Source organism: Nicotiana tabacum, chromosome 8, assembly GCF_000715075.1.
Source record: "Nicotiana tabacum cultivar K326 chromosome 8, ASM71507v2, whole genome shotgun sequence".
NCBI lineage: Eukaryota > Viridiplantae > Streptophyta > Magnoliopsida > Solanales > Solanaceae > Nicotiana > Nicotiana tabacum.
This window is the reverse complement of record NC_134087.1, coordinates 127,669,044-127,741,132: the sequence shown is the minus strand read 5'-3', so window position 1 is coordinate 127,741,132 and position 72,089 is coordinate 127,669,044. Positions and strand designations below refer to the sequence as shown.

At 37.9% G+C, this 72,089-nt stretch overlaps 2 long non-coding RNA genes across 2 annotated transcripts; one reads left to right on the top strand and one right to left on the bottom strand.

Annotated features, from left to right (window-relative positions):
• Positions 1–30,564: 30,564 nt before the first annotated feature.
• On the top strand, positions 30,565–31,785 carry LOC107814264 (uncharacterized). The gene is made up of 2 exons (XR_001654516.2): positions 30,565–30,859; positions 31,442–31,785. It is a non-coding gene; the product is annotated as an uncharacterized LOC107814264 (long non-coding RNA).
• Positions 31,786–44,178: 12,393 nt separating this feature from the next.
• On the bottom strand, positions 44,179–50,758 carry LOC142162806 (uncharacterized). The gene is made up of 2 exons (XR_012694213.1): positions 50,039–50,758; positions 44,179–44,557 (listed from the first exon to the last, which is right to left on the bottom strand). It is a non-coding gene; the product is annotated as an uncharacterized LOC142162806 (long non-coding RNA).
• Positions 50,759–72,089: the final 21,331 nt, after the last annotated feature.

The following is a 72,089-nucleotide window of genomic DNA, read 5'->3' as shown; positions in this document are numbered from 1 at the left end:
CAAAAATATAAAACTGAAAATGTTTGTTGACAAAAATTTTGTCCAACACTAGCAAATATCGACTCAAATAGAGAAAATTGTACATAAAATATTTGATCATTAGAAATGTATTGTTACTTTTTTAGAGTTAATTGATGAACTTTGAGAATAAAGGAAAGTAAAATTTTAGATTTTTTATATTTATGTTATAATTGATAATATATATTTTGTGTAATATAATATATATTTCGGTACGGTATCGGTATTTCGGTATTTTATCTTAAAATACCAAATACCATACCTAATACCAAATTTTTTTAAAAACTTAAACCAAATACCAAATACTATATACCAAATACCAAAATTGTTGATTTCGGTACGGTAATTCGGTATTTACAAAATTATGCCCAGGACTACTTGAAAGGTTGTCTAAATGGTTAAGGAAGCACTAGGGAAGTGACTTTCTCCTAGGTGGATACTTGACGGGTTCTCGAATCTAAGGTTAAGTTGCCATGTTGGGGATTACGATATAACTATGCACGAAACTTCTCACTCTATACCTCTCGGTAGTTTGAGTGATTTTGCCCTAATTGACTTTCTCAAGACCAATTGGGTATGATAATTTGTGCAAGCAATTGAGGTTCAAGTCGGGTATTACTATCTCTTGGTTTAACTCTTTAATTAGGGCTATCAATCTCTTGAATACGCCCCAATTTCTTGTTCGACAAATTTTCCTAGACTCAAGCTCTCTTTCTCAAGAAGAGCCCAAGTCAAAAAGGCACAAATTAGTGTTTGCAACCACTAATTCAACATGGAAAACACAATTAGTCCAAATATCAAACACCCATAGACATTCAAGCCTTAAAATTCAATACCCATCAAATACCCACACTAGGGTTGAGCCACAACCCTAGCTAATGGGTCTAGCTACTCATGATAATAGAAGAAAACTGATAAATAGATGAAGAAAACCCCATAAGATTTAATTACAAGCTAATACTTGAAGATTCAATGATAAAACTACTCTAAAATTATTCAAAATGGTTAAGAACTACTGTTCACAAGCGCGGCTCAAAGTTAAATTACAACTGATGACCTAAAATTGAGAAAAGAAAATATTTATACAAGGCCGAATTTTCTGGACAAAAATACCCCTGCGGGTAGGGGTGTCAATGGATATTCGAAAACCGACTAAACCAATCGAATCGTATCGCACCAAACCGATTTTTAGGTTTCTTTTTAAGAAATCGTAGGTTTTTATATAAATCTATAACCACATCGATATTTAGGGTAGGTTTTTTATTTTATAAAAATAAACTAAAAAAATACCGAACCGTACCGACTAAATTTTACATGTAGAAAATATATTTATTTAGTAAGTTTAAAAATAATAATGCATTAAATTTTCTTTGAGCCTTGGAATTATGAAAACTATTACAAGCCAGCAAGCAATTAAACTCAAAATACTAATTCCTAATATCTATTATGCTACTTCTACTTAAATTAAGTTATTTCAAGTATCTTTATTAGCAAAACACAAAGTATTCTAGCGATTATGAGTAGCAAACTACAATGTATTAAATATGTTTCCTTTCATATAATTTAGGTTTATCTTTTCGAATATTTAATCTTCTATAGACTTTATTCTTGAGTCCCAGCTTGGTATATCTTTCAACTCGTGTGATTAATATTTTCTTTGCCTTTGTTTGATTTCTTTTACGCTGTTGTAGAATAGTTGATAGATCTATACTCTAGCCATCTTTTTTTTTAATTCATCACCCTTTAAACAGTAAAAATGTCTAGAGAGTTTTGCTAAGTCCTATAAAATAATGTATGTTATTGCAGTTCTACTTCCACTGGTGAATTTTACATGATAGTAAAAAAATACCGAAAATTAACCGAACCGTACTGATACCGAAGAGAAACCGACATGATTGGGAAGGTTTCGAAAAGTCTAATTTTGGTTATACATAATAGAATAACTAAAAAATTGGTATGGTACAAATTTTATAAATAATCGGCCGAATCGAACCATTGACACCCCTACCTACGGGGGTACCGCAGACCGGGAGAAATGGAGTGCGGCCGCGGTGAGGATTTTGGCTTCAAATATCTGCTCTCTGAACTTGGCCACCGCGGGCTGCACAAAATGCACCACGGGCTGCACAAAATGCACCGCGGCCGCGGTGGCTTCTATTGCGGTCGGCACAAAAAAAGACCGCGGACCGCATTGGCAATAAATCTCCAAACTCCAACTCTCTGAACTCCATAATTGCATACCGCACAATATCGAGTGCGGCCGCGGTGAGGCCATTGAGGTCCGCATAAAATGCTTTGAGGCCGCAATGCTTGAGTTTCCAAAATTTACACTCTCTGAATCTCCTCACTGCAGACCTTACCAAATGGAATGCGGCCGCAGTGGATCTGTTGCACTGTGCCTGGACTTGTTCTTGGTACTTGTGCATGTTTCACTCCTTTTTGAGCTGATTTTGACTAATTGTCACCTTTTTTACCAAACCCTGCAAACAAGTATAACATGTAAGCCTTTGGGACAATTTTGTACACATTTTTAATCATAACTCAAGTAAGAAGGAGTGTAAAATGAACCACAATCCCTAGTTATCACGCCTCCAATCCAGAGTTATCACCGTAGTTATCCAACCCATTCGGGCCAGCTTCAGCTTTAGCAGCCACATCAGCATGATGGGTGTTTTGAGTGTAGGGGTACTAGCCACATCAGGAGGTTCAGTCCAAGATTGTTGAGGAGCATGCCACAATAGAGTTCTCGTGCCATAGTCCCGACACTAGTTGCTTTATCGCCCGCTCAGCCAGCTAGAGGCAGGGGACAGACAACCAGAGATGGAGGTCAGGCCATTAGAGATGGAGGCCGGCCAGTTAGAGGCCATTCGATAGATGGAGGTCAGAGTGGTGGGGCCCAACCCCGATTTTATGCATTTCCAGCTAGACCTGAGGCCGAGTTATCTGATGTCGTTATCACAAGTATTGCTCCAGTTTGCCATAGAGATGCTTCAATTATATTTGATCCGTACTCTACTTATTCCTATGTGTCATCCCATTTTGCTTTATATCTAGTTGTGCCTCGTGATTCTTTGATTTCTCTTGTGTATGCGTCCACGCCTGTTAGAGATTCCATTATTGTAGACAATGTTGATCGCTCGTGTGTGTTTACTATTAGTAGTCTTGAGACTAGTGTAGATATTCTACTTCTTGATATGGTAGACTTTGATGTTATTTTGGGCATGGATTGGTTGTCACTTTATCATGCTATATGGGATTGTCACGTCAAGACGGTGAATTTAGCCATGTCGGGTTACCTGGATTAGAGTGGAGGGGGACTCCTAGTCACTCTACCAGCAAGGTTATTTCTTATGTGAAGGCTCGATGTATGGTCGAGAAGGGATGTCTATTATATTTAGCCTATGTTCGTGATTCGAGTGCGGAGGTTCCTTCCATGGATTCAGTACCAGTTGTGCATGAGTTTCCAGAGGTGTTTCCTGCAGATTTGCGGGGATGCCACCCGACAAATATAGTAACTTCTGTATTGATTTGGCTCCACGCAATCAGCCGATTTCCATTCCACCATACCATATGGCCCCACTGGAGTTGAAGGAATTGAAGGAGTGGTTGCAAGATTTGCTTGATAAGGTATTCATTAGACTTAGTGTCTCGCCCTGGGGTGCGCCCGTGTTGTTCGTGAAGAACAAATATGGGTAGATAAGGATGTGTATAGACTATCGGTAGTTGAATATAGTCACTATCAAGAACAACTATATGTTACCGAGGATAGATGACTTATTTGATTAGGTTCAGGGTGCCAAGATGTTTTTGAAGATTGATTTGAGGTCTGGCTACCATCAGTTGAACATTAGGGTATCAGATGTCCCTAAGATGGCCTTTCAGACTCGGTATGGACATTATAAGTTCCTAGTGATGTCATTTGGGCTGATAAATGCCCCAGCAATATTTTGAATCGGGTATTCAAGCCCTATTTGGATTCTTTTGTGATCGTATTCATTGATGATATCTTAATCTACTCCTGCAGTCGAGAGGAGTTTAAGCAGCATCTTCAGATTGTACTTTAGACTCTGAGAGATAGTCAGCTATATACCATGTTTTCAAAGTGTGAGTTTTGGTTTGACTCAGTCACCTTTTTGGGGCATGTTGTATCGGTTGAGGGCATAAAAGTTGATCCTAAGAAGATTGAGGCAGTTCAGAAATGACCTAGACCTACTTTAGCTACAGAGATTCAGAGTTTCCTAGGTTTGGCAAGTTATTATCACCGGTTCGTGGAGGGGTTTTCATCCATAGCAGCCCCATTGACTAGATTGACCCAGAAGGGTGCTCCATTCAGGTGGTCGAATGAGTGTGAGTTGAGCTTTTAGAAGCTCAAGACTGTTTTGACTACAACACCAATGGTTGTGTTGCCCACAGGTTCAGGATCCTATATGGTGTATTATGATGCATCATGTATTGGGCTCAGTGCAGTATTGATGTAGGATGGTAGGGTGATTACATATACGTCACGGTAGTTGAAGGTTCATGAGAAGAATTACCCTATTCATGACTTAGATCTTTCATCGTTCTCAGGTAAAGATGGGTAGTTGTTGATACCCAATTTTTCCCTTATATTTTTTCTACATATATGTACTTTTAAAATAGTGCACATGCATCATCATTTGATTTACAAGCATGCACAAGTATTTTTTCATAATTTTTAATAATTTTTAAAGGCTTTAAATCAATTTATTTCTGTATTTTATTATATAAATATCCAATAATTATCCTTCATACTATTTTCATAATTATTTAATCATCTAAATTTATTATTATACCAATATAATATTTAAATATTTTTCAGTGCATTTTTATAATTACATTTACATTTTTAAGGCTAAATTACACATCTTTGCAATAATAGCCCATATTAATGTACTATTATATTATTTATGCAGAAAATGATTTTTTATATTTTTAAAATATTAAATAACTATTTTAAATTATTTTAGTGCACAAATGATATTTTTATTACTTATTTATTATTTTTATAAATTATTTATTTATTAAAATTGGGTATTTAAAATCCTGCCTTAATTTCATAATTAATTTCGGACCTAAAGCTACCCAAACACAGCTCAATTACCTCAAGACCAATCCCATTAGCCCAATACCTTCACCCACTTATTAAAACCCCACCCAACTCCTGCCTAAACCTAGTCGTTGATAAAAAATGATCAACGGCTCGTAAACAACCTCCCTTTCCATATATTATCGTCCCCCAAACTCTAAATCCCATTTCTAAACCTGCTGCCTCTATTCCCCTCCTCTGATGAACCCTAAACCGCCGTCTCACCAAAATCCTCCCCAAATCCCATTTCTAATGGGATTCTTTCCCCATTCACCTACCATCTCGATATACATCCTTTATTTCGTATTTTTTTACGGAATAACTTAAGTACTTGCCTAAACATGGCAAGTACCCCACTTTGATTCTGTCCTAATCGATTTTTACCTCTTGAATCTGGACAACTTTAACTCCAAATGCGTTATGTTGTACCGTGTGAGCCCGATTTGCTCGCATCTCGCTGATTCGTACTTAACCCTAAAGTTAGGGTTTTCAGATTCTCTTTTGATTCGAACCAAAACTGGTCCAAGCTTTGATTTTGAGTATTATTTCATCTATATTCACTCTATTATGCGTGAATCTGCCTATTTTTGTTGTTTTCTTTTACTTAACCTAAATTAGGGTTGCAGATCTTCTTAATCGAACCAAATCTGGTTTGATTCTGTGCTTCTTTTGAATAATTTCCTGTCTATGTTCATTGTATGCATTATGTGATTCATTGCCTTATTTTCTACCGCTTTTTGTATATTTTTACCCAAAAAATTTGGGTTTCAAATTTTCTTCCTTACTGATTTAAATGCTTGCCTTTCTAGTGATTGAATTAATTATTTTCCATGTTTATGTGTTCAGTTCCTACACTATTTAAATCCTTCCCCACTCCCCTTTGATTATGTTCAAAAAATCCTTAAGAACACTATAAACTAAGGCTGTGTGCTTCCACTTTTGAAAAATCTCGTTCTGTATTCTGATTCCTGGCAGGCTAAAACCAAGGCCAGTAATTTCCAAGTACTTGCTCTTGTTTTGGTGATATTTACCAAACTGCCGAATTCCTTCTTCCTTGCTTCATTCTAACTGGTGAGTTACCATGCCTTTTACCATTTCATGTTGATTATCTGCCATTTCATCTATGTGTTACTTCAATTAAACTATGCTATCCTAAATGTTATTACATCTGAGACATGCTTAAATCTACCGTGAGTTTGTTAGTTTGATTTTACTTAGCCATATGTCATTGGTAGCTATCTCTTTAAGTTTAATTCTGTTATAACTTGCTCTTTGAACATGTTCTCATACCTTCTATGGACTAGTTAACTATGTATAGGTGTATGCATTAATAGAATTACAAGTCTATTTGCTGAATTTGCTGTAATGTGGCTTGTTTGATCTTGTTTCAACATATTTTGACACCTCTAGTAACTGCCCTAATTAGTTCCTAACATGTCATGATCTGTTGCTAATTGGTTTCTTCTTATGACACTAGTTTCTACACTTAGCCTAATCTGGATCTTCTTTTATCACTATAAATCTATTTTTGTGACTTTTGATTGACTTCATTTCCTGAAAACTTGACTAAGTCTGCCTAAGTTCAAGCATGTCTAGTATTTGTGTGTATAAGTTCAATTTGGATTTTGTCTTTAAGTGAAATCCCTTGACTCTATTCTACTCATTTCCTATCTTGTCCTTCTGAATTCTTATTCTTAGTCGACTGAAAGCCAAGGCTATTTAGGTTCTGTCCTTTGGCCTCTGTAGTGTGAGCACTGCTCAGGGTTCATGTGAGACCCTTGTGAACTCTGGCGCACTAGGGCCTGGTCCCTAGTATTTTCCCTGAGATGTTTCCTCTATCAACCTCCCTAGTGTGAGCACTGCCCTGGGTTCTTGAAGCCCTTTGGAACTCTAACACACTAGGGACTTGGGTTAGGGGTAGGCATCTATCGGATAAAACCGATAACCCGAATCGTTAATTATTTTATTGGGTTATCGGTATTGGATTATTGGGTTAACGGTTCGGTAACGAGTTAAAAAAATTTTATTGGGTTATCGGTTTGGACTCGGTTTGATAATTTTGTTATTGGGTAAAACCGATAACCCAATAAGGATTAACTAATTTACTAGTTTACCCTTAAGTATATACATACTAGGTTTCATAATTCATAGTTCACTCTTTGATTTCCCTAATTCTTTCTTAGTTTCTCCGCCTCACGCCCTCACCAGTCAGCCCGTCAAGACTCAGGCCGCTGTCAGTCGCATTTCTCAGTTTCTTTCTTTCACTCTTCAGTCACATCTTCACTTCATTTCTCAGATCCATCAGATTCTTCAGCCGTATCTTCACTTCACTCTTCAGTCGCATTTCTCAGCCATATTCTTCAGCTTCATTTTGATTCTTCGTGTATGTTTTTAGTTACTTCATCTTTATTTTTTTCTTAGTTTGTTTGAAAGCATTCTGCCTATGAATTTTTCTTAGTTTGTTTGAAAGCTGAAGTGAGATTTGTTGTGTGCTTTAATTGTTGAGCTGTTACAAAGTTATCTTATGTCAGTTGTCATAAAATTTGTATTTCATAACTAATAAACTTTATAATCTATATACATAATTTTGTACTAGAGTAAAAAAGTAGATATCAATGTACAAAGAGCTAATGCTAGTCGTTTGAACAAAGAAGATCTTAAGAACACTGATTTTCCCATATTTTTTTATACATTGCAAATCTTATAAAACTATTTTAGCAAAAAAATTTTACACCGAATCTGTTTTAGTTGTTTTATCTTATTGGGTAAACCGATAACCGAATCGATAATGATCGATAACCGATTAACCGATAACCGATAACCAATATCTTATCGGTTTGGTTATCGGGTTATGATATTTGTAAACTGATTACCGATAGGCAAAACCGATAATATTCATAACTGAATCGAACCGACCGATGTCCACCCCTAACTTGAGTTTTGTATGCTCAACCTTGATATATGGGTGAATCACTTAACAACTGGTTATTTTGTATCTATGAACATGAATTTTGAAGTTGTTGTGGGTTGAAGGCATGGCCTGTCCATATGTATTTGGGCCTGCTGTAGGCTCCTTATAGTAATACTTATTTTGTAATTCATTGCATTAAATTCTGGTCTATAGTAATTATTTGTAATAACAATTTGGGGTATTAGTAAAATTGGGGAAATGGCTTTATCCTATACTTGCACTGAAATGGGTAGAAATCCTGCCTATAGGCTCATCACTTAGCTAAAATGTGCTATTATATTTAAACATGTTCAACTTCATGTGCTAGAAATCATGCTTATATGTAATCTGTCTTTTCTCACAACATGCTACTTTTAGTTATTGTAGAAATCATGCTTATATGTACTCTATCCTTGTTCAAAACGTATTATTTTCTAGTAGAAATCCTGCCTATAGTTCCTTTATTTGGTTAAAATATGCTCTACGTCTGCTTGATAGAAATCCTATCTATAGGATCTAAAAAATCAGTATTGATCGTAGAAATCATGCCTATAGGAACAAAAGTCAGTTTTAGAGATCATGCCTATAGGATCTAAAATTGGTTTTAATGATAGATTGCATGCCTATATGTTTGAATCAGTTTAATTATCATCTTACCCGTTTGCTCAGGAGTTGTTAAACACTGTGTATTGGCATCCTTAGAAAACCTGCCTATAGGATCAAATAAGTTATTCTGAATGCGCTTATGTGATTACCACTGTTTATTATCGCATAAAACACCTAGACATCATACCTATAGGTTTAATCCCCTTATGCTTAAAATCAGTAGGCAAATCATGTAGGTTTTGGGAAGTGTATTAAGAAAATGGCTTTTGCGTATAACTGTCCGTCCATTAAATCCATATTCATATAGAGATCCTGCCTATAGGTTTCTGCAATTTTAACTATTTAAAATCAGCAACTGTCTGAATTAATCTGATTTACGTGCATTTGTTGTCTAATTGCAGAGGCCAACTTGAGCCCTTACTTGCTTATAAGTGAAAGTCCAATGTGTTTTGTATATCGTCTAGCTTTTGACATTCTGAGCAGCCTAAGTTAAAGTCTAGAAACGCCCTGAGATAGAGGTCCAAATGCCTCCTGGACCATAGGCATGAGACAGGTAGTGCACGCGTAGGACACGACTTAGAATTGACTAGTGCGCTTTAAGTAAACAACTTAAAGATAGTAATTGGATAGAAGGAGATGATAGTCTGTGCCCGCTGAATAATATGAGTAACACCCCATCTCGAGGGAGTTACGAAGTATTATTTATGTTGCACGGGGTGATCCTTTAGGCTAAAAACTTAGGACCCCCTCCCTTTTGCCTTTTAGTTGTTTATTCACATTTAGTAATTCCTTGTTTCTTAGATTTGATCACATAGACTAATTCATATAATTGAGTTCGGCCGGGACCCACAGTTGTGGACCTCGAAGAGTGCCTAACACCTTCTCTTTGAGGTAATTTCGAGCCCTTACCCAATCTTTGGTGATGCAAATTGGTGAAACAAAGTTATTTGCAAATAGGTGCCCTAACGCACCTTAATCCGTTAGGTGATGACTCTCTCTTTTAAAACTCTTCCTTAAAAGAGTTATCACGTGTCGAAACCCGATTTCGCGAGAAAAAAGGGCGCGACGGTCACGGTAGTTGAAGGTTCGTGGGAAGAATTACCCTGTTTGGTAGTCATTGTTCATACACTGAAGATATGGAGGCACTATCTCTACGGCGTATCGTGTGAGATGTTCACGGATAATCAGAGTCTCAGTATTTATTCAAGCAAAAGGATCTCAACTTGAGGTAGAAGAGGTGGTTGGAGCTATTAAAGGACTGTGATATCACCATTTTGTATCCCCTGGGGACGACCAATGTTATTGTTGATGCCTTAAGTAGAAAGGCTGTGAGTATGGGTAGTCGTATGTACATTCTAGAGAGGCTGCAAGCATCAGACGTTCAGGCTTTGGCCAATCAGTTCATACGGTTAGATGTTTTGGAGCCTAGTCGTATTCTAGCTTGAACAGTCTCTCGGTATTCTTTGTATGAGCGCATCAGAGAACATCAATATAATGACCCATATTTGCTTGTCTTTAAGGACAGAGTGCGGCACGATGGTGACAAACATGTTACTATCAGAGATGATGGGGTATTGTGGATGTAGAGTCGTATTTGTTTGCCCAATGTGGATGGGCTTCGTGAGTTGATGCTTGAGGAGGCCCACAGTTCCCAGTATTCTAATCATCTGAATGCCGCCAAGATGTACCAGGATTTAAGGCATCATTATTGGTGGAGGATAATGAAGAAGGATATAGTTGCATATATAGCTCGGTGTCATAATTTCCAACAAGTAAAGTACAAGCATTAGAGGACTGGTGGTTTGCTTTAGAGGCTTGCAATTCCTGAATGGAAGTGGGAGCATATTACCATGAATTTCGTTGTTAGGCTCCCACGGACTCAGAAGAAGTTCGATGTGTTATGGGTCATTGTGGACAGGTTGACCAAGTCAGCACATTTCATTCTAGTAGTAGTTACCTATTCTTCAGAGCAGTTGGCTGATATCTATATCCGCGATATCATCCGTCTTCATGGTGTGCCCGTGTCCATCATTTCTGATCGAGGTACGCAGTTCACCTTGCACTTTTCGAGGTCCGTACAGCGTGAGTTAGGTACACGGGTTGAGTTGGGTACAACATTTCACCCCTAGATAGACGGACAGTCCGAGCGCACCATTCAGATATTGGAGGATATGCTTTGCACTTGCGCTATGGATTTTTGGGGTTTTTGGGATCAGTTCTTGCCGCTTGCGGAGTTTGTCTACAACAATATCTACTAGTCGAGTATTCAAATGGCTCCCTATGAGGCATTGTATGGGAGGCGGTGTCGTCCGCCAATTGGTTGGTTTAAGTCGGGAGAGGCTCGGTTGTTAGGTACCGATTTAGTTCAGGATGCCTTGGAAAAGGTAAAGATGATTCAGGATCGACTTCAGGTAGCTCAGTCTAGGCAGAAGAGTTATGCCGATCGTAGAGTTCTTGATGTTGCATTCATGGTTAGGGAGAGGGTATTGCTCCGGGTTTCACCCATGAAGGGTGTGATGAGGTTCGAAAAGAAGGGCAAGTTGAGCCCTATGTATATTGGACATTTTGAGATTCTTGAGAGAGTGGGTGAGATGGTCTACAGGCTTGCATTTCCACCCTATTTACCTACAGTCCATCCGGTATTCCATGTGTCCATGCTCCGGAAGTATCACAGTGATCCGTTTTATGTGCTAGATTTCAGCTCAGTCCAATTCGAAAGGGATTTGACTTATGAGGAGGAGCCAGTGGCCATTCTAGCCCAGCAAGTCCGGAAGTTGAGGTCTAAGAGTTATTCTTCAGTTCGAGTGCAGTGAAGAGGTCAGCCGATCGAGGCAGCCACGTGGGAGTCCGAGTCGGACATGCGGAGTAGATACCTACACCTTTTCACCAATTCAGGTATATTTTTATGTCCATTCGACGACGAACGTTTATCTTGTATTTCTTGAGAAAGAGCATTAGATTATGTTGTTGTTGAACATTGTCACTCTTAATTATTTGAGTGATCAATCACTTGGGCTTAAAGTGGGTTTAAAAGTAACAAAGCTTTGACATCGTTGTAATGAGTTGTTAGAATGTGATGACCCAATAGATCATTTTGAGTTTTAGCCTTTATTTCTGTATTTTGAGATCTCGATTAGCTTTGTTTAATGTTCCTTAATTTACATGCACAACCAGTGTCTTGTTCTGGAAAGTTTCTATATGGAAAATTTAAGAAAATGTGGGAACTTGCCTTAAAACTCATTTGAGTTGACTACGTTCAATATTTTTTATAAACGGACCTGGATCAGTATTTTGACGGTTCTAGTAGATCAGTATTATGATTTGAGACTTGGGAGTATGCTCGAAATCGAATTCAGAAGTCCCTAACTTGATTTAACGTCAATTGTTAAAAACTAGTAATTTGAAAGTTTGAAGAATTCCTAAGTTTGACTATAAGTTCAATTTTTTGCAACCGGGTTTGGATTTTTATTCGAAACTTTGAATAGGTTCATTTTACCATTTAGGACTTGTCGATAAAATTTGGTGCAAAACAGAGTTGATTTGACGTGATTCGGACGTCCGGTTGTAAATTTGCATGTTCTTGAGTTTCTTTGAAGATTTCATACATTTTAAGAAACTATAAATTTGTAATCATACCATTTGTACTAATGCTGACAGAATTTACTAAATGGGTAATATTCTTACTTTTCTAGCTTACCTCCTTGTGGCATATGAAAATTGTTGATAAGGTGAGAAATTGCAGTGCCCCACTTAGATAAGTCAGTTTGAAGTCTAAGATCATAATCTGAAATATAGTTTTGCATCATCAAATAAAGTTTAAAATAATAAAATAAGAATGAATATATCAAGTGTCAACATGTCATCCAAGTACTATGTACACAAAGCTCTAGTGTGTTGATTTGTGTCTTAAACAAATCTTAAGGTCGATTACACCCTTGAGTAGTGTCATTTAACCAAAAAAAATAAAAGTATAACTTCTAACGGAAAAAGTAAAAGTGATATCTCCAGAATGCTAAATCTTGCGAACAGCTTTTATTTTTTACAAGGAAATTTGTGATGTAATATGCATTACACATATCCTGAGATAGGAATATAACTTATGAAGAGGAACAATTGAGAAAAGCCCAAGAAATCTAACAACAAAAAAGAAACCCTATCATCCATCCCAAAGAAGGGTTCTTAATATTAGCTGCATTATTAGCTTCAACTGTCTGTTCGGCAACAACTTCACTCGTACCAAACAGATAGCTCCCGAAACCTCCTGCTCATCCAAAGTAACATAAACAAAAATCAAGTAAGAGTAATTGAATTTGAGATGCTACTATCATTCTTAAGAAGAAATCTAGGAAACATTTACACATCTTTTCAAATAAAGGCATGGAAGAAAAATGGTGAATAATAAGACGTAAAGAGGAGATACAATCTTATGTTTCGCGAAAGCAGGACTACAAAGATTCCTCTCTCACTGCAGCTCTTTGTCGCTTCCCTCTCCTGATATACCCTATTATTTCAAAATGTATTTTACAAGTTAAGAAAATAACAAACTATCTGGATATTAGTAGCGGTTGACCATCGTAATGGACCCAAAATAAATGCGTCCATCAAAAATGAAATGTATGGAGTAAAAAGAGTGTAGATACTAACATCATATTTCCTCTCTGATTTTATAAAGTAAAGATACTAACCACTTAAAATATCATTCTGGCTCATTAGCGGAAACATAAGTGACCAAGAATCATTACTCATTTCAAATGCAAGTGCAATATTTAATATAAAGAGCTTCACATTTTGGTTCACTTGACTCTCCTATCTTGAGTAACATTATGAGAAACTTAGCCATGTGGTTCGATTTAAGGCATGCCCCTCTTTTTTGGTGGCAGCTAGCTTAGTAGAATCTCTATTCTACAAATAGAATAACGCTTTTTTGGTACAGTGCACAAATCATGTGTGTGCATTCATTGGCATGTGAAACTCGATTACAAGTGTCACACCTCCTTTTTCCGCACCCGAGGGGGCGCGAGGGAGTTTTTTCCAATTAAAGGACAATCGAAACGGGATTGGTTTATTTATTTCAGAGTCGCCACTTGGGAGATTTAGGGTGTCCCAAGTCACCAATTTTAATCCCTCATCGAGGAAAAGAATGACTCTATATTACAGTCTGCGTACCAGAAATCCGGATAAGGAATTCTGTTAACCCGGGAGAAGGTGTTAGGCATTCCCGAGTTCCATGGTTCTAGCACGGTCGCTTAACTGTTATATTTGGCTTGATTATCTGATTTTATACATGTTAAAACCTATGTGCAAGTTTTAAACTCTTGACCGCTTTTATTATTATTTTTTACGAGAATTGCAACGTCGTGAAAATATATCTCAAACCACGTTACATCAATGCACCCGTGGTTATTGACATATCTCGACTCGGTTGAGATTTGGATTTGGGTCACATAAATGTGCACCCGAATTAAGAAAAATACGTTATTAAGACGCACCTAAAGCAACTAACGTATTGTTATTTTGGAGAAGGCCGCAAAATTTGCTAAACGGCATGTCCCGAATTCTAAGTATTTTTAATATATATACATTTAGAGGGCCCCGCAGCTTCTACATTTTTGTTTGTCGAGGCTCGTCTCATTCATTATTTTTAAAAGAATTTGCAACGTCGTGGACATGCATCTCGAACCACGCTACAATCAATGTACCCGCGATTTAGAGACACATTTCAACTCTGCTGAGATTTGGATTTGGGTCACATAAATGTGCACCCGAGTTAGGGAGAATAAATTATTAAAGGCGCGCCTAAAGCAGCTAGCGCATTATTATTTTGGGTGGGGCCGTGAAATTTGCTAAACAGCCCGTCCCGGAATCTAAGTATATAACACATATATTTTGTGAGGGCTCCGCAATCTGTACATTTTTTATTTGGCGAAGCTAGTCTCGTTTTTTATTTATTTATTTATTTATTATTATTATTTTCATTTTTTAAAAGGATGCCATTTTTACGCCTTTAACAGTACTAAACCTTACGGCTTCTTTACAACTAAAATCTCATCACTTGTCAAAAAATTAATAAAATGAGTTTAGTGAATGAGTGTTTCAGAAGTAGTAACAACAAGTACTAATGCTAATTTTGTCCGAATGAACTAAGCAAAGGACCCCGAATCAAATTAACGTCAAACTTGTGTCATAGAACAACTAGACAAACTTAATTAAATGACATCAAATAAACAAGAATAACATAGCGCAAAATGAGCAAAAATGCATACGGTGAAAACATAAGCAGAAAATTATCGTACCAATTTCTATATTGCATCTTTGAACATTTAACGTAACATTTCCTTATCTAATACTTGAGGTTTACTAACCTTTGAACCTCGGCAAACTCAGGACGACAAACGCGACCCCGACGGGACTCAAGTCAGACCTCTCTGAACGAAGAACAACGACGGAACCTCGGACAAACACCTCGACGTACCGGACCTCGATGAACCAAAGACGACCTCGATGGAAATAGAAAGCTCGAACCCACAACTGTCAACAACCAAGGATTGTTTGGTTGCTGCTGTATTTTTCCGGCGCAACACCTGGTACGTGAAGCTGCAGCAGGAGGGGTCGTTTGGATGTGAGGAAGGAGGAGGCTATGGAGCTGGTAGCGGGTAACAATGGTGGTGGGTTGTTGACGCAAGGTGATGAGGCTACAATGGCGGGAAAGCTGACGGGCTGGGGTTGGTGACTGTGTGAGACGGTATGGGAGCTGGTTGTGGTTGCGACGATGGAGGCGGTGTTTTGGTGGGGGTGAAGACGAACAGCGGTGTCGTCGGGGCAGTGGTCGAGGACTGAGCTGGTAACGGCAACAATGGCGGATTCAAGGAGGAGGAAGGCGATGGTCGTTATTGTCGCGACTGGTTTTAGTTACGACGGGGGAGGAGAAGTGGTCGTGGGGTTGGTTGGTTCGGACGGTGGTCGACGGGTTTCTATTTGGTGGTGTTTGGGTATCCGGAAGTCGGACGCAGGTGAGGGTTTTTCTAGGTTTTTCTGAGGATGAAGGGGGGTGAACAGTGCATTTTGGTTTTGTTTAGGTGTTGAGGTCTGTTTGGTGGTATCGATGGAGATTGGAGGAGAAGGAGTGGGGCTCGTAGGGTTTTGGGTGGTGTGTTGACGGTGGTGATGGAGGAGGTGTTTGGACGGTAGGGTTTTTGTTAGGTTTTGTTTTGTTTGTTCTTCTGAGGAAGAACCATAAACAGTGATAGCCCTCCCATTTTTCAAAGTCCCGTTTTTTCATTTTTTCAAAATCCTGTCCGTGTATTTTATAATTTTCTGCCAAGAAAAATGAGCCCCACGCGTGGTGGGGTTCAAGGTTTGTGTCCCCCACGCGTGGTGGGGTTCCCCATGTGTCGTGGACTCGGTTTATTATGGGCTAGGTCCGAAAATTAGGCCTAAAACCGGGTAGTTTGAACCCGAATATTATTCTTTTGCCCGGATCCGAGAATAAGAACACGACGTTGCTTAACTAATTATGTAAGCAAAATAGCTACTAAAATAAGACTAATCATTTAAAACAAAACTATATTATTATTTTCTTAATATTTTCGAGATTAAAATAGCTACAAAATATTAATAAAACTATTTTGTAATTTTCGTTTTTTAATAAAGACAAAATATAAAGTAATATTTTTTGTATTTTTTTCAAAATTAAAATGACTACGAAACATTAATTATATTTTTTTGTAATTTTCGAATTTATATAAAGTACCAAAATAAAGTACAATTTTTGTATTTTTTCAAGTTTATGAGAAATACATAAACTAAAATTTATATATGTATTTTTTGTGATTTTTTCTTTTTGCAACGAAATAAAGTAAAAATAGTTAAAATAGCTATACTAGACCCAATTTCACATATTCACGCTAAAAATGTAAAAATTCTCGGGGAGGGTCAAAAATCCGGTGTCTACAGCTGCCCCTCTTTGACTGGAAACACGAAAAGTTTTCCGACAAAGAACGACTAGACATGTTATTGACCCGACCATTACTTGGACGGACTACACTAAGGAAAGGGAGGGAATGTGACCGAGCCCTGGTATCTGAGCTGCCTACATATCCTTGGTTATACAGGAATCAGGCCACGTGTAGTTCGGGAATGAGAGAGATGGTGGAGTGTACCGAGGTGGAGAGCCGATCGAGGTTCCGTTCCGTTGAGGTTCCGGTCCGTGGTCCTGTCATTACATCAAAAATGATAACTGAAAAAGACTAACTAAACCTATCAGCTACTAGTTACAAGGATTCCTATCTCTAAGTCTTCTGAAACTTGATCTTGAGTCTTGAATGGTGTTTCATACAGACTTTGGATTTGAACCTTGATACTTGCTAGTTGTAGGCGCTAATTCTTGAGCAGATCACATCTGTTCTCCACTTCCGTGCTTTGGATTCATTCATTTTTTCTTTTTTTTTCTTCTTTTTTTGTTTGTTTTTGTGACTAGCTTTTGTTGACCCTCTCAGACTGTTGACTCGCATTCTTGGGGCGAGCTTCTTATTGTTTCTATCTTGGATTGAGTGTCGGGGATTTTTGTTGTAGCCTTCTGCCTTCCAATGGATTGCGGCTCGACTTTGAACGATGTTCCGCTGTTCTACAGGCGGACCCCTAACTTCTTCAATCTTCGGCATACAACAACCTCCGCTCTACAGGCAGGCTCCTGACAACCAAAACAAACAACACAAATGAAATTTCCTAACCCAGTTTGCACTGGGAAGGTTTGTGAGTCGTTAGCAAAATCGTAACCCGCCGATACTACTGATGCCATGCTGAGAGTGAACTAAAGACTAGACTAGGATGTGCATCTCCTACGAGTAAACTCTCCATTTAGGAAGTGAGTCTCCTAAAATAAAATATAACCTGAAAAAGCCAAGCTAGGAAGCGCGCCTCCTATTGGTAAAACATGGAACGTATTCCCTTGTTATACAGGTGGGCGCCTGGCTTTAACACTTGAAATGAAAAGACTAAAATGTATTCCTCTCGTTATACAGGTGGGCGCCTGGCTTCAACACTTGAAATAAAAAGACTGAAATGTATTCCACTCGTTATGTAGGTGGGCGCCTGACAAGAAATTTAAAGACTGAAAGTATTCCTCTCGTTATACAGGTGGGCGCCTGGTTTTAGGAAAACTAAACATTGATAGTCTTAAGAAAACTAAAAATGACTCTCTTTTTTTCTTTTCTTTTTTCAATCGTTGTTTTTTTTTTCAAACGTTGTTTTTTTTGGTATCTTAGGAGAAAGATTCATCAGACTAAGATTTTGATCCTAGGAGAAGGTTCATCAGACTAGGTCTTGTTTTTGGTGTCTTAGGAGAAAGATTCATCAGACTAAGATTTGGATCCTAGGAGAAGGTTCATCAGACTAGGTCTCTATCTTAAGAGAAAAGTTCATCGGACTAAGATTTTGATCCTAGGAGAAGGTTCATCAGACTAGGTCTTTTTGTTTTTTTGGTATCTTAGGAGAAAGATTCATCAGACTAAGATTTGGATCCTAGGAGAAGGTTCGTCAGACTAGGTCTCTATCTTAGGAGAAAAGTTCATCGGACTAAGATTTTGATTTTTTGGTATCTTAGGAGAAAGGTTCATCAGACTAAGATTTTGATCCTAGGAGAAGGTTCATCAGACTAGGTCTTTTCTTTTGTTTTTTGGTTATCTTAGGAGAAAGATTCATCAGACTAAGATTTTGATCCCAGGAGAAGGTTCGTCAGACTAGGTCTCTATCTTAGGAGAAAAATTAGTCAGACTAAGATTTTGATCCTAGGAGAAGGTTCATCAGACTAGGTCATTTTTTGGTATCTTAGGAGAAAGATTCATCAGACTAAAATTGTGATCCTAGGAGAAGGTTCGTCAGACTAGGTCTCTATCTTAGGAGAAAAATTCATCGGACTAAGATTTTGATCCTAGGAGAAGGTTCATCAGACTAGGTCTTTTCTTTTGTTTTTTGGTTATCTTAGGAGAAAGATTCATCAGACTAAGATTTTGATCCTAGGAGAAGGTTCGTCAGACTAGGTCTCTATCTTAGGAGAAAAATTCACCAGACTAAGATTTGGATCCTAGGAGAAGGTTCATCAGACTAGGTCTTTTTTTTTTAACAATAACTTAGGAGGAAATGCATCTCCTATGGGTAAAACATAAACTTAGGAGGAAATGTGTCTCCTATGGGTAAAAACTAAACTTAGGAGGAAATGCGTCTCCTATGGGTAAAACATAAACTTAGGAGGAAATGCATCTCCTATGGGTGAATCTAAAACAAACTTAGGAGGAAATGCATCTCCTATGGGTAAAACTAGACTTAGGAGGAAATGCGTCTCCTATGGGTAAAACATAAACTTAGGAGGAAATGCGTCTCCTATGGGTAAAACATAAACTTAGGAGGAAATGCGTCTCCTATGGGTAAAAGTGAAACAAACTTAGGAGGAAATGCATCTCCTATGAGTAAAAACTTTAATGATTTCAAATTAGGAAGTGCGTCTCCTATTAATGACATATTCATTTAGGAAGTGCGTCTCCTATGCGTGAACCATTTCCTTCTTTTTTTTTTTGAATTATTTACTTACATGTGTTGTCTTCCCTCGAAACTGTTGGGGATTATTTTGATGGGGATGACTTTTTACCCTTTTTTTCATTTTTTTTTCATTATTATCTTTTTATTCTTTTTTTTTTTATTCTTTTTTTCCATAGCTTCTTCCTTCGAAGACTACCTCCCTTGAGAGTCGTTTTGCCTTTCCCCGAAAGGAACCGCTGAGGATACCGACTTTCCAACCTTGTGTTGGACTCCTCGCAACTGCTAGGGATAACACTGTTGGGGAATTATTTACTTACCTGTTGGGGGGTAAAATGTTATCAGCTGGGGGTACCTGACTTCCAGAAAATTTTCTAAATGGAAGGAAAATTTTCTGCCCCAGTTTGATAATATCCCTTGTGGCATGCGTTTCTGCATCAATGCCATTTCCTTTACCTGTTTCAAATCAAACAAAATTTGTTAGTTTAAAACATGGTGGTTGGCTATGATACTCCTATTGGGATGGCTTTCCCTTTCTCCTTCCTTTCTCTGTGCTCCACAACTTGTTGGGGATGATATCATTTGCAGGGGATAATCCCTTTCTGTTGGGGCTATCCCTCTTCTTTTGTGGTATAGCTCGGAAACTGGCATTTTCCCGACCTTTTAGTCTAGTATGGATTTCGCCAAATCATGCTCACTGCTCTCCTTGCTTTGTTCACGGGCCTTGTCTTTGAGGTTTATAACCTTGGTTTTGGCCAGGATATCCCTCTTAACGCTCGTCAATCCTTTTGTCAATTCCCTTTTGCTGGGGATATCTTTATTGACACTGGCCTCACGCTTGTTCCTTGCTGACTATACCCTTTGGATGTACTAGTCAGATCTCATCTTGAAAAGCTGAAGGCATATTTGAAGTCAATTCACTTGTTCTGACCAGACAGACTCTATTGGGGATTTTTCTATGAAAGGAAAAAGATAAAAGGGAACAGAATAAAAAGACAGGAAAAAAATGACTCTTTAACAAAAGAAACTATAAATAAAAATCTATCAAACGCAGATACCGACTCTAATGGCCATGACATGCGTATGTGGCCTATCCTCTACCGTCAATCATCTTTCAAGATCTTCAATTGGCAATTCCCCATCTGATTCTCAATCCTATTCGACTTGTAGTGCCCAAAGGGTTTTCACTATCAAGCCTCTCTCATTTCTGGTTTTTCTCTCAACTTTCATCGCCTTATGGTGCCTGTGAAGGTTTTCACCGATAAGACTCTCTCATTTGTATCACTTTCCAGCTGGGGGTTTGGAGTGTCGCCGGTATGACTCTTTCCGCTGGGGATCAGAGTCTTTTCTGCTGTGGAACAGAATGTTATGCTCACCGGTGAGACTCTCATTTGTCTGACTTGGCATCTTTTGAAGACTGATCAGAAGGTCTTTCTTTGGACCGTAATGTGGGTTTTGGATAGGCTAGAAAGAAAAGTTATAAAAGGCTAAAAAATGCATTAATTTTGGGTTATTAGTTACAACCTTCGGAATTAGATTTATTTACAACAAACGCAACCTTTGCCCCAGTTTCTTGCTTGGGGATATTTTAATTGATTTTTTTTTCATTTTTCAAAACTATGACCGAGCCGTGAAGCGCCTACGTATCCTCTTTGAGGAATCAGGTCAAACGTAGTTCCCAATTCCTTTTTTTCATTCTGATTTTCTTTTTTGTTATCATTCTTCTTTTCTTTTCTTTTCTTTTCTCTTTTTTCGTTTTTGTTGTTTTCTTTCTTTCTCTTTTTTTTCGTTGCTACTGATTCCGAACGAGGGGTATGAAAGAAAATAAATAAGGCTCAAAAAGGGGTAACGAAGGATAAAGTGTTTAGGTAGCAGAATAAAATGCCTTCGTCATTCCAGTCTTCAAAACATGCCAAGTGCAAACAACACAATTGAACATAGATTTATAGTCTCTTCCGATGGTGCCGGACTTGACAATTATGTTAAACAATTTATTTTTCCTTGCCGTTTCAAAAGCACCGTTGGGCGACACTCTCATTATCTTGAACGACCCTCATGCCGATCTTGCTCTTAACGATTTTTCTTTGTGTTTAACTTGCCCTAGTTCCACATGACTCGAGCTCTGAACATTCTCAAACCGTTCTTATTTTCCGGGGTTTTATGATTAACTTTTAAGATTAGGCCCAAAGTGTGTGCGCATGTCATGTCACTAGAATCGGCGCTGAACAAAATGACAAAAGGACTAAACAAAAGATGACTGGAAATAATAAAAGACCGGATCTTGCGTTAGCCTACCGGTGAAATGGTTTGAATAACAAAACAAACAAAACAAACCAGAACAAAATCCTGAAACAAACTAGACAAAATTTAAACAACCGCTATGACAAAACGGAAAGTTAAGACAGTTTTGACACAAGACAATATCCGGCTTATAACCCTAATAATCTGAACAATAGAAATGACAACAAAATAAGCCACCACAAGCTTCTCTCTTGCTGACCAAGGAAACGAAGCGTCCTCCCACTTTAGCAAAAACTGGCATCTTAGCCACTGAGCTTTGCATCAATACTGCCAAGACTATTGCCAGCTTCAACATCATCAACCTCCGTCGACAAGCTCTCGATAGGGTTCGAGTGCTCCATGTCACTGTTATTGATCACAATCCGCCCTTCTTGGATCATTTTCTCCACTTCCCTTTTCAAAGTACGACAGCTCTTAACATTGTGCCCTACGACATTGGAGTGGTATGCGCATCGCGCTGCCGGATCAAAGTTCCTTGCAAGTGGATCTGGAGTACATGCGGGGAGTGGCTCAATCAAGCCAGCATGCCTTAGCCTTCCAAACAGACTGGCATAAGATACTCCGATAGGGGTGAGAGTCTTTTCTCGTTTCAATAGCCTCTTCATTCTTGCATGTTGACAGGGCCGGAAACCTGATCCAGGTGGCTTTTGGTAGGCTTGTGTAGGTGGGTAGGCATTTTGTGGTGCCGGGTGCCTGGAAAGTGAAGTATGGCGGGGAAAGAAGTGGTGTTGGGGAGCGGAGAAGCATTGAGGAGTGATGGAGCTACTCGGGTAGCTGGGAAAGCTGCCATAAGTGGGTTGGGATGGAGAGTATGGGGGATCGTCCGTTATGGTGTTGGGTGCTTGGGAAATGATAGAGTTCAAGAGGCTTGGCGGTGGAGGGGGTGGTGCTTTTCCAGTTATCCATGCCTGATACATATCTGCCACATGTTGTCTCAGTATTTTCACTTCCTCTACCAACCCGTTGTTCCGTTCGACCAATTGTTGTCGGTCATCGATACCGACCCACTCGGTTCTGCGGTTCTGAGCCATTGTCCTTTGATTTTGCTTTGCAGGGAGGATCTACCACAACCAACCACTTTCTATATATGGACACATCAAAGGGAAGTCATCACGTTAGTGTTAGAGCATTGGACAGACAATCATATATCAGAGATACAATGTACCTAAGCAGTTAAACAATTGTGCCCCTCTGAAAATCTTCCACACTCTCTTTTATTTATTTATTATATATATATATATATTTATATTTTTTTTTTATTATATATATTTTTTTTAGTGGTGGTCGAATCTTATGGAGATTGCCTACGTATCATGACCCCGCATGAATCAGACCTTGCGTAGTTCGGGCCAATAAAAGATAAACAATAATAAACATTTTTTCAATTTTCATATTAGAACAAACTGGGTTTCAAAGGTTTGAAGATGACCTACAAACTCGAAAATCAAACAACCCGCATATTCTAATCAAAAGATTTACAAACTTAAAAACAAACGGCCAGCTTCCTTTCCCCGTTTTTCAAATGCAACCAAATGGCTATTCTTGCAAATGTGGCCCCTTCCAATTCTCACATGAATTTTGAGGCCGGGGAGGATTATTTTATGACACTTTACCAACTTGTCCATTCTTTTACGAAAATAACCTTTCGACAACTGAAAGATACTCTAAGGCTATTTCGGCAAGAACGGTTTAAGACGCGGCCGAAGCTGGCTCGGCTTATTATGACAAAATTCAAACGGTATTCACCTGACCGCCGACTCTTTGTTTTTTTTTCAAATTATAATAAAAACCTGATGTTGCAAACACGGCCCTTCAGCACCTCGGGGACGAAGATTTTTAAGGCTGTGTGGGTCCATATCTCAAAATCCTAAACATGACCCAAAAGGTGGCTGTTTATGCAAAGTCAGCCTTCCGTCGTCCCTTTCGGGAACATTCGGCTATTTATGACAAAACAGCATCACCTGACTTATTTATGACTCTTTTTATCGATTTTCAAATTAGAAAACTCAATACTGCAAACACGGCCTTTCAACGTCTCGGGGACGAAGATTTTTAAGGCTGTGAGGGTCAACTGGACCAAATCTTAAATATGACCCAAAAGTGGCTGTTTATGCAAAGTCAGCCTTCCGGCGTCCCTTTCGGGAACATTCGGCTATTTATGACAAAACAACATCACCTAACTTAAAAGATTAAAATTTTGACATGTTTTTTATTTATTTGTTTTTTTATTTATTTTTGGCTTTTTAGCAAAAGAGGGGTTGGACCCGATGAGGGTTGCCTACGTATCTCACATCCGGTGAGAATCAAACCCGCGTAGTTCGGGCAATAAACTATTTTTGAGAAGACCCTTTTCCATTTTCTATTTATTTTATTTTATTTTTTACAACAAACAAACAAACTATTATTTTTCATTCATAACAAACTAACAAACTAACAAAAAAACATAAAACATTCCTTCCGTTTTTTCTTTTTTTTTTCAAAATTTTGGCAGAGTTTCGACACTACTTGGACATTGGGTTTTTTTCTAAAAATAAATAGTTATATCTCTACACTGTTATTTTCTCCCCTTTTCACGATTTTCTAATTTTTGGAAAATGATGACAACATACAAAATCTTTTGAATTTTCATTACAAAATCTTTTGAATTTTCATGCTCTTTTATATATATATATATATATATATATATACACATATATTTTCAAAAATGTGGCATGGGGGACATAGGGAATTTCAAGACTTCTTGGATTTCGCAAATGTTCCCCATGCGCTTTTTCCAACATGTGAAGCATGGGGGACATAGGGAATTCCAAGACTTCTTGGATTCCACAAATGTTCCCCATGTGCCTTTTCCAAAAATGAAGCGTGGGGGACATGTGGAATATGAAGGCTTCTTGAATTCCACAATGTTCTCCATGTGCTTAATTAATATAATAGCATGCTTATCTAAAAAAAAAAAATCGTGCAACTTTCTTATTTAATGTGATCAGCATGATAAGGAGTGTCATTTGTCCGCAAATATCATTGGTCCGCCAAATGACCCATTCACCCTTGAATAAATACAACATGTAGCACTCAGGATGCCAAAAATGGTCTATTATTTTCAGGTTGCCTGTCCTAGACGGACCCAACCCCTGTGTTGAGTCCCCTAAGTCAAATGCACATGATGCAAATAAACGTTCCTACTAGGGATCCGGCATGTGGCTTTGTTATACTAGGTTCAAAAACCTGGGTCGGTGTTCTAGACAGTGTACCCGAGCGGACAACTCGAGCTGAGGAAGGAGCTCCTTTCCGGGAACCAAAAGGCCAGCCGGCATAGAAACTTTCCGAGCCTCTTTTATTTAGGGTATGACACTAACAGAATAGGGAGTCTCAACCAGTAAGCACATCCCCGGAGGTAAGAAGAGAAAGGTTTCGGCACAATTTATATACAGTTTAAATAATATCAAAGCGGTAAAAGCATCATTTAGCACATTAGGCTCAAACATGTAAAAATCAGATAAAACCAAATATAACAATTTATCTAAGCTCGAATTTCTAACCCTGAACCAGTGGTTCTGGGTCAAATAATCCCCAGCAGAGTCGCCAGAGCTGTCACACCTCCTTTTTCCGCACCCGAGGGGGCGCGAGGGAGTTTTTTCCAATTAAAGGACAATCGAAACGGGATTGGTTTATTTATTTCAGAGTCGCCACTTGGGAGATTTAGGGTGTCCCAAGTCACCAATTTTAATCCCGAATCGAGGAAAAGAATGACTCTATATTATAGTCTGCGTACCAGAAATCCGGATAAGGAATTCTGTTAACCCGGGAGAAGGTGTTAGGCATTCCCGAGTTCCGTAGTTCTAGCACGGTCGCTCAACTGTTATATTTGGCTTGATTATCTGATTTTATACATGTTAAAACCTATGTGCAAGTTTTAAACTCTTGACCGCTTTTATTATTATTTTTTACGAGAATTGCAACGTCGTGAAAATATATCTCAAACCACGTTACATTAATGCACCCATGGTTATTGACATATCTCGACTCGGTTGAGATTTGGATTTGGGTCACATAAATGTGCACCCGAATTAAGAAAAATACGTTATTAAGACGCACCTAAAGCAACTAACGTATTGTTATTTTGGAGAAGGCCGCAAAATTTGCTAAACGGCATGTCCCGAATTCTAAGTATTTTTAATATATATACATTTAGAGGGCCCCGCAGCTTCTACATTTTTGTTTGTCGAGGCTCGTCTCATTCATTATTTTTAAAAGAATTTGCAACGTCGTGGACATGCATCTCGAACCACGCTACAATCAATGTACCCGCGATTTAGAGACACATTTCAACTCTGCTGAGATTTGGATTTGGGTCACATAAATGTGCACCCGAGTTAGGAAGAATAAATTATTAAAGGCGCGCCTAAAGCAGCTAGCGCATTATTATTTTGGGTGGGGCCGTGAAATTTGCTAAACGGCCCGTCCCGGAATCTAAGTATTTAACACATATATTTTGTGAGGGCTCCGCAATCTGTACATTTTTTATTTGGCGAAGCTAGTCTCGTTTTTTATTTATTTATTTATTTTATTTTATTCATTTTTAAAAGGATGCCATTTTTATGCCTTTAACAATACTAGACCTTACGGCTTCTTTACAACTAAAATCTCATAACTTGTCAAAAAATTAATAAAATGAGTTTAGTGAATGAGTGTTTCAGAAGTAGTAACAACAAGTACTAATGCTAATTTTGTCCGAATGAACTAAGCAAAGGACCCCGAATCAAATTAACGTCAAACTTGTGCCATAGAACAACTAGACGAACTTAATTAAATGACATCAAATAAATAAGAATAACATAGCGCAAAATGAGCAAAAATGCATACGGTGAAAACATAAGCAGAAAATTATCGTACCAATTTCTATATTGCATCTTTGAACATTTAACGTAATATTTCCTTATCTAATACTTGAGGTTTACTAACCTTTGAACCTCGGCAAACTCAGGACGACAAACGCGACCCCGACGGGACTCAAGCCGGACCTCTCTGAACGAAGAACAACGACGGAACCTCGGACAAACACCTCGACGTACCGGACCTCGATGAACCAAAGACGACCTCGATGGAAATAGAAAGCTCGAACCCACAACTGTCAACAACCAAGGATTGTTTGGTTGCTGCTGTATTTTTCCGGCGCAACACCTGGTACGTGAAGCTGCAGCAGGAGGGGTCGTTTGGATGTGAGGAAGGAGGAGGCTATGGAGCTGGTAGCGGGTAACAATGGTGGTGGGTTGTTGACGCAAGGTGATGAGGCTGCAATGGCGGGAAAGCTGACGGGCTGGGGTTGGTGACTGTGTGAGACGGTGTGGGAGCTGGTTGCGACGATGGAGGCGGTGTTTTGGTGCGGGTGACGACGAACAGCGGTGTCGTCGGGGCAGTGGTCGAGGACTGAGCTGGTAACGGCAACAATGGCGGATTCAAGGAGGAGGAAGGCGATGGTCGTTATTGTCGCGACTGGTTTTAGTTACGACGGGAGAGGAGAAGTGGTCGTGGGGTTGGTTGGTTCGGACGGTGGTCGACGGGTTTCTATTTGGTGGTGTTTGGGTATCCGGAAGTCGGACGCAGGTGAGAGTTTTTCTAGGTTTTTCTGAGGATGAAGGGGGTGAACAGTGCGTTTTGGTTTTGTTTAGGTGTTGTGGTCTGTTTGGTGGTGTCGATGGAGATTGGAGGAGAAGGAGTGGGGCTCGTAGGGTTTTGGGTGGTGTGTTGACGGTGGTGATGGAGGAGGTGTTTGGACGGTAGGGTTTTTGTTAGGTTTTGTTTTGTTTGTTCTTCTGAGGAAGAACCATGAACAGTGATAGCCCTCCCATTTTTCAAAGTCCCGTTTTTTCATTTTTTTCAAAATCCTGTCCGTGTATTTTATAACCTTTGCCAAGAAAAATGAGCCCCACGCGTGGTGGGGTTCAAGGTTTGTGTCCCCCACGCGTGGTGGGGTTCCTCATGTGTCGTGGACTCGATTTATTATGGGCTAGGTCCGAAAATTAGGCCTAAAACCGGGCAGTTTGAACCCGAATATTATTCGTTTGCCCGGATCCGAAAATAAGAACACGACGTTGCTTAACTAATTATGTAAGCAAAATAGCTACTAAAATAAGACTAATTATTTAAAACAAAACTATATTATTATTTTCTTAATATTTTCGAGATTAAAATAGCTACAAAATATTAATAAAACTATTTTGTAATTTTCGTTTTTTAATAAAGACAAAATATAAAGTAATATTTTTTGTATTTTTTTTCAAAATTAAAATGACTACGAAACATTAATTATATTTTTTTGTAATTTTCGAATTTATATAAAGTACCAAAATAAAGTACAATTTTTGTATTTTTCAAGTTTATGAGAAATACATAAACTAAAATTTATATATGTATTTTTTGTGATTTTTTCTTTTTGCAACGAAATAAAGTAAAAATAGTTAAAATAGCTATACTAGACCCAATTTCACATATTCACGCCAAAAATGTGAAAATTCTAGGGGAGGGTCAAAAATCCGGTGTCTACAACAAGGAATATTGGAGAGTGAATATTACTATAACAAACTTCAATTACCGAATGAATTATACACCATGGAACTTATACACAATGGGACTTAATTGTCCAACATCTAAACTTTGATAACCTCACTATGTCATTCAGCTTTAACTACAAGTCAGTGACTCCTTATGGAGCAATTAGTAAGTCCTCAATCTGATTGTAAATACTCTGACCTTTAGTTGCTATTATTTCATTTGTGAATCAGATAAAGTAGCAGTTTCTCTGTCCGGCTGATAATATTCTCGTTGTAGCTTTTTTCACATAGAGTAAGAAAAGTTGAAGTAATTCATGTTTATCTATTATCTCTTTATGAAAGAAGAAGGCTTTGTAGGAGCTGTTTGAAGGCACCTAAAGTTGGAAGGTAATTTTGGAGTGAAAACATCTAGTTTTAGAATGTGAGTATTTGTGGGATATACTAAAAAGGATCTACTTATACTTTTGTTATTTAATCTACAACTGACATTACTTTGGGTTGTTACTACACTTACTTTTTTGATACCTGAATATACCTAGAGGATCAGCTGAGATTTTGAAAATAATATGATTAACCTTATGGATGTTTTTGCAGATGACACTATTATGCTAAGGGGTGTGAAATTCTACAATGATCTATTCATGCAGTGAGAGCTGATTCATCGGCTGGAAAATTACATAAGAACTTTAAGCTTCAAAAAATTGTAAATATAGAATGAAGGTAAATGCATTATAAAGAACGAATTCACACATATCTATCAACTCCTTTTGTATAACATTTAAACTTTTCCTAAGTAAGAGCTTAAGTTCCCTCTTTATTCAATTTGAATCTCTCTTTAAACATAATCGTTATCATATATTCTGGACTTTCCAAAGCACAAAATCAATTCTGATTCCTAATAGTGTCGGACTTTTGTCTAATCTAAATTTCATACCACGCATCATAATTTCTGCTAATAAGACGTAAAAATCTATCCAAACTCATGTACAGCTAAATAGAAGAGCCATATCAACAATATCGGTATACATGTGGTCTTTATTTATATTTTTTTATTTTTTTATGAGGTCGAAGGAAATTGACCTTTGTCTAGTGAGATATAGATAGCTATAACTTAAAAGAATTTCTAGTGGTAGGGGTACGACTTCCTTCCTATAGCAATATAAGGAACAGAAAAGGTTTTTTTCCAGTTGTTCTTTCTATTCGTGCAATTCATATGGTACTTTAGCTTATAATCATGTTAAATTTTATTCATGATTGATTTAAATTTCGTTTATCATTAAGACTATAAGGATCTAAAAAGGAGCCTGAAATTGGAATAAGAAAATAGAGATGGAAGTAAACATTATAAAATGTCTAGAAGCGTTTTTCAAAAACTCTTCACGAAATCCATAAGCAGGTCATTTAGATCTAAAGAAAGAGGTGAAAGACGAATGCTAGAGTACTGGCAATTGATGTTATATTTATTCTCAAATACAGAGCTTCCTTCTTACACTTGGATAACTTATGAATTATCAATTTGCTTTACAGTTCATTTTTGCACACCATCTGCAGGAGGTTGTTTTTTTATAGCTTTCGACCACTGTGGATTGTGTCGTAAGCAATAACAATAAGTTTGTTTTAAGTTTGCACTTCAGTGTATTTTCTTCTGTCAATCATATTTATTGGTGGGTACCTCTTCTCTCATCTCTTTGATTCATCTTTATCTATTATCTATATTTCTCTTGAGGAGTATCAATGGATTTTGGTCTTTAATGAATTACCATTTCTGTTATGGCTTTTGTTCTCTAGGTGTTTGAGAAAATTCTTCAATGAATTACCATTTCTATTAAATTTCTTATGCATATTTTTGTCTTCTTTATTTTTTAAGTGTTTGTGATTCATCTCTATCTGTATTTCTCTTGAGGAATATCAATGGTTTTTGTTCTCATTTCGCTGAGGCTAAATTATATAAAAATGGTTGTAAATAATGCTCATGTGATCATCATCTTTCTTACACATCAAAGGTTTTTACTGCAAAAGAATAATTATCGTAATTTATGAAGTGATCGATTCTGCATAAATGCAAAAAGGACGGACATACTTCTTACAATGAATAATGACTTCTCTCTGTTTCCAATTTATTCCTTCAATGAAAAGTGTGATAGTATTACATGTGATTTTTTGTTGCATGTTTTCCCTTTCTTTCTTAGTGGTAAAAGGATCAATTTTGGCTAAAAAGTGAAGTCGTAATTGAGGTTTCTATTGATTCTTATAACCTAAATCTATAGTAATTTTAGAGATTGAAGTTTGCATTATGTAGTCTGCAATTTCTTGGCTGGTATTAAAATAAAAATGGAATTTGTACCTTGCTTTTAAGTCATAAAGGGATCACTTGGCAGAAAGGTTGCTTCTTTATTGGGAATACAATTTTTTTTCTGTGATTATAATTTGTTATGGTGAGAAAGGTTTTAAATAATTCTCTTACCTGGACGACATGTCTGCCTCACACTTCAAGGGTAATATTGTCTTTCCATCTAATTTTTATTAGCTTCGCTTGAATTATATCGACCACTTCAGAAAATCTGGCAATCACCGCTTCTTTGGCTTCTAACTTCTTGCTCTTCTTGTTCTTATCGGTACCAGGCAGACAACTCTTTGAGAAACTTGGCAGATGCAGGTTCTCTGTATCAAAAACCAATCTAGCAATAGTTTAAAAGCTCAGACGTCTGGAAATTGCAGTTTTCCAGTTCCACACCTTTTCGCTCCTCGCAGTTGCTGATCTTATCGCTAATTTTTCTCTCTGGGTTATTATTTTTTGTGAGTTTTCTTCTTCTTATCTTCTGTTTCTCTGTTTAATCTTTCATGGAATGCTAAGGCTTTGCTGCACAGAAAGTTTAAAGTGTCTATCACCTTTGTTCTTTAGGTGTTCGAGGCAATTCCTGAATGAATTAGGCCTTTTCAAGATTTCTATTATTGTTTTAGATTTAACTACACCTAACAAGAGCTCCCTTTTCTTGTTCCTTTCGTCCACCCCACATCACTAAGCTAAAGAATATATTATTTTTGGATGACAAACAATTAAATGAACGATGATGTGTTAAAGAAAAAGAAAGAAAGAAAGAAAGAAAGAAAGAAAAGAATAAATTGGGAACAATTTCTGATACTAGGTGTGCTAATTTGTTGTGAGCTTTCTTGTCATCTTATGTTTCTCTAGTGTATCTTTTATGGCATGCTAAGCCTTTGTGCACAAGAAATTTAATATGTCATGTGCTTTAGAAAATTCTTGATTGAATCAGTCTCATCATTGGCGGTAATTTTGATTTTGGATAAGCGGTAGGCGGTGACACATTTTTAGGTTTGAATATTTCATGAAAAATTTGGGCTGAAAATATTTTACAGATAACAAGAAGTTGATCGTGAAGTTAGCTGCTGGATCCATTCTATAGGAGACCCAAGGTAGATCTGTCGGCGTCCGCAGACCATGGAGTCCCCTTCTAGACATTTCATTTTACTATTTCTTTCATTTCGAAAACAGTTGCATTTACTTGTAATGAAATCTTAGAAGTTCGTGAATTGTGATTCTAGATCTGGGTAGTGGAATAACTTTAGTAATTCTTTAAATTACTAAAGAATTAAGCTCAAATTTTTACAAGAAATTGAGCTCCCAAAAAAGCGTACAATATACCATCAATTTTTTATTGTGCTTCCCGTGATTAAAAGTTAATCAGAGGATACTTTTGTCATTTCAGCCTATTTTGTGTTTTAACAAAGATGGCGTGTAAGAGCCCTTGAGTCTAAAAAAGATGAATTTGATTGGCTAAAAAAGAACTTTACCCTGCTTTCACTATTATACCCTCTACTTTTGATTGGGTTGTGTCAGCTTTTGTTATGTTACATCACTACAATGTCAGTACTTTTGCTTTACTAGAACGATTGGGCCCCACGAAACTTTTCATTTCATCAGCTTGGTCATCATCAGCATAATACAACTTTTGTTTATTGTATAAAAGTAAGGCGTAATGATTTTCTGACCACTTAAATTTGTAGGGCTTTTGAAAGGTAATACACGAACTTTAAATTTTCTCATTTGAGCACTCTAACTTGACAAAATGGGTAATAATAAACACATCTACCAGAGCGTGTATATCAATTGCGTTGACATGTACAACACATCATGCTAAGCTATTTATTACCTGTCATGTGTTATTTGTGGGTCCCATTTTTAAATACAAAATCAGAAGAAAAAAAGTTACAAATACAAAAAGGAAAAAAAAACAATGCCTAAAACATACTAGGTGTTCGACAATTCCACCATGGGAATCGTCCCTTCCGACGAGCAGCAGAACTCCGGCGAGGCAAAAATGAACGCGCAAGGTGTTCCAGGTATCCAAATTGGACAAGAAAGGTACCAAAATGTTCGCCTTGATGAGGAGAATGCTCCTACACTTCCAAATTCATATGGGTACCAATCAATTCCTCCAATTTTACAATCCAAAAGCTCAGACAGTCCGGTTGAGCAAGGTGTTCGATGAAATGCCCCTATCAATTCTGGGCTAATTGGAGACCAATTTTCATTTGGAATCCCTTCTACACACCCACGGATCCTCTATGCAAAGATTCAGCTCAATCCATTCAAGAAATCAACCATCACCATCAAGTTGAAAACTCAGAACTTCACCAGTTGGCCGGGCATGGTGCTCCAGGGATAATTGGATCCCAAAACCAATGCCAATCCATTTCTGCACCCCAGGTGAGTATTCCCAACCCATCACAACCAATTTTACATGGGTCAATCGCGTCGAATATTAAAAAAGGTCCTTCAGAACACTGTTCGACCATATGTCAACCCCCAATCCAGCCCAATTCAAAGGAATTTATTGATGGGAGACCCTTCCTTAGTACCTATGGAGATCACTTGCCAAGTTTCTCAGCAATCCATTGTAGGAATTGAATCTGCTCAAAAAATTAGAAAAGTCTTGCAATCCATTGCGGAAGATGAAAAAACTAGAAAAGTTTTTTTTGCCTTTTTCATTTTTATTTTTCTTTTTTATTTATATTTTATTCTAATTCTAATTTTTTTAAGTAAAAACAATACTATTCACACACCTTGGCAGCGTGATTTGCACACAGTTTAGTCATGTCAGCTGTAGTGTTTCCACATAGGCATGGTCAACGGTCAAAAAAGTGTTTATTATTACCCATTTTGTCAAGTTGAAGTGTTCAATTGGGAAAGTCCAAAGTTCGTGTATCGGCTTTCAAAAGCTCTACAAATTTAAGTGGCCAGGAAGCCATTACGCCTAAAAAGTAAATTAGTTGAGCATCACATCTCAGTGTTCTTATCTCCCGCTTCCTCCCTTTCCTCCTCCTTATTTTTCCAATTTCTTTCTTCCACTTATTCTTTTTTTTTTTTTTTTTGGGTCTGACTCCATCTCCATCGACGCTATTCTTCATTCTTGAATATTAGAGCATTAAAAAAATTATGAGTTCTATGTCTTCAAGAAAATAAGGAAAACACTTGTATCTTTTATATTGTACATTTGTATATAAGATATCGTATCGATACGTGTTAGAAAACGATTTAAAATTGAAACAATTTTGTATATATCTTTGAAGTATTACTTACTGCATGCATTATAAATTAATTCTAACATCAATAAGGCCATAATCTTACTGTAGCTGCTACATAAAATCTTTAACGATTTGACGAAATTGTCCCTTATTTATCTCATCAACCAGTAGCACATTCTTCGGACAAGTGTCAACTCTATCTACTTGTCATGAGTATTGCTAACTGCTAATTATAGTTTCTTCTTTTTCTCCCTTCTAAAAGTTAAATATAGTTTAATATATTAATAGCATAATTTTGTTTTGCCGCATTACTACATTGATCTTATTCAATTCTTGTAGCTATTTTTATGCCTAACTTTAGTTTTAATTTTAATTAGATAACATTAAAAAAAACTTATTGTTGGCATTTGTAATTACAAAGCGTTATTCTATTTTGAGAATAGAGATTTTACTAAGCTAGCTGCCACCAAAAAAGTGGGGCATGCCTTAAATCGAACCACATGGCTAAGTTTCTCATAATGTTACTCAAGACAGGAGAGTCGAGTGAACGAAAATGTGAAGCTCTTTATATTAAATATTGCACTTGCATTTGAAATGAGCAATGATTCTTGGTCACTTATGTTTCCGCTAATGAGCCAGAATGATATTTTAAGTGGTTAGTATCTTTACATTACGATGGTCGACCGCTACTAATATCCAAATAGTTTGTTATTTTCTTAACTTGTAAAATGCATTTTGAAATAATAGGGGTATATCAGGGGAGGGAAGGGACAAAGAGCTGCAGCGAGAGAGAAATTTTCGTAGTCTTGCTTTCGCGAAACATAAGATTGTATCCCCTCTCTACGTCTTATTATTCACCATTTTTCTTCCATGCCTTTATTTGAAAGGATGTGTAAATGTTTTCTAGATTTCTTCTTAAGAATGATAGTAGCATCTCAAATTCAATCACTCTCACTTGATTTTTGTTTATATTACTTTGGATGAGCAGGAGGTTTCGGGAGCTATCTGTTGGGCACGAGTGAAGTTGTTGCCGAACAGACAGTTGAAGCTAATAATGCAGCTAATATTAAGAACCCCTCTTTGGGATGGATGATAGAGTTTCTTTTTTGTTGTTAGATTTTTTGGGCTTTTCTCAATGGTTCATAATGTTTGGTAATAGTTGCTTAATAATTCACCTTCAAAATAAAAGTTTAATGAGTAAATTTGTCCTTGTGCTTTACAGTCAGAATCCTGGGACATTTTGCATGCTCTGAATGATCAGCTTTGTCCATCAAGGTAATCGCTTAGTTCAAGAATTGATTTGTTTGATATATAATTTTTGAATTGGTGATTGCCATTGTGTTGTTTGGGCGTTTTGTAAATTATGCGTAAATTTCTAATTTGAGGATGTCAGGATGATGTAAATAAGCAAAGGAAACTTTATAATCAGATTCAAAATATAAAATTTGCTACAAAAAGTAAAACCCACTTATTAACTTAAAGATTTCCACATCTCAGTGTTCTTATCTTCCGCTTCCTCCCTTTCCTCCTCCTTATTTTTCCAATTTCTTTCTTCTACTTATTCTTCTTTTCTGTTTTTGTGTTTTTTTGGGTCCGACTCCATCTCGATCGACGCTATTCTTCATTGAATATTAGAGCATTAAAAAAATTATGAGTTCTATGTCTTCAAGAAAATAAGGAAAACACTTGTATCTTTTATATTGTACATTTGTATATAAGATATCGTATTGATACGTGTTAAAAAACGATTTAAAATTGAAACAATTTTATATACATCTTTGAAGTATTACTTACTGCATGCATTATAAATTAATCCTTACGTCAATTCTTTTGTGTTATTATAATGATTTCTTGTAAGTTGAATAACACAGAAATCTTTCAATCCAATAATTTCAATAATTTAACAAAATATTGTAATGATCTTTCAATATTTTTTATTTATATTTCTAAAGATCTCTTTGCAATTACAGTTAAACTTTAAGACCAATTATCTCTGAATTTGCATGGGGTCCACCTCCTATGGCAGTCTTGAGGAGTACGGACATATAAGTTGTGGAATAGAGACTTTTGATTTATTAAATAACATTTTGAGCTCCCAACCTCATGGGTAGTGGAAACATTATAAAGTTCTTAAAATGTTTTGGAAAGTCAAATACGAGACCAAGCAGTAGTTTACCTATTTTCGCAGCCCGATGCTTCTCCTTTTGTCACGATCCAGATTTTCCACCCTCGTGAGTCGTGATGGCGCCTACTCGTAGAAGCTAGGCAAGCCGCGAAATGGAGAAATTACTAACTCTTTTATTTTAATCCTTTTTAACAATTTGTATTAACAGGTAATCAACACTTAACTATTAACGATAAACAGAACAAGCGGAAGACTTAAGCAGCTAAAAATAACCAAGCCAATACTACAATGTCAATATACTCCTCTATCTAGAATCTGCTGTCACAATATTCACGGACGGACTAAGATTACTACAACAAATGTCTGAAAGAAATACAATCTATCTCGAAATCTAATGAAAACAAAGTACATAATAAATTAGAAGAGAACGCCGGGTCTGCGGACGCCTGCAGGACTACCTCGGGATCTCTGGCTGGACTGAAGGCAGGCTCCCCAAGTGCTACTGTCCAAAGGCTGCTCCGGAATCTGCACATAGTGCATAGTGTAGCATCAACATAACCGACCTCATGTGCTGGTAAGTGCCTGGACTAACCCCGATAAGGTAGTGATGAGGCTAGGACCAGACTCCAGATAAACCTGTGCAGTTATATAATATATAGCGGAAAATAAATAGGAATAAACAATTTAAATGGGAGGGACATGCTACAGGAAAAATATCAAATCCAGCAGAAACTTAAGAAAATAGGGGAGAACAATTCAAAATCTACTACAAAACGATAATAACACTGTTGCGGCGCGCAACCCGATCCCTTATCATTTTACACTGTTGCGGCGTGCAACCCGATCCAATATAATGTTATTGCGGCGTGCAACCCGATCCATATATAACATTGTTGCGGCGTACAACCCGATCCATATATATATATATATATATATATATATATATATATATATATATATATCATTGTTGCGACGTGCAACCCGATCCATATATATATCATTGTTGCGGTGTGCAACCCGATCCATATATTTATATACCTTGAATAACAACCATACCACGAGTCTCGGCAAGGGATCAACAATAAACTACACTATCCCGGCAAGGGATTCAACAGTAAAAGTAATTACGTCCCGGCAAGGGAGAAACAACTAGAACCAATCCTAACCCAACATCTACTCATCTCAGCTAACACCAATACTCAGTCATAAGTTTCCACGAAAAGAAATTCAATCCTTGCTCAATATCAAGAATCATCAATTAAAGCATTCGTAGTATCATTTAAGAACATAGCAAATTCCAATTTAAGACTCGCGGTCATGCTCGATACCAACGTATAAATACTCATCACCATGCCTATACGTCGTACTCAACAAGAAGCTAATAGTAAATAGGACACAACTCCTAATCCCTCAAGCTAAGGTTAGACCGAACACTTACCTCGAACTTCCACGACAAACTCAATCCTCAAACACCGCTTTTCCTTTCGAATTCGGCTCCAAATCAATTGTATCTAGACATAATTGACTTAATAACATCAATAAACGCTAAACAATCCAATTCCAATGCTTAATTATAGCTTTCTAATCATTCTTCCCAAAAAGTCAAAATTGACCCCAGGCCCGCTTGGTCAAAATACGAGGTTCGGACCAAAACCCGATCACACATTCACCCACGAGCCCGAATATATAATTTGTTTTGAAACCCGACCCCAAAATGAGGGCAAATTCCCAAATAATCAAAAAGCCCTAACTATACCCAAATCCCTAATTTTCTACCCTTAATAACATAATTTAAGCCTAGAAATTTAATGGACGTTAATAGAAATTGAAGAAAATGAGTCTAAGATTACATACCTATGAATTGGTGGTGAAATCCTCTTTCAAAAATCGCCCAATTTGGTGTCTAGATGAAGAAGTTATGAGTTTTTGTGAAAATCCCGTAATGCTACTGTTCTGGTCTTTTAAAATAATTGGGCGAAATTACTCATCGCGTTCGCGATGGATTAGGCTTGATAAGCCTTCGCATTCGTGGAAGACGGCGCGCGTTCGTGGACGAGAAACTCGTCGAGCCTCGCGTTCGCGTCCAATAGGTCGCGTTCGCGTAGGTAAAATGCCCCACCCCCTACCTAGGCTCACTAGCCATCGCGTTCGCGTGAGCTGTGTCGCGTTCGCGAAGGGTATCCCTCCTTAGCCCCGCATTTGCGACTCCAGCTTCGCGCTCGCGAATAAGAAATCTGGCACCTGGGATATTTGCCTTACGCGTTCGCGAGAGGGACCACGCGAACGCGAAGGGAAAAATCCCTGGGCACTCAACAACAAAAACCTGCAACTTTTCATAAGTCCAAAACCTTCCGAAACACATCCTAAATACACCCGAGCCCTCGGGGCTCCTAACCAAACATATGTACTAACTCAACAACATCATACGAACTTATCCGTGCGATCAAATCGCCAAAATAACCTCAATAACAACGAATTAAACCTCAAAATCAAGGAATTTCCTCAAACTTCTTAAAACGTCAATTTTTGCAATTTAGGTCCGAATCACGTCAAATGACAATCGTTTTTCACCAAATTCCACAGAATTATCTTAAATCATATATAAAACTTATACTGGATGCCAGAACCAAAATACGGGTATGATACCAACACGTTCTAATCAAAATTCGTTTCCAAATCCTTTAAACCATTTCAGAAAACAATTTCCTTCAAAAATTCATTTCTTGGGCTTGGGACCTCGGAATTTGATTCTGGGCATACGCCCAAGTCCCATATTTTCCTACGGACCCTCCGGAACTGTCAAATCACGGATCCAGGTCCGTTACCCAAAACGTTGATCGAAGTCAAATTAATTCATTTTATAGTCAAAATTTATCATTTTTTACATATTTTCACATATAGGCTTTCCGGCTACGCGCCTGGACTGTGCACGTAAATCGAGGTGATGTTAAAAGAGGTTTTTAAAGCCTCGAAATGCAGAAATTTCATTTTAAAACAAGTGATGACACATTCTCCACCTCTAAAACAACCGTTCGTCCTCGAACGGACAGAAGAATGGAGTACCTGAGTCGGGAAAAAGATGGGGATAACGGCTCCGCATATCGGACTCAGACTCCCAGGTCGATGCCTTAGGAGGCTGACCTCTCCACTAAACACGAACAGAAGGAAAACTCTTCGATCTCAACTGACGAACCTGCCGGTCTAGGATAGCTACCGGCTCCTCCTCATAAGACAAGTCCTTGTCCAACTGGACAGTGCTGAAATCTAACACGTGGGATGGATCGCCGTGATATTTTCGAAGCATGGACACATAAAACACTAGATGCACGGCTGACAAGCTTGACGGCAATGCAGGTCTATAAGCCACCTCTCCCACTCGATCAAGAATCTCAAACGGGCCAATGAACCTAGGGCTAAGCTTGCCCGTCTTCCCAAATCTCATCACGCCTTTCATAGGCGACACTCAAAGCAAAACTCGCTCACTGACCATAAATGCTAAATCACGAACCTTGCAGTCGGCATAACTCTTTTACTTAGACTGCGCTGTACGAAGCCTATCCTGAATGATCCTGACCTTGTCCAAGGCATCCTGAACTAGATCCGTACCCAACAATCGAGCCTCTCCCGGCTCAAACCATCCAACTGGAGACCGACACCGCCTACCATACAAAGCCTCATAAGGAGCCATCTGGATACTCGACTGGTAGCTGTTGTTGTAGGAAACTCTGCTAAAGGCAAAAACTGATCCCACGAGCCTCCAAAGTCGATGACACAAGCACGGAGCATATCCTCCAAAATTTGAATAGTCTGCTCGGGCTGCTCGTCCATCTGAGGATGAAATACTGTGCTTAACTCAACCCATGTACCTAACTCTCGCTGAACTGCTCTCCAGAAATGCGAGGTAAATTGCGTACCTCAGTCCGAAATGATAGATTCGGGCATACCATGAAGACGAACAATCTTCCAGAGATAGATCTCAGCTAACCTCTCGGAAGAATAGGAGACTGCCACAGGAATGAAATGCGCTGACTTGGTCAGCCTATCAACAATAACCCACACTGCATCGAACTTCCTCTGAGTCCGTGGGAGACCAACAACAAAGTCTATAGTGATACGCTCCCATTTCCACTCAGGAATCTCAATTTTTTTGAAATAAACCACCGGGCCTCTGATGCTCGTACTTAACCTGCTGACAATTCAAACACCGAGCCACATATGCAACGATATCCTTCTTCATTCTCCGCCACCAATAATGCTACCGCAAATCCTGATACATCTTCGCGGCGCCTGGATGAATAGAGTATCGGGAGCTATGGGCCTCCTCTAAAATCAACTCTTGAAGCCTATCCACATTAGACACACAAACTCGACCCTGCAATCTCAAAACTCTATCATCACCTAAGGTAACCTGATTGGAACCTCCGTGCTGCACCGTGTCTCTAAGGACACACAAATGAGGATCATCATTCTGCCGATCACGGATACGCTCCAATAAAGAAGAACAAGCGACCGTGCAAGCTAACACCCAAATGGGATCAGAAACGTCCAACCTCACGAACTAATTGGCCAAAGTCTGGACATCCAAAGCAAGCGGCCTCTCTCCGACCGGAGTATAAGCAAGATTGCCCATATTGGCTGACTTCCTACTCAAAGCATCGGCCACCACATTGGACTTTCCCGGATGATATAAGATGGTGATATCATAATCCTTCAACAACTCCAACCACCTCCCCTACCTCAAATTCAACTCCTTTTGCTTGAACAAATACTGAAGACTCTTGTGATCCGTGGACACCTCACATGCCACGCTATACAGATAATGCCTCCAAATCTTCAACGTGTGAACAACGGCTGTCAACTCCAAATTATGAATCGGATAGTTTTTCTCATGAATCTTCAACTGCCGTGAAGCATAGGCAATGACCTTGCCATCCTGCATCAACACTGCACCAAGCCCAATACGAGATGCATCACAATAAACTATATAAGGCCCTGAGCTTGTGGGCAAAACCAACACCAGTGTCGTAGTCAGAGTTGTCTTGAGCTTCTGAAAGCTCGCCTCACACTCGTTCGACCATCTGAACTGGGCACCCTTTTGGGTCAACCTGGTCATCGGGGTTGCGATAGATGAGAACCCCTCCATGAACTGACGATAGTAGCCCGCCAATCCCAAGAAACTCCGAATCTGTGTAGCTCATACTGGTCTAGGCCAGTTCTTGACTGCCTCAATATTCTTCGGATCAACCTGAATACCCTCTGCTGATACAACATGACCCAGGAATGCAACTAAACTCAACCAGAACTTACACTTCGAGAACTTAGCATATAACTGACTATCCCTCAGAGTCTGAAGAACCACTCTAAGATGCTGCTCGTGCTCCTCCCGGCTGCGAAAATATATCAAAATATCATCAATGAATACTATCACGAATGAGTCCAAATAAGGCTTGAACACTCGGTTCATCAAATCCATAAAAGTTGTCGAGCATTCATCAACCCGAATGACATAACCAAGAATGCATAATGCTCGTACCGAGTGTGGAAAGCTGTCTTAGGGACATAGGATGCCCTAATCCTCAACTGATGCTAGCCCGATCTCAAATCAATCTTTGAAAATACCTTGGCACCCTGAAGCTGGTCAAACAAATCATCAATCCTCGGCAATGGATACTTATTCTTGATTGTAACCTTGTTCAACTGCCGGTAATCAATACACATTCTCATTGACCCATCCTTTTTCTTAACAAACAACACTAGCGCACCCCAAGGCAAAACACTTGGTCTAATGAAACCCTTCTCAAGCAAGTCTTGCAACTGCTCCTTCAACTCTTTCAACTCAGGCGGGGCCATACGATACGGCGGGATGGAAATGGGCTGAGTGCCTGGAGCCAAATCAATGCAAAATCAATATTCCTGTCGAGCGACATACCCAGCAGGTCTGAAGGGAATACCTCATGAAACTCACGAACAATGGGCACATAATCAATAGAAGGAACCTCAGTGTTAGAATCACGAACATATGCCAAATAGGCCAAACACCCCTTTTCGACCATACGCCGAGCCTTCACATAAGATATAACACTACGAGTAGAATGACCAGGAGTCCCTCTCTACTCTAAACGAGGAAAATCCGGTAAAGCTAAGGTCATAGTCTTGGCATGACAGTCCAGGATAGCGTGGTAAGGTGATAACCAGTCCATCCCCAATATAACATTAAAATCAACCATGTCTAGAAGCAACAAATCTACACGAGTCTCAAGACCCCCAATTACCACAATACAAGAACGATGGACTCGATCTACCATAATAGAATCACCCACCGGTGTAGACACATAAACAGGAATACTCAATGAATTACTAGGCATGACCAGATACGGTGCAAAATAAGATGACACATACGAGTATGTAGACCCTAGATCAAATAACACTGAAGAATCTCTATCACAAACCAGAACAATACCTGTGATAACCGCATCTGAAGTCTCAGCCTCGGGTCTGGATGGAAGAGCATAACATTGGGGCTGTGCCCCACCACCCTGGACTACATCTCTGAGACGGCCGACAGCTGGTTGGCCTCCACCTCTAGCGGTCTGAGTTCCACCTCTAAATCCTCTACCTCCACCTCTAGCACCTCTACCCCCACCTCTAGCTGGCTGGGCGGTCTGTGGAACACCTAGTGTCTGGACCATAGCATGGAAACCCTGCTGCTGCGACTAAGTACCCACCAACCTCGGACAAGCCCTTTGAATATGACCATACTCACCACACTCATAGCATCCACCTGAGTGTTATGGCTGAGGAAACTGAGACTAACTCTGGCGACCTGAATGACCACCCTGAAAACTCTGAAGCGGCGGTGCACTGATAGGAGCTGGTGGTGCACCATAGGGCTACTGATCAAAATACTGCATCTGCGGACAACGGCTACCTGAAGCACCATGAGAAACCTGAAGAGCTGATTGAAAGGGCCTAGGATGATGGCCTCTACCATACGAATCCCTGCCTCTAGACGAGGCACCACTGAATCTGCCTAAATGACGGGGCCTCTTATCCGACCCATGAACACCTCCCTGCGATAGAACCATCTCCACTCTCCTGGCCACATTGGCCGCCTTCTGAAAGGTAATCTCACTCCCAGCCTCTTTGACCATCTGAAGACGAATCGGCTAAATAAGATCGTCAATAAACCTCATCACCCTCTCTCTCTCGGTAGGAAGTATGACAAGAGCATGATGATCCAAGTCGATGAATCTGGTCTCATACTAGGTAACAGTCATGGAACACTACTGGAGACGCTCAAACTGCCTCCGATAGGCCTCTCTCTGAGTGATAGGGTGAAACTTCTCCAGAAATAGCTGAGTAAACTAATCCCAAGTCAAAGATGGCGATCCGGCTGGTCTAGCCAAACGAAAATCCCTCCATCAGGTCTTGGCAGATCCAGACAAACGAAATGCAGCAAAATCGACCCCATTAGTCTTAACTATCCCCATGTTCCTGAGAACCTCATGACAGCTGTCTAGATAATCCTGTGGATCCTCAGTAGATGCACTACTGAAAGTAGTAGTGAAGAGCTTGGTGAACCTATCCAGCCTCCACAAAGCATCGGCAGACATAACACTCCATCATCGGTCTGAGCTACCACACCCGACTGAACTGCTCCAACTGGATGAACCGCTGGAGTCTGGAACTGGGGAGCTACCTACTCTGGAGTGCAAGTAGCAGGAGTTTGGGCTCCTCCTATAGCCTGAGAGATGGATGGTGCTACATGAAGCAAACCTGCCCGGGTGACACTCTCCATAAGGCCCACTAGTCGGACCAGAGCATTCTGAAGAACTGGGGTAGCAATAAACCCCTCTGGAACCTGAGTTGGGCCCACTGGGACTGTTGGGGCCAGAACCTCATCATCAAAATCAACCTGAGGCTCCGTTGCGGGTGCTTCTAGCCTAGGCTAAGCTCTACCCTTGCCTCGGCCTCTAGCACGGCCTCGACCTCGGCCTCGCCCTCTGCCCCTCGTGGGAGCTATTGCTGAGGGCTCGAGCTGCTGGTCGGTGGATAAGGAAGCACGTGTTCTCGTCTTCTGCGAAAGAACAGAGTAGAGATTCAATTAGCATCGAGAAACCAAACCGCACGACAAGAAAAAACAAATGTGAAGTTTTTCCTAATTTTGTAGCCTCTGGGGGATAAATACAGACGTCTCTGTACCGATCCCTCAGACTCTACTAAGCTTGTCCATGAATTGTAGACCTATGTAACCTAGAGCTCTGATACCAACTTGTCACGGCCCGGATTTCCCACCATCGGGAGTCGTAATGGTGCCTACTCGTAGAAGCTAGGCAAACTGCGAAATGGAGAAATTACTAACTCTTTTATTTTAATCCTTTTTAACAATTTGTATTAACATGTAATCAACACTTAACTATTAACGATAAACAGAACAAGCAGAAGACTTAAGCAGCTAAAAATAACCAAGCCAGTACTACAATGTCAATATACTCCTCTACCTGGAATCTGGTGTCACAATATTCACGGACGGACTAAGATTACTACAACAAATATCTGAAAGAAATACAATCTATCTCGAAATCTAATGAAAATAGAGTACATAATAAAGTAGAAGAGAACGCCGGGCCTGCGGATGCCTGCAGGACTACCTCGGGATCTCTGGCTGGACTGAAAGCAGGCTCCCTACTGTCCAAAAGCTGCTTCGGAATCTGCACATAGTGCAGAGTGTAGCATCAGCACAACCGACCCCATGTGCTGGTAAGTGCGTGGCCTAACCCCGGCGAGGTAGTGACGAGGCTAGGACCAGACTCCAGATAAACCTGTGCATTTATATAATATATAGCGGAAAATAAACAGAAATAAACAATTTAAATGAGAAGGGGTACAAGCTACGGGGAAAATATCAAATCCAGCAGAAACTTAAGAAAATAAGGGAGAACAATTCAAAATCTACTACAAAACGATAATAACACTATTGATGCGTGCAACCCGATCCTTTATCATTTAACACTGTTGCGGCGTGCAACCCGATCCATTTATATCACTGTTGCGGCGTGCAACCCGATCTAATATAATGTTGTTGCGGCGTGCAACCCGATCCATATATATATCATTGTTGCGGTGTGCAACCCGATCCATATATTTATATACCTTGAATAACAACCATACCACGAGTCCCGGAAAGGGATCAACAATAAAAGTAATTACGTCCCGACAAGGGAGAAACAACTATAACCAATCCTAACCCAACATCTACTCATCTCATCTAACACCAATACTCAGTCATAAGTAATTTCCACGAAAAAAAACTCAATCCTTGCTCAATATCGAGAATCGTCAATTAAAGCATCTGTAGTATCACTTAAGAACACAACAAATTCCAATTGAAGACTCACGGTCATGCTTGACACCAACGTATAGATACTCGTCACCATGCCTATACGTCGTACTCAACAAGAAACAAATAGCAAATAGGACACAACTCCTAATCCCTCAAGCTAAGGTTAGACCGAACACTTACCTCGAACTTCCACAGCCAACTCAATCCTCAAACACCGCCTTTCCTTTCGAATTCGGCTCCAAATCAATTGTATCTAGACATAATTGACTTAATAACATCAATAAATGCTAAACAATCCAATTCCAATGCTTAATTATAGCTTTCTAATTATTCTTCTCAAAAAGTCAAAATTGACCCCGGGCCCGCTTGGTCAAAATACGAGGTTCGGACCAAAACCCTATCACCCATTCACCCACGAGCCCGAATATATAATTTGTTTTGAAACCCGACTCCAAAATGAGGTCAAATTCCCAAATAATCAAAAAGCTCTAACTCTACCCAAATCCCTAATTTTCTACCCTAAATCACATGATTTAAGCCTAGAAATCTAATGGGTGTAAATGGAAATTGAAGAAAATGAGTCTAAGATTACATACCTATGAATTGGTGGTGAATTCCTCTTTCAAAAATCGCCCAATTTGGTGTCTAGATTATGGGTGTTTAACGGGCTAACCGGGCCGATTCAGGCCTCCATGTTTTGGACCCGTACGGGTTACGGTTTGGGCCGGTTCCGTGTTGGTACTTAATGGGTTTAACGGGTTCGGGTTCATCCAGGTAAAAACTGAACCGTAGGTTACGAGTTGAGAGGGCCGGGCCGGGCCGGGTTTAGTGTAATTTTTTTTTTGGAATTTTGTATAAATATTGTAATAAGTGCAATAAGTGCATTACAAAGTACTAACATAAAGAATACAAGGGAGATGGGAAAAAAATGCACTTATTGCAAGTGCTACTTTTATTTCTTAATTCAAATTTCAAAGTTTCAAATTTACAAATTGAAAGGTTTACATTTTTTTCAAATTGAAATTGAGAAATGAGTATTGAGTAAAGAAATGAAGAAGAGGGGGGGGGAAGAGGGGGGGTATTTATAGTTTTAAAGAAGGTTAGTTTTGTAAATTGAAAAAGGGTTAAAATTTAAAAAAAAGGCTATTTGTGCAATATTTCCGTTGGCCAACGGACCAAAACATGGTCTGACCGTTGCCAACGGTCTGTGGAGCCCCCAAGGCCGAAATTTTTTTTAAAAAAAAACTAGCCGTTTGAAGCGGGTCGGGCCGGGCCGGTTAACCCGGTAAGAGTTACTATTCACTCTACCGGGTTCAACCGGTTTCGGTTACCCGTTTGGGCCAGCTGAACCGCGCCAACCCCCCCAAACCCCCTACCCAGCCCAGCCCCTTATTACCGGTTCTGGGTTCTACCGATCTGGGCCGGTCCGGAACCGGTCCAACCCAGCCCGTTTAACACCTTTAGTCTAGATGAAGAAGTTATGAGTTTTTGTGAAAATACCGTAATGCTACTATTCTGGTCTTTTAAAATAACTGGGCGAAATTACTCATCGCGTTCGTGACAGATCCACCGCGTTCGTGGCAGATTCTCCGCGTTCGCGATGGGTTAGGCTTGATAAACCTTCGCGTTCGCGGAAGACGGCTCACGTTCGCGGAGGAGAAACTCCTCGAGCCTCGCGTTTGCATCCAATGGGTCGCGTTCGTGTAGGTAAAATGCCCCACCCCCTGCCCAGGCTCACTAGCCATCGCGTTCGCGAAGGGTATCCCTCCTTAGCCCCGCATTCGCGACTCCAGCTTCGCGTTCGTGAAGAAGAAATCTGGCACCTGGGATATTTGCCTTACTCGTTCGCGAGAGGGACCACGCGAACGCGAAGGGTAAAATCCCTGGTCACTCAACACCAAAAACCTGCAACTTTTCAGAAGTCCAAAACCTTCCAAAACACACCCGAGCCCTCGGGGCTCCTAACCAAACATACGTACTAACTCAACAACATCATACAAACTTATCTGTGCGATCAAATCGCCAAGATAACCTCAATAACAACGAATTAAACCTCAAAATCAAGGAATTTCCTCAAACTTCTTAAAACGTCAAGTTTTGCAATTTAGGTCTGAATCACGTCAAATGACAGTCGTTTTTCACCAAACTCCACAAAATCATCTTAAATCATATATAAAACCTGTACCGGGCGCCGAAACTAAAATACGGGCCCGATACCAACACATTCTAATCAATATTCATTTCCAAATCCTTTAAATAATTTCAGAAGACAATTTCCTTCAAAAATTCATTTCTCAGGCTTGGGACCTTGGAATTTGATTCCGGGCATACGCCCAAGTCCCATATTTTCCTACGGACCCTTCGGGACCGTCAAATCACGGACCGGGTGCGTTTACCCAAAACATTGACCGAAGTTAAATTAATTCATTTTATTGTCAAAATTTATCATTTTTCACAAATTTTCACATATAGGCTTTCCGGCTACGCGCCCAGACTGCACATGCAAATCGAGGTGATCTAAAAGAGTTTTTTAAAGCCTCAAAACGCAGAAATTTCTTTTTAAAACATGTCTTCCTATATTTATATCACTTTGTACTAGCCTTATATTAGACTATATATTGTCTTTTCACTTTCTTAGATGGATTTTAGATGCTCATGACTAGTGACACCCCGATGTTGGACTATGTTTGTTTCCGCATTATTCCAGTCTACTCCATATTTTGGGATTTATAGCTTATTAATGACTTAAAAAATGAATTATTATAACTGTTTGGGATAATGCATAAAATCCTTCCCGACCTATGACCATATTATCAACTACACACCTTTTCTTTTCGGGGGTCCTATTACCCCCTGAACTTTTTTTAAATAATATTATTTACCCCTTAAAAAGCAACAAACAGATGCGTGCAAGGTGGTGAAATACACACACCTAAAATATGTATTTCTTACTTAAAAACCTTTTTTCACCGTTTCTCCTTCTTCCTTATTTTCCTATTTGCAGGCCTTCATTACCATATCCGGCCAAAAGGCAAAAACCTCATTTAATGGGTTTTATATAATACTTGTTTGATATTGTTAGATCTGGCCGGAGAACGAAACTCCGACGAAGACCCTTGCTCCAACGAAACTCCAGTGAACGATACCGTTTTGACTGTTCGTAGGTTATTACTGAATCATGCTCGTTGCTCCCTCTAGTTGTAGCTCTGTTTCTATTATTAAACATATTTGCCTTTTGATTTCTGGGTTGATTTTGCGTTGTATTGGATTTTTGCTCCGGCATTTCACCATTGAAATGATGTCCCCCTTGTTCGTGCGAGAAGCGGCTTAGAAGCGAAGGAGGCTAATTAATTTGATGTAATTAATTCTGTAATGTCCCATCAAAAGATGACACTTGTACTTGTTAATCAATTTTAAAATTATTTTTGTAACTTCCACTTGCCTTTAAGAGAGTGTGCACACTCTCTATGCCACGTCAGCACTTAAGGTGGTGTTTATCACACTTTAAAATAGTTTAGGAGGGTAATAGGACCCCCGAAAAGAAAAGGTGTGTAGTTGGTAATATGGTCATAGGTCGGGGAGGATTTTATGCATTATCCCTAACTGTTTAGTTGGTTTGGGGGTTTGTGTCGGCTGGCCTTGTTTCACGAGAGGCGCCATCACGATCGAGTCCGGTTAGGGTCGTGACAGAGAGGCGGAAGACCCTGAGAAGTTGCGTGATGCATAACTTGCAAACATGTCGATGTTTGTTTTTGCCCTATTGTCACAACATAGGGGGTATTCAATATCAATATGATGTGCATATTAACTTTAAGGAATAATATTAAAGATATTATACCAATTGATCAGCTCCAACGCTAGTGGATAAGCGGGACCTATTTTGTTGTTGAGTTGAATATAGTTTGCAGCGATAAACCTGTATATACCACGATCTTGGTGTAATATTGTATTTGAAAAGATATATACGAGGGGACAAATTTGAGTACACTAATACCCTAATAAGGAGATATTCCTATACTCCTTGCAAGAATTATAGGATATTCTTCATACACTACGCTACACTCACACGGCCAAGTATATATAAAGCAACACCTCCCCGTCATTTTAGTGCATAAATTAGAAAGAAAAAAAGGAAAAAGAGAAGAAGATGATGACCATTAAACCCGTGAGAATTCTTCGGAAAAAAAAAAGGTCGTACTCAAGATTAGAAAACGCTATTTAAGATACAGAGAAAAACTCTAACGCAAAGGGAAGCTCATAGTACAAAGAATCAAAAAGAAAATAGCAGCAAAGACAATGAACCCATTAGAACGACTGCTATGCAACAGTTTCTATCCACAAGTACTTTCATTATGGTTCTATCAATTTCTCGATGAATCGGAAGATACTGTTAAATGAAGGGGTCGATTAGGGGAGAACAATCAAGAACTTCAACCATATTCATTACTGAAATACTTGTTTAAAATGTTGTAAAGCCTTTGTATATATGTTTGGCTATGAATAGAGCAAAAAAGAACAAAAAAGAAAATCAAAAAAATTGCAGAAAGTCCGGAAAAGTCCTAAGACTGTTCACACAGATCAGTGAAAGACCAAAACTACTAAATCTCAGAATATGGTGAAACAAAAAAAAAACGAAAAAAACACCAGTTGCTAGAACTTAGAATCAACCAAAGGAGACAAAAAGTGGAAAAAGAGAATAATTTTGTCGAGTTCTGTTAGGAGTAATAACTTTTGAGGTTAAGTTTTATTTAAAATGTTAGATTTGTATTTATCAAATGTTCAAAATCATGCATCTAAGTATCAATTTCCAAACATGCATAGATTAAACCAAACCAGAACACAGAACCCCTAAATTTCATATTGAAAATTATGAAAATATAGACATGGCTAATAAAGAGAGGAATCAAAAATTCACCTATGAAATCCACCAAAAAAATTTAAAAAGAGGGAAGAAGAATACCGGAGAGCTAAGCGAAGTAACAAAAAATTCTCCTCTCACATTCAACAACTTCCGATGAAAATAGTGAAAGAGCGATTGCAGGCAAAGCAGAGAATTGAGAACTGGGCTCGTTTATGAAGGAGTTAATGAAGAATATTGTTAGAATTATGAGTAGGGTTTGGATATGAATTTTTCGCCTTACTGCTCTTGTTCCATCCAAATTCTTGTTGTGTCCCTATATTGGCTGATTTGAGTCGTTTAGAGAAAGACTACATAGGTAATTTTGCAAGCCACTCTGACTGCCACCGCCTAAATCTCTGCTTTACCAAGATTTTCCTTCACATCTCTCTTTTCTCTATGTTTAGATTCCCTTGGCTTTTCCGCTGACCCATCAATTTCTGTTATATATTGACAAGAGATTGTGATTTTTGTTGAGTTTTTGCAATTCAACATTTGCTCCATCAAGATAATCACAGGGTTAGTGTAGGGAAATGACACCAAAAAGTAACGATAATAATAATACTGCAATAATATTATTTGTGAGCGAAAATACACAAATTGGCTTGAGTCGTGCTGGACACTGTCCTAAGAAACTATTTCAGTAGTGTGAAATATCTCTCCAGGATTAAACAAGCCTACCTGTATTAGGGAGGATACAGGAATCAGCAAAATAAGTAAATTACAAACTTAGCTATTTTAAAAGAGGAAACAAAACAAAGTAGGCTATAAATAAAGGAAGCTGAGAGGAACGAAAGAGGCAAAGTAAAAATGTGCTGATACATGATGGTTATTTGAAGGTCTATTTATAGGCTAATTGAGAGGCTTAGGGCATGACAAGTGTATGACACTTGTTTTGAACTTCCCATGCAAGTTGCCGCTTGGTTGAACATTTGTCCATTTTTGGAAAATATCACAACAGTTCCCCCACATATTTTCAAAAAATTCATACAAAGAGGAGTAAGATTTGCTGGATTTATATGGTCCAAATGCAATAGGTTTGGTGTATTTTGGACTATGAACCAAACTTAGATCAATAAAGTTTAACTCACAGAATTACTAGTGAAATATAATATTTCTATGAACCAATAATTCTTATTGTAAGTCAGAGATTTTATCAATCATATTTTGACCCCCGGTAATTTTGTTGTTCAACGCGATTTTACGCCCAATAGGTCATGCGCGTGCCTGGTTATTCACAATAGCTTTAGAGAATAGGCCAAAATCTCGTAGGAGCGGCCCACTCCACTCTCATATAGGTGAATTCATCAAGTGTATACTATTTTTAACTACACCATTCATAAGGACTGAATTTTATTAAGAGTTATAACTCAGCCTCTCAATTAGTAGCAGTCAAACACTCTCTTTTAGTGCATTAGTGCCAATATTGACTTTTTATTACCCATATGAACCTACTTCATGGGATCTCCAATCACATAGGCTGGGTTACCATCTCTATTGACAACATGTCGGCTTTAACCCCATCTCTTTTGAGGTTTGAAGAATTAATTTTCTTCCCACAAGTTTAGTCAGAGGATCAGCCAAATTAATTTCTGACTTCACATAATCAATGGAAATTATTCCATCTCTCAGCAACTGCTTTATGACATCATGTCTCAATTTCATATGTCTACTTTTACAATTATAAGATTTATTCTTTGTTATAGCTATTGCCGCCTGACAAACACAATGTATAGACACAGGAGGCAATACGTCCTTTATTAAAAAGATATTAACTAAGAAGTTTCTTAGCCACTCAGCCTCTGAACCAACTAACTCCAGAGCTACAAACTCTCATTCTATAGTCGATCTAGCAATGATCGTCTGTTTAGCTGATTTTCACGATATTGCACCACCACCAAATATGAATACATAACCACTAGTAGATTTTGTCTCATCTGAATCAGAGATCCAGTTTGTATCATTGTACCCTTCTAAAATAGAAGGAAATCCACTATATAGGATACCATAATTCATGGTTCCTCTCAAATATTTCATTAGTCTATCTAATGCTGACTAATGCTCTCTGTTGGGATTATGATTATATCTATTCAGTCTACACACTGTATAGGCTATATCAGGCTTTATAAAATTCATTAAATGTATCAGACTCCCAATAATCTGAGCATATTTAGGCTGAGTAACTGGGTCACCATTATTCTTTTTCAACTGAGAATTATCATCAAAAGGAGTGCTCATAGATGTGACATTAAAATATTCAAACTTCTTAAGAAGTCTCTCAACATAATGTTCTTGTAACAACATTATGCCATCTTCACTCCTTATAACTTTAACTCCCAATATCATATTTACTTCACCCAGATCTTTCATATCAAAATTAGAAGAAAAAAATAATTTAGTACTTTGCACAATATTTAAACTTGTACCAAATATAAGCATGTCATCAACATATAGACATATTATCACATAATCATTGTCTACCACTTTAGCATAAACACATTTATCCACCTCAACTGAAGAAAAACCGTCTCTCAGTAAGACTTGTTCAAATTTCTCATACCACTGCTTAGGAGCTTGTTTAAGGCCATAAAGAGCTTTAGTTAATTTACAAACTTTAATTTCTTGTCCAGGAATGATACAACCTTCAGGTTGAACCATATAAATTTCTTCTTCTAAATCACCAAAAAACGTTGTTTTGACATCCATCTGGTGGATAAAAAGCTTAAGAATTGAAGCTTAAGGCAATTAAAACTCGAATAGAAGAAATTCTAGTCACTGGTGCAAATGTATCAAAATAATCTATATTTTGTTTTTGAGAAAATCCTTTTGCTACTAACTGAGCTTTATATTTATTTAAAGATCCATCAGGATTAAATTTCTTTTTGAAAATCCATTTACAACCAATAGATTTTGCACCAGGAGGTAAGTCAGTTAAAATTCATGTATTATTTTTCATAATAGAATCAATTTCAATTTTTATTGTCTCTTTCCAATAATTAGCTTTTGAGATAAGTTGTTGGTTCATTATCGACAAGAAATGTTTGAAAATCATTTCCATAAGAAAAATATTCTTTTCTAGGCCTTTTTCTCCTTCTCAGTTCCTCATTAGGGGTAATTTCACTATTTGTTTCAACAAGTGTATGAGATATTTTATCACACAATGGATAAATATATTCAAAGAACTCAGCATTCTTTGTCTCAATTATAGTATTGTAATCAAGCACATCACTTTTTAAAACAAGAAATCTATATGCAACACTATGTTCAGCATATCCAATAAGCAAGCAATCAGTAGTTTTGGAACCTATTTTTCTCTTTTTAGGTTAAGGCAAAAGAACTTTAGCAAGGCACCTCCACACTTTTGAATATTTTAAGTTAGGTTTATAACCCTTCCACAATTCATAAGGAGTTTTGCCTGTTCCTCTATGTTGTATTCTATTTTGTAAGTGACATGTAATAAAATAGTTTCACCCCACAAATTATTAGGAGCATTAGAAGTAACTAAAATAGAGTTCATCATCTCTTTCAATGTTTTATTTTTTCTTTCAGCTACTCCATTTGACTCAGGTGAATAAGGCGGAGTTACTTCATGAATTATTCCTTCTTTTTCACAAAAATCATTCAAAGACAAATACTCTCCACCTCTATCTAATCTAATTCTCTTGATTTTTCTACTAAGTTGATTTTCAACCTTAGTTTTATAAGAAATAAAAGCATTAAATGCATCATCTTTATTTCTAAGCAAATACAACTTAGTATATCTAGAAAAATCATCAATAAAAGTCACATAATATCTTTTACCACCTCTAGTCATAGTCTGCTTTAAATCACCTAAGTTAGTGTGAATTAAAAATAACAATTCAGTTTCTCTATTTACAGAAAAACAAGTCTTTCTTGTACTTTTAGCTTCAGCACATATTTCACACTTATTAATATTACTTGAGTCTAAACCAAATATTAATCCTAGCGACTACATTTTCTTTATATACGCGACATTAACATGTCCTAGTATAGCATGCCACAAAGAAATTGACTCAACCATATAAGCAGAATAAGATGCATTTTTATTGCTAGTATCGGAAATAAGCACAAATAAACCATGAGTACAATATCCATTGCCCACAAAAATATTATTTTTGGTCAATACGACCTCATTATTTTCAAATGAAACCTTTACTCCAACTTTTCCTAATAACCCCACAGAAACCAAATTGGTTTGGATATTAGGAATATGCAATACATCACTCAATACTAGAGTTTTACCAGATGTGAGTTTGAGAAGACTTTTTCCTTTCCCAAGAACACGAGTTGTTCTTGAGTCACCAAGATAAATAGTTTCTTCTCCTTCCTCAACTAGGGTGTAAGACAAAAATTCATTTTTGTTTGCACAAATATGCCTAGTAGTACCAGAGTCTATCATCCAATTTCTCACATTGGCCACATTATTTATTTGGAAAATAACCGCAACAACTATATTATCCGCTTTAGTCAAATTTAATTTTGACTTAGCGAGATTGTCATTTATCCCAACTCTTCTATCACATTGAGTTGCATTTTTCTTGAAGGTTTTAATATTAGCATTGGATATGTAACCGTGTCTATTCACATATCTGTGTTTTGACATTAGTGTTTGCCAAAGTTGTGGATGCATTAACGTATTTGCAACACCATGGATATCTGGCAGGACAGATGAAATAGTAACAACAGAGAAAACACCAAAATTGGTAGTACCATAAAAAAATTTCGTAGTAGTATTACTTGTCATAGTTTCTTAGATTGTAGGGAAATGGCACAAAAAAGTAACGATAATAATAATACTGCAATAATATTATTTGTGAGCGGAAATACACGAATTGCCTTGAGTCGTGCTGGGCATTGTCCTAAGAAACTATTTCAGCAGTGTGAAATGTCTCTCCCGGATTAAACAAGCCTACCTCTATTAGGGAGGATACATGAATCAACAAAATAAGTAAATTACAAACCCAGATATTTTAAAAGAGGGAACAAAATAAAGTAGACTACAAATATTTTAAGGAGGAAGAAAAGGAAGCTGAGAGGAATGCAAGAGGCAAAGTAAAAATGTGTTGATACATGGTGGCTATTTGAAGGTCTATTAATAGGCTAATTGAGAGACTTGGGGCATGGCAAGTATATGACACTTGCTTTGAACTTCCCATGCAAGTTGTCACATGTTTTGAACTTCCCATGCAAGTTGCCACATGGTTGAACATTTGTCCATTTTTTTAAAATATCACAACAGTTAGAAGGTTAGTTTTAGTCTTCCGTTTCTTTTCCTTCAATTGTTGTTGGGTTTGGATTGTTTCCTGGAGGATCCGCCTAAATTAATTCAACTTAGCAGTTTACACTCTATTTTTTAATGCAATTTGTATAATCCAGGCCCTTAAAATTTCTCTATTCCAATTTCGGTCTGCAATTTTTGTTACAATGTTTGGGGTATTTCAAATTTGCATATGCTTGTTAATCCATCTCTGTCCTTCAGAGTTAGATTATAATTTCATATATCCCGGGAGATGAAGACGAGAAGTAGTACTTGGAACAAAAAAAAGAGGTAAAAGTTGCTATTCCTTATAGATAACTATTCTCTGTATGAATTATTTCCAGTAATGTTTGACTGAATGGTTTAGTTACATGAAAATCTTAGTTTTGTCGTGTTGCTTCTTGAATTTATCCTTAAAAGAGAAAAAACGTAAGTTAATTGGTCAGCACAACTGAAATTTGAGTAGTATTCTCAAACAAAGATCTGTTTTAATATCCTTAGTTATACATGCAATTTGGACTTTGGTTCGATTTATTTGAGTTCCTAACATTTATTGGACTAAGCTAGCCATAGGATTCCATGTGTTGAGGTGCTTCCACGTGGTATCCTTAAGCCCTAATTAACTGACACATTATATACTCCTTTTACTTCTTCTTCCTTCTAAATTTCCCAAGTTTTATAGATCACAAAACCTAAAAGGAAACACAGAGAGAGAAAGACGAAAATAGGTTCTGAAACTTTTCTCGAAGTCCTCCTTGCTATCATCCTTCCTCCTGTTGGTGTCTTTCTTCGTTATGGCTGTGGTGTATGCTCTTCGAGGTGTTTGTGAAGTTTGTTATCGCTTAAAAATTCTGCAAGAACTACACTAGTAATTGTTGTTGCTAACCTAGGAAACCATAAGAAAGTATTCAACATTAGTACAAGAAACAAAACAACTCTTGTTTGTTTTTGTACCTGTTAATTTTATCAAAGTTTTCAAACAAATGGAATATCAGAAAATTTTCCTAAAACCCAAATGAAGCTATAATTTTTAGAATTTACATTCACTATATTTATGGGGAAAATCAATTATTAAGGTTTAGAAAATAAATTTGCTAATGTGTGGAATTATTCAATTATTTATTAACTTACTAAAATACAATCCAAATATAGTAATATAACAAAATTTCGAAATAATAACCATTCAAGATTTCCTTTTCCAAAATAAAATGTTAATTTAATATCCAAAATTAATTTAAAATTTTGAAGGAAAAAACACAAAAATAAAGTAAACAAATGCATTATGATTAGTTTTGGACTTTTGGTACTCTGATTTTCCTATTTAGTGATGTTCGCGTATTTTGTCTTTTTATGATATCTTAAAAAGTTTTATGTTATGGGATATTAATATTAATGTGGAAACATATAATATCGGATTGGTTTGGTTACGGTTTGATTTACCAAATCAAATATGGTCGGATTTTATTTTTCAACACCAAATCATATTCGATTTTTTTTCTCGGTTTCACTTATTGGGTTGGTGTGATTTGTCGGTGGATTAACTGCTAGTTTAGGATTAACACCTCACTAACGGATAGTTAAAGATTAATCACCAATGGTTAATTATAATTAATACCAGAATCATCATCTAATAAATTTATACTGGCTAGTTTAAAAATTAACTTCAAACTGACTAATTTTGACCACTTCAAGATATGGCAAAAATAAAATAACAAAATTAATTTTTGCAAATAGTGAGTTGAAGTATATTCCAACTTTATCGTGCACGCCAGCCCAATCTTTTTCTTGCTCTTTACTAGCCAACTAAAGCATAGTTGTGTCAATAAAGTGAAAGAATGAGCTGCTCCCTATCCATATGGGACAACACATAAGACAGCATTGTCAGTACAAATCCACGTGGCCACGTAATAACCATGAAGATATGCTAGAAAGCTTACAACTCAGTGCTATTGCAGGACTGTAAATAAAAAGTGAAAATGTATCCTACCCGTGTGATTGACGGTGTAAAATGCATCACCAGTGGGCAAAACTGTCTTCACAAAAATAAAACAATGAAGCAGTTACAGTAATAACTATAGATATGGGCCAATCAAAATAACCAACTTAGTTAAATTTACTAAAATAGCCCTAGTATATGCCAGGCAGGCATGTTGATGACAAAGAGAGCTCAAGAAGCTCATTTGTACAAAACTTGATGACTTTGTGATACGTGGAAGAAGTCAGGCACATGTGGGGTCCAGAGCCAATTTTTAATGACACATAAGGTTCCATCAGCTACTGAACCTCCTTGTTTCTACTTAAAGACTAGATTACAGAACAAACAAGAGATTGCACCCGCTTCAATACTCAAAAAAATCAGAAAAAGGAAGAGCTTTGAGTCATCATTCATGGTGCTAGCAGAAAAATAAAGAGCTCTGGGTTATCATCCATGGCTTTTCAATCTATACACAAGTGTGTTATTGGAATCCTACAGGATAACATCCTTTTTTTAGTAGAACTCAAATTTTTTATATTAGGTTTCCACATTAATATTAATATTCCATAACATAAAACTTTTTAAGATATCATAATAAGACAAAATACGGGAACATCACTAAATAGGAAAATCAGAGTACCAAAAGTCCAAAACTGATCATAATGTATTTGTTTACTTTATTTTTGTGTTTTTTTCCTTCAAAATTTTAAATTAATTTTGGATATTAAATTAACATTTTATTTTGGAAAAGGAAATCTTGAATGGCTATTATTTCGAAATTTTGTTATATTCCTATATTTGGATTGTATTTTAATAAGTTAATAAATAACTGAGTAATACCACACATTAGCAAATTTATTTTCTAAACCTTAATAATTGTTTTTACCCCATAAATATAGTGAATGTAAATTCTAAAAATTATAGCTTCATTTGGGTTTTAGGAAAATTTTCTGATATTCCATTTGTTTGAAAACTTTGATAAAATTAACAGGTACAAAAACAAACAAGAGTTGTTTGTTTCTTGTACTAATGTTGAATACTTTCTTATGGTTTCCTAGGTTAGCAACAACAATTACGAGTGTAGTTCCACGGGATAGTATGTACACAGACCTTACTTATACCTTATGCAGGTACGAGGTTGAGAGGTTGTTTCTGATAGATCCTCAACTCAGGTCTCATAGGTTAGCAACTTCAAGCAATATTGTAGATGTTGTTTTTCTTTATTAGAGTTTCATCATTTAATATTAATTAGGTGTATAAAAAAGGGCAGCCCGATGCACTAAGCTCCTGCTATGCACTAACATTAGTTATGTATATATTTATATTAAACTTGGTTTTAATTATTTAGCATAATATAAATGTATACCAATTTATTTTATGAAAAGTAATTCTTCAATAATTGAGAAGTTCATCTATAAAAATATAAAACAAAAAAACTACTCTTTTTTGAATTGCAGAGAAATTACTTTACGAATAAAATTAATTTGATTGAAAAGGGATTGACAAGAATATTACACGTAAAACTGTAGTGTGTCAAAGGAATGTGCATACAGATTAAGGGGGCAACGTATGTATTAGGCCAAAATTATTTTATCTTCTAATCTGTATTTAAGTTAAATAAAATGAGGCGAAAATACAAACTAAATATTAGCAACATTTATGAGTTTATGATAAGGTTTCATTATATTATTGAGAGTTGTCATTCGTAAAGGTGTGTATAGAGAATGATATTAATTAATGAGAATTCCATATATGTAATATTTGAAAATACGAATAAATATTATTTGAAGTTTGAGTTAATTATCCGCTCGGATTTGAAGTAGTTCAATCTCTTTAATGCAACTTCAGAAATTCGAATCTTAAGTAGTTCACTTTGTTGGTTGCAACTTCAGAAATTCGAATCTTAAGTAGTTCACACTATTGAATGCAACTTCATATTTCGAATCTTAGATTCTAAAACATAAACATATTTTTCGATTTTCAACAATCCAATACACGATTCACCGCTCAAATCTACTTTAAATAATAGGATTTGTTGTTCTTTACTAGCTTCAACTTGAAAAAAAGTTGAATTCTTTTGTGTTATTATAATGATTTCTTGTAAGTTGAATAACACAGAAATTTTTCAATCCGATAATTTCAATAATTTAACAAAATATTCTAATGATCTTTCAATTTTTTTTTAATTTATATTTCTAAGAATCTCTTTGCAATTACGGCTAAACTTTAAGACAAATTATCTCTGAATTTGCGTGGGGCCTAGCAAAAACATGGGCCCACCCAAACTTTTTGTAAAGCCGCATTTCTGCTAGATATAGTACCAACATGGGCCCACTCAAATTTTCCATTCCGCAACTTATATGTACGTTCTCCTCAAGACTGCCATACGAGGTGGACCCCACGCAAATTCAGAGATAATTGGTCTTAAAGTTTAGCTGTAACTGTAAAGAGATCCTTAGAAATATAAATAAAAAAAATTGAAAGATCATTAGAATATTTTGTTAAATTATTGAAATTATCGGATTGAAAAATTTCTGTGTTATTCAACTTACAAGAAATCATTATAACTAACACAAAAGAATTGACGTTAGGATTAATTTATAATGCATGCAGTAAGTATTACTTCAAAGATGTATATAAAATTGTTTCAATTTTAAATCGTTTTTTAACACGTATCAATACGATATCTTATATACAAATGTACAATATAAAAGATACAAGTATTTTCCTTATTTTCTTGAAGACATAGAATTCATAAATTTTTTAATGCTCTAATATTCAAGAATGAAGAATAGCATCGATCGAGATGGAGTCAGACCCAAAAAACAAAAAAACATAGAAGAAGAATAAGTAGAAGAAAGAAATTGGAAAAATAAGGAAGAGGAAAGGGAGGAAGCACGAGATAAGAACACTGATATGTGCAAAACTTTAAAAAAGAATGGAGATAAAATTCAAATACACTCAAGAATATCCGATGAAATTTTGTGAATTTAATATAGTATTATCGGTCCAGTGCGCATCACGGGCTACCTAAATATTAAATAATAATTTTTTTATGAAAGATTAATTAAGCATCTTAAACAAAGCTTCAACAAAAATTATTAAATAAAGCGTTAACGTATTTCAATAGACCAAATTAATATAAAAACTTCTTTATCAATTTAGCTTATGTATTCCGTAATTTGTTATTACACTTGAGGAATGAAATGAACTAATAAAATATCATCAATAATTAGTAATAATTAATCTTATATATTGCAAAGTCATATTTAATTATTGTGATATATAGTAATTTTTATATAATTTTTAAATATATAAATTTTATTTTATAAAAGTTAAACTTTATGTCTAAATTCACGCTCAACGAAATAATTGCATCACATGAATTGCGACGAAGAAAATAACAACTTGACAAATATAAGTAACATGGTTTAGAACATTAAGCCTTAAGCATCCAGCATTTAATAACCCATTTTAAAACTTAGGACATTTTGATGGTTCCGAATAACATATGTAGTTGAAGAAAGAAAAGAATATTTTTAAAATTTGTGTTCTAAATTGAACTATAAATATTTGTGTAACGGTAAATCAATTCACTAAAAATAACGTGGGAATTATTAAAATAAACAATTTTTAAATAAGAAAAAATAATATTCTTTTTTAGGCTAACTAGAAAAAGTACTACAGTCAGAACTCTCTATAACAACATCCCTATATAACAACACTTCACTATAAAAGCCAAGCTTTTTCGGAATCAATTTTTATGTTATATTATAATCTATATTCTCTATAACAGCACTTCGCTATAATATCCACAAAATTTCCGAACAAACGACACTGTTATGGAGATGTTTAATTGTGCATGTACATAAAATAGGACGAAAGTACATTACACTCAGCGAAGAATATGATAAAAAGGACATAGTATATTACACGTCCACACGTCGTTACACAAAACTTTCATTTTTTCCAAAAGCACATAAAGTGACTGATTTCCTAATAAAACTGCAAAAGATTTTTTTAAAAAAAAGAAGAAAAAAGTTAAAAGAAATAAAACAGGAAGAAGAAACAAAAATGGACCAGGATACCACTTTTATTTGAAGTGATTGGACGACAAAAAATATTAAAAATAGTAGACTGAAGATTCTGAATTTGTTGGCAAAATGTTAATTTTTTTTTTTTTGGAAATTCAAATTAAGCCACGGTTAAATCATGTATAGGTTGAGCAGGTCATTTTCTTTTACAAATGTTCTTCGAGTAACCTGATTTGTAGTCAGAAAAGAATATACCTTTCTCAATATTTACATCAACCCAATGAATAATGATACTACATATTTTCACATATAGTTTTATCACTAAATTACAGTTAATTAATATACATTATTATCTTATTTTATGACTTAACCATAACGAATTAGTATGGTTAAAGTCCACGTGTTGTGTTGTTAATACAGCGAGTCAGACTCAGAAGATGCAAAACATGTAAATTTTACAGCCGTAAAGTGGGCTTTAAAAATGCCTCAAAAGGTTGCTTTATTTACTAAATTATGCCTCAAAAGGTTGCTTTGTTTACTAAATTCTTCGATGACAACAAATGTAATAATAATGAAAACCAAGGGCAAAAATATAAAAGTTGAAGCATGTCGACGAAGTCCTGTCTGCTTCACCTAGTGCACTCCCACTTCTAATATAGTAAATGTTGTGAGCACGTGATTTTTGCCCTCTATGAATTACTCCCATAAATTCAAAATAAAACAATTTCTTCCATTGTTTACAATTTTGTGGATTTTTGTGGCATTTTCTGTTAATTGTTTGCATATTGCCTGGGCATGTTATTTTATTTAATTAATGAAAAATACAAAAATAGGCTGCATTTGCATTTAGGATTTAACTTTGCATTTTTTAAGAATTAATTAGTAATTAAGTTGCTTTACAAAAATTAAAAATCACAAAAATAGTTTATTTTGCTTTTTAGTTTTGATTTTTGAATTTTGGTAGTTTTTCTTTAATTTGGTATTTAATTAGCCACGATAATTATTATTTAGAGTTAGTTAATTCAATTTGATGGAATAATTTATTTAGGAATTAATTTAGGATTATGTTTTTATTTAAAAAGAAATTAGAAAAATTTAATTTGAAAAGAAAGAAAAGAATTGAATAAGAAAGCCTGGTTCTGGGCCATTTTCGTTTTAAATTCCCTAGGCCCAAAATTTTTTCCCTCATTACCCGTCCAGAACCGGCCCAGATTCGGGTCCAACCCGGTCCAAACCCCCATAGTAATCGAAACGACGTAGTTTGATTACCCTTGATCACGGCCGTTGGATCTCCTTAATCCAACGGTCCGAAACTGGGGAATTAATAATATTTATATGTCCAAACGCTACCCTACCCCCTCATCTCGTCTCTTTCAACACACCTCCAGACGAAACCCAGACATTAACCCTAGCGCCGCCCATGAGTTCTTCGCCATTGTAGCCGGCGGTGCCACCTCCAATCAACCCCAAACTAACACCACAACACCTCCATAACCTCCCATTTCCCAATCCCTAACAGATTCCCTTCGAATCACCCTAGGACTTCTCGAATCTTCAATCGAAGTGGTCCGATCACAAACCCTAAAATCCAAATCTCCCCAAATCGTCGATTTTCAGTAAAAGGATTAGGGTCAAGGTTGATTTTATTCGTGTGTTCTTGACAAGAACACACGATTAATGTCAATCTCGACCGAAATTCGAAGGCGTGAAGATTTTTCAATTTCGTTGTCCCAAACCGTTTCTCAAGGTATTTGTTTGGTTTTCTTCTTCTTCGTTTTTCATTCTTAGTTCTCCTCTCCTCTTCTTTTGTTTTTTTTATTTCTTGTTTTTTTTATTATTCCTTCAAATTATCTGAGTATGCATGTCAGTTTTAGAGTTATTTTGGTTAGCAGTGTTTTTGGTCTTGAGTTTTCTTTTTGAGTAGTTTAGTTTTCTGTTTCCATTCTTTCTTTTAGGGCTTAGGGCCTCATGAGTCTCTGTGACTCCGCAAGTTTTTGGTTATGTGGATTGGTTGAGTTCGATTGAACTTGGACCCTAAAAATCCGAAACCCAAAAGGGGACTCAATCTGGGTGGCAAGCCCATTGGTTTGGAGCTAAGCCTTGGATCAATTTGACCCGTTTGGTTCTTGAAATAATTACAAAGGGTTTAAGGGTTAGTTTAGGAAATTTAGGCTAGGGAATCTTGGTAGCTAATTAGGAAGCTTGTGGGAAGCTGGGGTGGGGGGCTAATTTGAAAATCTGATTTTTAGACTAAGGTTTCCTGAACAAAAATGAAAATGTAAAAGGGATCTAATGGCAAATCAGCTTTTTTGTAAGCTACCCTACTTCCTTGCCTATAAAGGCATGGTTTTCTTGCCTTTCAAGGCAGACCCCAATGGCTGAAGAGAAAAAAAAAGCAAACGAAGAAGAAGTTTTACTGTTCCATTGAAATTTCCTCTTCTCTTTGTGATTTCTGAAGTTTTCAAGCCCTGAAACATTTTTCTAATCCGTATGGGGGCTTAAAGGGTTTGATTTTGGTTGGTTCAAGAGGTTGGCCTGAAGTTCTGGTTGATTTTGTTATTATTGTGCACTACTTTCTGGCTTTGAGTCGGTTTTTTTGCTGGGAATCACTGTTCTATTGCTTTTTCCTGCTGATTTCTGTTGTCCTTGATCGACTGTAGATACTGCTTCTTCACTTCTGTTTCCTCTGTCAATTTCCAGGTATTTCCTCATACCATTGTTAACAAATGGGGTGCTATAAGTTAGAACCAGACTGAATCTCTGTACAGAGTTGATAATTTGGGTTGGAATTAGAACAGAAACATTGGTTGATGTTGAACTTCCATTAGCTCCTGCTGTTTTATGTCCATAATTTCTTCTGTCCTGAAGTAATTCAGTATTTTTCTTTCAAAATATGTTAGTCTGTTTATTCATGCTCAATGGTTTAGGGTTATTTGATCATTTGAATGACTGCTTGGATTCTTGGCACAATAATTGTAAATGGAAGCTCATGGGTGAATGGACTGTTAGGGTCGTGCTGTGCTTGGAATTTAATTTGTTATTGTCAGCTCTGATGTGGGATGAATCTTCTTGCAATTGATGTTTTTAAGGGGAATTTCGTGTCGAATACTGTTGGTCAAAATGCAGCAGCTAATTTACTCAATTTAAGCATGCCTACTTGATTACTGAAATTACCTGGGTTTGTTTGTTGTTAGAACAAACTGTAAATACAGATTTAGCATGTGCTTGCATGAGGTGTGTTAGGAGTCTCATAACTGAATAATAGCTGAACCCTTGTAATTATTCAATATTATTCTCGTGTCTTTGTCATGTGAATCCATAAGGCTGTCAAATGGTTGTAGATGTTCTATTTCGGAATTAGTAAATTTCCTAAGCCAATCCCAGTTCTTGAGTATCATGTTTTTTTAAAAATGACTTGAAATTCAAGTTTGTTCAAGGGCTATAGTTGCATTCAGATTCTAATACAAGTGATGGTTGCTTTGAGTTTTGTGGTTGATAACTAATGTGTGTGAGAGAGGTGTTATTGCATATAAGGCTGTCTCAGAATCCGTGTGTGAAATGTAAGGTTTCAAATGCATTTGAATGAACACTGTAGCAGTGATTACTCCATTCAAAATTTAAACGTTACATTTTGCTCCAATGCCTTTGATGGATCGCGTTTTGGGCTATCATTCTTGGCCCAATTGCGAATTGCAGTCTTCTTCCACGATAGAGTTGCCAGGCTGGGCTTCACTTGGAGCCCAGTATTTTTACTCATTAAACCCACAACAGTGGTCAATCGAACTTGCTTTTTATCAGTTGGGCCACTTTGGCAATCAGTTTAGGGCGGTCTCTTGCGAGTTTTTTTTACTGAATCATTCGTATGAGTTAGGTCCGAAATAAATTAGAACTCCATACGTTCTTTAATTAATTAGTCTTGAATCCTTTTAAAAATGGAATTGAAGTGCGCCGCGCCAAACAAAATCTCAAATGTGTGGCCCTCACTTAATTGTTTATTTTGAAATCCCTAGAATTCGAGGCGTTCCATTTAGCAAATTTCCATGGACCTCGCAAAAGTTAAAAGCGCGTTAGTCGCTTTAGGCGCGTATTTTAATAATATTACCTTCCTAAACTCGGGTGTGCATTTCATGTGACTCAAATCAAATCTTAAAACGTTAAATAAAATATGTTTAGGATTGCGGGTGCATTTCATGTGGCGAGATCCAAAGACGTGTTTTAAACGACGTTTAATCTTCTCTAAAAATTGATTAAAAGCGGTTAATAAGTTAAAATTTGCACATAGGTTCATAATCATTTAAAATCAGATAATTAAGCCGAATATGACAGTTGAGCGACCGTGTTAGAACCACGGAACTCGGGAATGCCTAACACCTTCTCCCGGGTTAACAAAATTTCTTACTCAGATTTCTGGTTCACGGACTGTTAAACAGAGTCAATCTTTTCCTCGATTCGGGATTTGAACCGGTGACTTGGGACACCATAAATTATCCCAAGTGGCGACTTTGAAACTTTTAACAATAAATCCCGTTTTGATTGTCCTTTAATTGGAAAAATTCCTTTATACATCACCTTCCGGGGGGGGGGGGGGGTGTGGTAGAAAAAGGAGGTGTGACAGCTCTGGCGATTCTGCTGGGGATCGAACCCAGAATCTCTAGTTCAGGGTTCAAGAATTTGAGCTTAGAATAATTTTTATAGTTGGATTTATCCTTTATCTGATTTTGTTACATGATTTGGGCCTAATGTGCTAATTGATTGTTTTTACCGCTTTGATATTTCGTGACTGTGTATAAACTGTTGCGAAATCCCTCTTCTCTCTGAGTCTTCTAAATCATGAAGAAGTGTGCACTTCGTGTGACTTCTTTTCTGTTAGAGTCATATCCCAAATTTAGAATGAGGTTCGGACAAGTTGCAAAGCTGGCGAAGCTTCTGTATTCCTGGTACGATGCCCCCCCTCGGCTCGAGATGTCCGCTCGAGTAAGCCAGGTCTAGGACAATAAACCTCAGAATTTAAACCTAGAAAAACACAGCTTCATGCTGGATCCCTAGTAGGAACGCTTGTTTGCATCATGTGCATTTGACTTAGGAGACTCAACACAAGGGTTGGGTCTGTCTAGGACAGGTATACCAAAAATGAAAAGACCATCCTGATGCATCTTACTTGCTACTTGTGCATTTATTTGCTTCGTACTTGCATGCTAACCGACTTATGAATATTGGGAAAAGTCGAGAAAGGGAAATAGCATTGTAGAAGGTTAAGAGAGTTAATCACCTGTGTTGAGAAAAACCAATGTCCAAATAGCACTGAAACTCTGCCGAATTTTTGAGGAAAACGAAGTGAAATAAAAAAAAAGTTTTGTTTTCAAAAATAGTTTGTTTTATTTGCCCGAACTACGCTAGTTTGATTCTCACAGGGTGTGAGATACATAGGCAACCCCCATCGGGTCCAACTTCCATTTGCAAAAATAGCCCAAAAAGAACAAATTTTTTTATGTTTATTGCAAAATAAGTAAGGTGATGTCATTCTTGTCAAAAATAGCCGAATGTCCCACAAAAGGGCGCCGAAAGGTTGTTTTTGCAAGAACAACCACCTTTAGTCGCTTTTAAAAGTTTTGGCTAGTTAGCCGACATAGCCTTAAAATCTTTGTTTTCAAAGTGCTGAAAGGCCGTATTGGCAAGGCCTGATATTTTGAAAAAAAAATGGTCATTTCTCTTGAGTCAAAATGAGTCATAGTTTCCTTTAATTAAAATTACCTTAATAAATGTGCAGGGGGAGCACAATTCAAAACGAACCTTTCTCAGTCCGTGAAGAGATCCCTTTGGAGCTACATATGTGGTGGCATGATTTGGGGGAAGATAGTAGAAAGGTTGTGACAAAAGCGTTGGGTGGTCTTATTGGGCTCTTGAAGGTTAAGCCAAGAAAAGACGTGATTGAGGCCTTGATACCATTTTGGGACCCAACACATAATGTATTCCACTTTGCTGATTTCGAGTTAACTCCTACGCTGGAAGAGATAACAGGCTGTGCCGATTTCAAAGGGAATCTAAGAAGTCAATACCCGGTGGCACCGAGAATAGTAACCCCACACAAAATTTTGGACTTGTTAAGCATCAATCGTGACATCCGAGACAGAAATTTGGCCAAAGAATTTTGTACCTTCTACTTTCTGTATCGACGTTACGGGAATCCCCGTGGCTTCGAAATGCCAGATACTGGTCTTACTCACGCGGGAAACCAAGACAAGTGGGAAGCTCAGAGAGGATTAGCTTTCATAGTGGCGTTCCTGGGTATTTTTGTTTGCCCTAGAAAAGACGGGAACATAGAGTTGAGACTTGTAGGGATAACTGACTTTATGATGAAAAAGGCAAATTGGGACTATAATGCCGCTGTTCTTGGCGGAAATTTACCGAGATCTGACCCATTGTCGAGAAGGAGGGACGTTCTTTGAAGGGTGCAATATGCTGTTACAACTATGGATGGAGGAACACCTTTGCCACCGTCTCGGATACTTGAATTGTGGTATGACTGGCCTTGAATGCATCGAAAAACATGAAAAGCGGGTAGAGGGTTATGAGTTCCCAGATGGTACAGAAGCATGGCATGCTCATTTGAGATCTCTGACTGCAAACAAGATCTAATGGACGATCGGGTGGCTCTCAGTTAGTGAAGTAATCTATATGTCGGCTGAGGTGTGTTTTTTGCTGTTGATGGGTCTTCGGAGTATCCAGCCTTACGCTCCGCACAGAGTCCTACGTCAGTTAGGCCGATACCAGACCATCCCGTATGATGAAGATTTGAGTCGGCAGGTCATTGAGTTAGAGCCTAAAGCTGCCTTCCCAAAAGAAAAAGTGCGTCGGATTTGGCATCAGTGCAGATTCTTAGGACCTAGTACTCAAGTACGAGATCTATCCAGAGGCGAGGTGGAGCCTAGTTATACTGCTTGGTATGGTAAAAGATCCCGATTTTAACATGAGCCCGAAAGGCCCGCAAAGAGACCCCATGTCCAACAGTTCACCGACGGAGCACAAGTGCAATGGGACTGGTTGACCAAAGAAAACGAGTACAAGGCTACCATAAGCAAATTGAAAAAACAAGTCAGGGACCTTCAGTTTGAAAATAGCTTGCAAGCCGCGGCAGATGAAGGAGAAAAGAAAAATCTAGCTAAAGAAAATGAGTCCCTTCGAGCCCAAATTCAGAAAATGAAAATAGTGGCAGAAAACTCCGTCTGAAGTGCCAAAGACGAAAAACTCATAAATAACCTAAGGCAGAAAGTAAATGACTATAGTTTTGATTTGAATAAAGCAGAAAGTGACCTAGCCGGGGCTCGAAAGCAATTGGCTAAAAACGCAGATGAATGAGCACGCCTGGTTAAGCAATTGAAAGAAAAGTACGACAATGAGGTCGCGGGATTAAAGAAAAGGGTCATCGTCATGGAAAACAAAATGATCAAACAGGCGAAAGACTTCAAGGTTGAAAGGGAACATTGTTATACATCATTGGCACAAATAGAAATAGATTTGTAACAACTTCAGGAGAAGAATCATGTGGCCGAGCAAACTTTGGAAGCCAGGGCCTAGCAGATTGGGCGTTTGTTACAAGAAAAAGGTGTCATAAGAGAGAAAATTAGAAACATCGCCGATTACATTGTTGTGAAGTGCCAAGCCTGTGAGGATATGACTCGCACCACCTTCTTCGCGGCAGTGATGACATTTGTTAAACAGATAATGAGTGAGTTGGATCGACTTCAAAGTGATCTTGCATATAGGCCTGCGGCGAGACCGAATGATGTCCCGCGGGCACAAGAGCCTTAATGTATTCATGATTTTTTGAGCCTGTATTTCCTTTTCTGTGAGAGTCCATCAGTTGTTTTGAGTTTGTATTTCCTTTATGTTGGGGTCTGTCAGTTGTGTTCGAGTCTGTATTTTCTTTTGAGTATGATAGTTTATTTTTGGAGACTGTATTTCGTCTTTTCATCAGCGTTTTTCCCTTGGAGTCTGTTAGTTCTGAGTCTTTGTAATCAAAGCATTTGCTTTGATGAAAATTGAAAATTCCAAAAAATATTTTATTATTTACTTTCACACTTATCTCCCAGAACTACGCTCGGTCTGATTTATGCGGGGTCTTAATACGTAGGCAATCTCCATAGGATTCGACCATAACCAATAAAAGAGAGAGGAAAATGAAAAAGAGAGAGGAAAAACAAGAGAGAAAAAGAAAAGAAAGGAGAGAAGAATAAGAAAACCAAGAGAAAGAAGCAATAGCAAAACAAGAGGGAAATGAAAGAGAAAGCAAGGGTAAGGGCAAAAAGTCGAAAAGAAGAAAAGAAAAGCCGGGATGACGCAAGCATCCGATCAAATGCATAATAGAAACGGCTAATTGCTTAGGTGCATTCATTTCCCAAAATGTGCGGTTATCAATCTGTTAATGCCCTAATCGCTAACAAGGTTGTTGTTGATGTATTGAGCCCAGACAGGTGGTTAGTTGATTGGCATTCTGGCAACTCACTCATACAATAACCGATCAAAAGACAAGCTGAACATGGCCAACCAAGAATTGGAGACAAGTATTGTTGACCCGTCAAAAGAGGTGGACGAATTGGATATTAATGCGATGAAGGAAGAGATGTATAAGTTAAAGCAGCAAATGGCTGAAATATACCAAGCCTGGGAAAAGGGGCATCCACCACCGGTTTATCCCGCCAACCCTGCTTATATCCCACCATCGGCCCAAATTCAGGAGCCTTCCACTGTGAACTCATCTCTAGCCTTTCCCCTCTACCAACAATGCCACTGCACCACTTCCCATACTTCTCAAGCTCCACCACCCAAACAAGTCCCATACCCTCCTCCACCAATGACTCCTATTTTTGTGGCACCTCCACCTGCTGCATTACACCGATCTTCCAGTGAACCTCTATTCCAGACTCACGAGAACCAGTATTATCCCCCTGAACCCACCTTCAAAGTCACGGAACCATATTCTTACACCCCTCATCTTAATCTCCTGGCAAAGACCGAGAAGCCACCCAAAAATCCAGAACATGAGGAGATGATCAGAAAGGTCAAAAACTTAGAACAATCATTTAGAGATATGAGGGGGTTGGGGGGTCAAGTAAGTGTGGCCTACAAGGATTTATGTCTGTTCCTAGATGTTCAGTTATCATCAGGGTTCAAGATGCCCATGTTTGATCTATATGACGGGCATGGTGACCCAGTAGCACACATAAGAGGATTTTGTAGCAAGATGAGAGGAGCAGGCGGAAGAGATGAATTATTGATGGCATATTTTAGCCAAAGTCTGAGCGGATCGACATTAGAATGGTATACCAGACAAGATCACAATAGGTGGTACACATGGGACAATTTGGCCCAAGCCTTCGCCTGTCATTTTCAGTACAATCTTGAAATTATCCCAGACCGTCTGTCATTGACAAAGATTGAGAAAAAGCCTGGTGAGATTTGCAGGGAATATGGATTCCGTTGGAGGGAGCAAGCAGCGAGGGTTGACCCTCCGATGAAAGAAAGCGAGATGGTTGATTATTTCTTGCAAGCCTTGGAGCCCACTTATCTTGGTCACTTGGTGTCAACAATGGGAAAGTCCTTTAATGAGGTTGTAAAAATGGGAGGCATGGTAGAAGAGGGACTCAAGTCTAATAAAATCATGAGCTACTCAGCAATTAAAGCAACCACCCAGGCCATCCAAAACGGTACTGGGGGTGTACTCGGAAAGAAGAAGAAAAAGGAGGTTGCGATAATTGAGTCGGGAGCTTGGGTCGGATACAGGAACCTTCCATGTTACTACAACCCACCTCGACCCTATCACCAAACTTATCCCCACACTCCATAGAGCCCACCACAACACTACTACCCACCGCCAAATCCCCATTTTTTCGTCCATCACGCACAAACCTATACCCAACCTCCTGTTCACGCACAATGGCGTGCACCAGCTCCACAAAATCCATACCCAGCTCCAAAAAATACCCATCCACCCCTAAGAGCCTATAGAAATCCCCATGGAACAGGTTTTCGGCCAAATCAAGCCTTCAAGAATGAGAGGTTGCAAAAGCAGAAGACTTTCACTCCATTGGGAGAATCATATACCAATCTATTCCACAGATTGAGATAGTTGGGTATGTTGAATCCAATTGAGGCTAAACTGCCGAATCCCCCTCCCAGAAATCTTGACCGCTCGGTGAGTTGTGAGTATTGTTCAGGGGCCTCGGGGCATGACACAGAGAAATGCTGGAAATTGAAAATAGCTATTCAAGAGCTTATTGATACTAATCAGATTGAGGTACAAGCTCCGGAGGCACCCAATATCAACCAGAACCCATTGCCAGCCCATCATGAGACAAATATGATTGAGATAGTGCATAAGGGAGGGGAGCCTAAGAAGCCTTCGCAAACTGTCATGATGATTCGGGCTAGTGAAGCCAAACCGTTTGAAAAGTCAATAAGTGAGAAGTCTGTGATCAAGCTGAATGGGGCAAATAATGAACCATCTGTGGGGGTCAAGAAGGGGTCCTCAAGTGACATTGCAGGGAAACATGAAAGAGCGAAAGAGGTTGTACCAGGAGTGACAAACAAGCCTGTGATAATTGTGAAGGGTGCCCGCACAGATCCTGTCATTATCAAACCGGTAACTCAATTACCGATAGTCAACAGCAAGGCAGTCCCATGGAATTATGAACGAGTGACAATAACATACAAGGGGAAAGAGGTTAAAGAAGAAGTGTGTGAGATCCATGGTTTGACTCGATCGGGGAAATGCTTTGCCCCCGAAGAGTTGAGAAAAGCGAAGACCTCCAAAGATAACCCAGTGTTGGT